The sequence below is a fragment of the Heteronotia binoei genome, chromosome 13, assembly GCF_032191835.1.
Source record: "Heteronotia binoei isolate CCM8104 ecotype False Entrance Well chromosome 13, APGP_CSIRO_Hbin_v1, whole genome shotgun sequence".
NCBI lineage: Eukaryota > Metazoa > Chordata > Lepidosauria > Squamata > Gekkonidae > Heteronotia > Heteronotia binoei.
The window spans coordinates 12,296,957-12,357,904 of NC_083235.1; the positions used below are offsets into that span (position 1 = coordinate 12,296,957).

General features: G+C 48.7%; 2 protein-coding genes across 3 annotated transcripts; both read right to left on the bottom strand.

Moving 5' to 3' along the window:
• Positions 1 to 2,046: 2,046 nt before the first annotated feature.
• Positions 2,047 to 9,116, bottom strand: SLC10A3 (solute carrier family 10 member 3). 2 transcript variants are annotated; one of them, XM_060252478.1, is made up of 2 exons: positions 8,950 to 9,116; positions 2,047 to 3,911 (listed from the first exon to the last, which is right to left on the bottom strand). In XM_060252478.1, the coding sequence occupies exon 2, from the start codon at positions 3,761 to 3,763 to the stop codon at positions 2,462 to 2,464; it is 1,302 nt and encodes a 433-aa protein (XP_060108461.1). In that variant the 5' UTR covers positions 3,764 to 3,911; positions 8,950 to 9,116; the 3' UTR covers positions 2,047 to 2,461. The 2 variants fall into 2 exon arrangements, with proteins under 2 accessions (XP_060108461.1, XP_060108462.1); XM_060252479.1 differs by having other exon boundaries at positions 8,746 to 8,963.
• An 8,173-nt stretch (positions 9,117 to 17,289) lies between these two features.
• FAM3A (FAM3 metabolism regulating signaling molecule A) lies at positions 17,290 to 51,034 on the bottom strand. The gene is made up of 10 exons (XM_060253023.1): positions 50,870 to 51,034; positions 41,456 to 41,575; positions 39,269 to 39,379; positions 35,192 to 35,215; positions 27,222 to 27,345; positions 25,374 to 25,432; positions 25,239 to 25,289; positions 20,635 to 20,719; positions 19,830 to 19,956; positions 17,290 to 18,061 (listed from the first exon to the last, which is right to left on the bottom strand). The coding sequence occupies exons 2-10, from the start codon at positions 41,466 to 41,468 to the stop codon at positions 17,963 to 17,965; spliced, it is 693 nt and encodes a 230-aa protein (XP_060109006.1). The 5' UTR covers positions 41,469 to 41,575; positions 50,870 to 51,034; the 3' UTR covers positions 17,290 to 17,962.
• Positions 51,035 to 60,948: the final 9,914 nt, after the last annotated feature.

Below are 60,948 nucleotides of genomic sequence, written 5' to 3' on the forward strand. Positions count from 1 at the left end.
ATGATACATGCTTGCTCGAGGGGCAGTAGATCTGGGCTGACATGGGATACCCCAAGTAGGAAAGCAAAACATGACACCTGTCCACTACTAAATTACTTTGAGAACGGAAAGTAACCTTTGTCCAACAGACGCACACCTGAGTAATGGAAACAGTCAAGCCAATCAAATGGGTGATGTCCAGTAACAGATTAAAAGATATGGGAGCTCTGTGGTGAACACAATGGTGTCTCCTTGTACCGACTAATAGTCATTAACTGCTTCTGTCCCTTTTATAGTCCTCCTAATCCTACAAATTCCCCTCCTGCCCTCTCTAGCTGGAGCTCACTCTCAAAACGCTGGCATGGTGGTACATCTCTAATCTCTGCCTTCAAATGTCTCCTAAATATTCCATTTCCTAACCTCCAAGTTCTCAGTTCCCTAAAGCAGGGGTTCCTAGGATGTTTGAGCCTGTGGACACTTTGGGAAGGGTAGTAGGTGTCATCACAAAATGGCCACCACAGCAGGCGGGGCCAGCACAAATGGCTGCCACAGCAGGCAGGGCCAGCCACAAAATGGCTGCCACATGGGCAGAGTACAATATTTGGAGGTTCTGGATGAAGTCTCACTGAGCACCTCTTAAAAGGAGATGGTTGAAGACTCCCATCATTTCTGCTTTTGTTCACGAGGGAAACCGAACTATAACTGCACTTGATTGCATTAATATATTGCCATTATAGTCCCCCCCGCCATAGTTCTCTCTCCCATGGCCAAAATTTAGCTTACAAGGACTTCAGGATTTGGATTGGTAATTTTTTACTCATAATACCCTATTTACCTGGAAAGATCCCCCCCCCCCAAAGTGCGCTATCGAGAAAAAAAGAACCATCTGTGTACAAATGACAATTATGTGCAGTAATCTTTTAAAAACCCCAAAACCTTGTGTGCATAACCTCTTAGATTCTTCCTTTTTGGGTAAATACAGGTGACTGACACACCATTCTACATTAAATGTGCTATATCTCTGATCCAAACTGGAATTAGACAATGGGATGGGGGGGGGGGTTGCAGGGAGGAATTCCAAAGGCTCCAAAAACAGACCAGAGGGATTTACAAGGAGTTGTGGGTGTTGCTCAGGAGACAGCTGAAGCATCCAGGCAATGTGAGAACTGGGCCAGCATCAAATTCACTGCTTCTCTCAGGCACTAAGCCAGAACACACACCCCATGGCAGCCAGCAAGCCCTACCCCACATAAGAGCAGCCAAAGGGTTACTATGCAGAGGCCACCGTGGAGCCCATGGATACCTTTCCTGAGGCCTACCAATTGTTTTTAGAAAGTGGCTGAGGCCGGGTGAGGCTTTCACTGAGCTAGGCTTCTCAGAGATTTGATTGGCTGTGCAGATTTTTTAAATCACTGCTTTGGCTGTGTGACTGAAAATAAGTGGAAGCCACCATTTTGTGGCTGGCTCCACTTCCTGCGGTAGCCATTTTGTGCAGTGCCCACCACACTTTCTCAGAATTCCAAATGTGCCCACAGACCCAAAAAGGTTGGGATCCACTGCCTTCAGCTATAGGGAGCTGGGAAGGAGGGCATGAAAGATAACTTTTCTAGGCCAAGCGTCACTTTAGGCTGGAGTGATTTTTGCTCACCCCCACATGCTCCTTCTGGGAACTCCCTGCCCATCCCCAGGCTGCAGGGGGAAAGGTAAGCTCTCCAGACAGGAAATCTGCTGTCAAAAGAACGTCTGTGGGATTCAAGCCAAAGAGTTTGTCTTGTGTGAGTGCTCTGTCATGGCTTTCCTCCTTGGTGCCTGTGCCAAAGAATTATTACAATCTAAAACACGGTGAACACACCCATGGCTCTCTCATACAACCTTCAACGCCCTGAGAGGGAAGAAGAAATATTTCCCTCCTCCACACTCCCATGGACTGGATTTTTTTTTTAAATAATTCATTATTATTTTCCACTGTATCGGAATATCTTTATTACCTGCAGATCCCCTACTTTTCCAACACCTGTCAAGGTGTTTTTTTTTTTTAATTCAGAGACCCAGACACACAGAATGAAAAACCTTTTATCTCCTTTTATTCAAACCCTGTATTCCTGGTGAAGGGGGGTGAAACGACAATTCCACCCCCCATTTTACACCTCCCAGTCTGTGCACCTTCTATCTCCAAGCCCCAGAGTCACCTTTTGTTGGTGAGAAAGACAAATGGATTAAAACAAGGGGAAGAATATTTCTTAAAAGGCCTGATAATGTAAACTGCCAAAATACAGCCCCCTGGCTGGGATTCCTGTAATTTTAAAAGGCCTTTTTTGGTATCTGAGCCATCCTTCGAGGGGCCCTGAGTCTGAGGCCTTGGTACCCACACCCTCCTGAAGGGGGTGCCTCACGCCCAGCTTCCCAGGCTTTTGGTATCAGTATCTCCTCACAGGCTGTGTCAGACATCTTTGGTATCCGCGTTTCCCTTCCCAAGACGCACTCAGGAGCCAGCAGAACAGAGCTTCTTGTACACCAAATGTCCCAGAACCAACAAAAGCATCTCTGACGTGCTGCTGAGGGCCACGATGAACGGTGCTTGTGAGGCGAAATCCGCCTGGGCCCGCTGGAAGGAGAGCTGCAGCACGGCCAAGGCCAGCAAGCTATTCTGGACCCCGATTTCGATGCTCACCGTCCGTCTCTGAGGCCCGGGTAGTCCGAGGCACCAGGCCAAAACGTAGCCCAGAAGTAGGCCAAAGACGGGCACAGTAACGCCGGCCAGCACGGTGGAGAGCTGGACGTTGGCCAGGATGAAGGCTCCCATGTGGTAGGCCATGAAGAGGCCCCCCACGATGAGGGTGAAGCTGAACGGCCGGATGAGGAGGAGCAAGAGGCGAGAAAGGCGGGGCAGCTTCCACTTGACCAGCATGCCCGTCGAAATGGGCACCGCGATGAAGAGAAGGGTGATGAGGATCTTGAGGAAGGGGACGTGGAGCGTCTCGTGAGCACCCAGCAAGCGGCCGTAGAAGGCCGAGGAGAGCGGCATCAGCGCCGTGGCCGCGACAGTAGACAGGAGGGTCATGGAGATGGCAACTGTCACGTCACCCCCCAACAGCAAGCTGTACAGGTAGCCGCCACCGCCTCCGGGTGAAGAGCAGGCTATAACCAACCCCAAGGCCAGGGGCTTCGGCAAAGAGAAGGCCACGGACATGAGGTAACCATAAAGGGGCATGACCACAAACTGGCCCAGAATGCCCAGCACCACAGGATGGGGCTGGCGCACCAGGCCTCTCAGTGCCTCGACTTCGACCTTGCACCCAAACGCACATTTGTTGAGGAAAATGAGAGGCAAAAGGGCATAAAGGACTGGGTTTTCCGAGAAATGGCCCAATCCGGACCGCAGGGATGGCTCCGGGTCCCTAGCAGAGACGCGGATCCGGAAATCCACTCGTTCTTCTATGAGGCGGCTCTGCTCCAACAACTGTAGCTGCAGGGGGGCCAAACCAGCCAGGCCAGACTGGAAGGTGACCACAAATCCCCCTCCCCAGGCGGCGCTGACGTTCTCAACAACTAAGACCGTCGGCTCCAGAGACGTTGCGGTCAGCCACGCATCTGGCCCTTGGTAGTGGCAGGCCACTACGAAGACGCCACGGCTGTTTTCAGGGAAGTCGAACTCCACAGCAGTGCCATCCCCCATGCTAAGGTAGGGGCCATCTGTCGCTGTCCCCCCAGCCCAGCCCACCACCAGGAAGAGAAGGAAGGGGGAGGTTGCCCTGGGCATGGTACAGACAGCTGGCCAGACCATGCCGGGGACTCATTCCACGCAGGGTTCGCCTTTCCCCTCCGGCCCCCACAGAACATGGATTCGTTGTTCAAAGATCATCCTCCTTTAGGGCCTGGTGTTCCTGGGCTCTCTCTGCTGATCCAACTACGGTCGCGTAGAGGCGTTCGACCTAATGGGAGATGAGAGAGAGCCTTCAGGCAGCAGACAAAACAATCCCATAAAACATTAGGTTGAAGCAACTAGAGTGCTGGACTGGGGTCTGGGGGTTCAAATCTCTGCTCTGCATTAGAACGTTAGAGAAGCCATGTTGGATCAGGCCAGGGGCCCATCCAGTCACACAGTGGCCAAAAAAAAAAGGTGCCATCAGGAGGTCCACCAATGGGGCCAGGACACTAGAAGCCCTCCCACTGCTGCCCCCCAAGCACCAAGAATACAGAGCATACCTGCCCCAGACATAAGAACATAAGAGAAGCCATGTTGGATCAGGCTAACGGCCCATCCAGTTCAACATTCTGTGTCACAGTGGCCAAAACCCAGGGGCCATCAGGAGGTCCACCAGTGGGGCCAGAACTCCAGAAGCCCTCCCACTGCTGCCCCCCAAGCACCAAGAATACAGAGCATCCCTGCCCCAGACATAAGAACATAAGAGAAGCCATGCTGGATCAGGCTAACGGCCCATCCAGTTCAACATTCTGTGTCATAGTGCACACAGGTGCCATCAGGAGGTCCACCAGTCGGCTAGGACACTAGAAGCCCTCCCACTGCTGCCCCCCAAGCACTAAGAATGCAGAACATCACTGCCCCAGACAGAGTGGTCCATCTATCCCTTGTATCAGACCATGTTTCTCCAGGCTAAAGAGCCCCACGTGCTTTAACCCATCTATATAGGGAAAGTGTTCCAACCCTTGAATCATTCTAGTTGCCCTTTTCTGCATGTTTTCCAATGCTGCTGGGGGACTTCCAGCCAGTCAGACAATGTCAGGGACAGGACTGTGAGGATAAAATGGAGGAAGGGGAGAACAAAATTGTACATTACTTTGAGTCCCTTTGGGGAGAGAGGCCCTCAACTGGGCATTCCCCATAGGTCTGCCACTGAAGACAGCTCTGAGGGTTCAGTTAGTTCAGAATGTTTGGTTATTACCAAGAGCAAGACGTGGCATGCATTCTACTCCCATTCTGCAGGGCATAAATACCCAAATATTTCCCCCCTAAAGACAAGTAGCCTAGAGACAACTCCCATGGGAAAATGTACACTAGGACCAAACAGATCCAATCTCCTGACCCAGGGTGGCCAAACTGCAGCTAGGGAGCCACATGTGGCTCTTTCACATGTAGCAGGGGTGGCCAACCGTAGCTCTCCTGATGTTTTTTGCCTACAACTCCCATCAGCCCCAGCCATTGGCCATGCTGGCTGGGGCTGATGGAAGCTGAAGGCAAAAAAAATCTGGAGAGCTACTGTTGGCCACCCCTGACATATACTGTGAGGCTCTTGAATCCCTCACCGCCCCATCAGCCAGCTTGGAGAAGGCATTTGTCTCTTTAAATCATTTACCCAGAGCCAGTTTGGTGTAGTGGTGAAGTGTGCGGACTCTTATCTGGGAGAACCGGGTTTGATTCCCCACTCCTCCACTTGCAGCTGCTAGCATGGCCTTGGGTCAGCCATAGCTCTGGCAGAAGTTGTGCTTGAAAGCACAGCTGCTGTGTGGGAGACCTCTACAGCCCCACCAACCTCACACGGTGTCTGTTGTGGGGGAGGAAGGTAGAGGAGATTGTGAGCCGCTCTGAGACTCTTCGGAGTGGAGGGCGGGATATAAATCCAATATCATCTTAATCTCCTTACTCAACCCAAGACAGCTAGTGGCTTGGAAAATATAAAGTTGCTTTCTTTCCACCCCTCCCTCCCCATCTATTTGCCTTCCTTCCCTGTCTTGTGACTCTCAAACATCTGATGTTTATTCTATGTGGCTTTTAAGTTAGGCAAGTCTGCCCCCCCACACCCAAGACAGGCCATTCCATGTCTCCAAAACCCCAAACAAGGGTGCCCAAAACTCACATGAACAGGGCTGTTTTTTGGTAGCAGGAACTCCTTTGCATATTAGGCCACACACCCCTGATGCAGCCAATCCTCCGAGAGCTTACAGTAGGCCCTGTAAGAAGAGCCCTGTAAGCTCTCAGAGGATTGGCTACATCAGGGGTGTGTGGCTTAATATGCAAAGGAGTTCCTGCTAGGGGAAAAAAAACCCTGCATCTGAAGCTGCCTTATACTGAATCAGATCCTTGGTCCTTCAAAGGTCAGTATGGTCTACTCAAGACTGGCAGTGGCTTTCCAAGGTCTCAGGCTGAGGCCTTTCACGATACCTCCTTTAAGTGGAGATGCCGGGGATTGAACCTGGGACCTTCTGCATGCCAAGCAGAGGCTCTACCACTGAGCCACAGCTGCTCCCCATGCTCTTCTGTCTGTTGTTAAAGGCCCTCCTCTTCTACTGAATCGCACTGCCCGTCCTGCCTTCCAGGAACAGAAGGGCTTCAAATTTTCCTGAATGCATCGAAGCAGAGAGCTGCACATTAAGGAAGAGGAAGTTGTTGAATTTTGTTGAGCAACTTCAGGGTGGGGACGAGAACGTCTCCAAGTTGTACTCAGACAGTCTTTTAAGGAGGAGGTAAAAAGACCCAGAATGTTGTCACCTTGGATTTGGGGATCAGGTCGAGTTAACAGGATTCTTAGAGAGACCAGTCCGTTTTCAGGTCACCGAAGACAGTGTCACTTTGTGACAGATAACGTTGAGCTCGGGCTGGCCTAAACAGCAAAGAGCCAGTTTGGTGTAGTGGTTAAGTGTGCGGACTCTTATCTGGGAGAACCGGGTTTGATTCCCCACTCCTCCACTTGCAGCTGCTGGAATGGCCTTGGGTCAGCCATAACTCTGGCAGAGGTTGTCCTTGAAAGGGCAGCTGCTGGGAGAGCTCTCTCAGCCCCACCCACCTCACAGGGTGTCTGTTGTGGGCGTGGTGGGGGGAAGGTAAAGGAGATTGTGAGCCGCTCTGAGACTCAGAGTGAAGGGTGGGATATAAATTCAATATCATCATCATCGCAAGCCAACCCCTAAGCTAAGGGAGCTATGCACAGGAGAGAACAGGGTTTGGGGATCTTTTAAGAGGCCTTCAACTGAGCAATACCCCAGGACAGGGGTGGCCAAACTTGCTCAATGTAAGAGCCACATAGAATAAATGTCAGATGCTTGATAGCAGGAAGGGAGGATGGAGGATAGAAGATGAAGATGATAAGAAGATATTGGATTTATATCCCGCCCTCCACTCCGAAGAGTCTCAGAGCGGCTCACAATCTCCTTTACCTTCCTCCCCCACAACAGACACCCTGTGAGGTGGGTGGGGCTCGAGAGGGCTCTCCCAGCAGCTGCCCTTTCAAGGACAACCTCTGCCAGAGCTATGGCTGACCCAAGGCCATGCCAGCAGGTGCAAGTGGAGGAGTGGGGAATCAAACCCGGTTCTCCCAGATAAGAGTCAGCACACTTAACCACTACACCAAACTGGATGGAGGGATAGATAGATGGATGATAGATAGATAGAAGATAGACAGATAGATAGATAGAAGGTAGATAGGTAATGATAGATAGACAGACAGACAGATGGGGGAAGGAGATAAAGGTGGAAAGAAAGCAACTTTAACTTTAAATGCATTCTCTAAGCTGCCAGATGGCTTGCCTTGGAGAAGTGATTTAAAGAGACAAATGCCTTCTCCAAGCCAGCCAACAGGGTCGTGGGGCTTTGAGAGCCTCACAGTATATGTGAAAGAGCCATATGTGGCTCCCGAGCCACAGTTTGGCCACCCCTGCTTCATGCACTGCCAGAGATTTCGCAACTGTGGTACTGGGGCAGAAATTAAGGAAGCAACAGACTCCGAAAAGGGGGAGGGAAAGTGAGAAATACGTAAACGGTTTCCCAGCCAGCTCTTGGGAGGTTTCATAAACGCACAGCCTGCAACATTTGGCAAAACTTTAGTTCTATTGCAGCAAAAAAAAAAAATGTAAGCCGGCCCTGCTTCTCTCTCACGCAGAGCTACGCAGGAGTAAAAAGCAGTTGCCAGAAGAGGAACAATTACCCCTGCTTGAGTCAAGACTGATTTATGGAGACTGGAGAAGCCTATCCCACTTCCTCCCTGCGATTTTACTTTCCTAAGGCCTCCAGTTCTCTTGGCCCGTCCTCCAAGAATCTGGAAAGTTTTCCAGCGCCTCTCCCCGGGTCGAAATACTTTTCGACAACGCTGGGGCGCTGTTGTTTCCCCCCCCCCCCCCCATCCTTCGGAAAATGCACGATCATCGTCACGAACGGACAACCCAGGCGAGCCAGCTGATGTTTCCCTCCACCACCAGGATCCGAGACCACAGCTGTCCCGAGAAAGCGGGGCGCCGGCGCCAGATTCCAAAGGATCCGGTGCCCAAGCCGAGCCGGATCAGAGAGAGCCAGCCTAGCAGAGCTGAACCAGATCTGCGGGGAGGAGAGAAAAGAAGCAGCAGAAAGATTCAATATAGGATGTCTCTTCTCTCTCTCTCTCCCCCTCCCCTTCCCCGTCCCTTTCAGCTGAGTCACTTCGGTCTTAAAGCCACAAACACCTGTTGGCCAAACAACCCGCAGCCACCCAACCCTCCTGCGCCCTCACTTATAAGAGATCTATAGGTTCAGCCCTCCTGGGCCAATACCCCACGCTTTCTCTTCCATTCGAACCCTAGCAGCACCTTCCATTTCCAGGCCTTCAATTCAGCAAGAGCTCATAGCAGCGCAGCTCCTGAACCTTTCTGACCCCCCTCCCTCCCTTGTCCATTGAACAGTAGGCGCAGCTCCATAACAATCCCTGGATAAGCTCCACCACCTATTTTATTTTCTGCAAAATGACCCCTGCTCGTTTCTATTCCCTGCACGCGCCGCACGCATCCCCCCCACCCCCACCTCGAAGATAAAACACCCCGTTTCTTTCTCACTGAGCAAACCTTTTGCAAAAGCCGGCGTCGGAGCAACCCAAGCGAAGCCAACCTCCGGAGTTCCCCGGGCAGCCAGCCGCCTCCCCTCCTGAACCCCTCTGCCCAGAAACTGGCGCTGCAAAAGCCGGATTTGCAAGAGCCCGGCTCGGCTGCATGGAGCGCCAGTCGCCCTCGCTTGACCCCTTCCCCTCGGCTGCCCTCCCCAGCGCTCACCTGCCGCCGCCCCAAAGCGCACGAGCCAAACAAACGTTCGATTCGGTTGCCTTCGGGCTGCGTCCTTCCTGCCTTCGGCGTTCGACTCCGCCCCCTCGGGGGTGGCGCATCACAATCCGGGCCCCGCCCACACGACCGAAGGCGAACCCCGCCGGTCGCCCCGCCCCTGCGGGCAGAGCATGCTGGTAATTGTAGGCGCACCTAGCTCTAGATGTCTAGACCGGGGTGGATAACGGTTGCTCGCCAGATTTTTTTTTTGCCTACAACTCCCATCAGTCCCAGCCAGCATGGCCAATGGCTAGGTCTGATGGGAGTTGCAGGCAAAAAACACCTGAAGAGCTACCGTTGGCCACCCCTGGTCTAGATATCAGGGGTAGCCAAACTGCGGCTATGCGACACATTTTGTGTGGCTCTCGAAAACATCATAAGAACAAAGCAGGAGTCAAGTCGCAACCAATTTTTATTTAGAACATAAGCTTTCGTGTGCTCTTAAGCACACTTCATCAGACGAGGAATCCAGCACAGTGAGCAAAGCCATACATAGCTGAGCAGAGCCATACATAGCTTGGTCGGCAGTGGCCCAGAATGCAACATGGTACAGATTTAAGAACCAATTCCTCGTCTGATGAAGACTGCTTACGCGAAAGCTTACGTTCTAAATAAAAATTGGCTGGTCATAAAGGTGCAATTGGCTGGTCATAAAGGTGCTTTGTTCAGCTGCTTCAGACCAACATGGCGGCCCGCTTGGATCTACCATCATAACATAAGAGAAGCCATGTTGGATAAGGCCAATGGCCCATCCAGTCTAAGACAGCCAAAAAACCCAGGTGCCATTAGGAGGTCCACCAGTGGGACCAGGACATTAGAAGTCCTCTCACTGCCCCCCCCCCACCTCCCCGCAAGCACCAAGAATACAGAGCATCACTGCTCCCAACAGAGAATTCCAACAATGCGCTGTGGCCAATAGCCACTGATGGACCTCTGCTCCATATGCTTATCCAATCTCCTCTTGAAGCTGTCTGTCTTAAGACTCCTGCTTTGTTCTACCTAGATAGATAGATCAAGATAGATACACGCTATAGCATTTAGCAGATGCAGTTGAAAAAGACAGGGGGAGACGTTCGATCTGGACTTGGCCTTGAAAAGATGCCTTCTCCCTGTGCGATGGATTACTAAACATAATGCAATGGCAAAAACACTCAAACGGGGCCTGGTTAGCGGGATTGATGAGCGTCGGGGGTGGACCTTATCCCATGATCCGCCTCGAATGAGAGATCAGCGGTATAGTCTGCTCCGTTCGACGACCCTGGGCAAAAAGAACCAGCAACGTGATTGGCTGGATCAGGGACACGCCGCAATCTGATTGGAGGACGCTGGCACATCCCTGCTATTATCTCAATGGGATGAAGCCGTGACTGGTGCGCGTGGGGTGGGGGTGGGGGGGGAGCTGTGCTCATCCTTGCATCCGATTGGTCAATTTGAGGGCAGTTGCTCTACCGGGGAGTGTGGATTTTCCTGCTAATTAATGCAGCGCTGATTAGTGTGAAGAGGACCGAAAGAACCTCTTGCTGACGGTGAAAGAGGAGAGTGCAAAAATAGGCTTGAAACTCGACAAAAAAAAAAATCTACCGGCCCATCACTCCTTGGCAAATAGAAGGGGAAGACATGGAAGTAGTGACAGACTTCACATTTCTGGGATCCAAGATCACTGCAGATGGTGACTGTAGCCATGAAATTAAAAGACGTTTGCTCCTTGGGAGGACAGCTATGGCAAACCTAGGCCATATAAGAAAAAGTAGAGACATCACCCCACCAACAAAAGTCCGTATAGTCAAAGCGATGGTGTTCCCAGTAGAACAAAGTAGGAGTCAACTTGCACCTTTAAGACCAACAAAGTTTTATTCAGAACGTAAGTTGTCGTGTCCTCTAAGCACACTCCATCAGACAAGCAAATTCCCAGTATTCCCAGTAGTAATGTATGGCTGTGAGAGCTGGACCATAAGGAAGGCCGAGCGTAGAAGAATAGATGCTTTTGAGCTGTGGTGCTGGAGAAGACTCTTGAGAGTCCCTTGGACTGCAAGAAGATCCAATCAGTCAGTCCTAAGGGAAATCAACCCAGACTGTTCCCTGGAAGGTCAGATGCTGAAGCTGTATCTCAAATACTTTGGCCATCAAATAAGAAGGGAGCGCTCCCTGGAGAAGAAGAAGAGATTGGATTTATATCCCGCCCTCCACTCCGAAGAGTCTCAGAGCGACTCACAATCTCCTTTACCATCCTCCCCCACAACAGACACCCTGTGAGGTGGGTGGGGCTGAGAGAGCTCTCACAGAAGCTGCCCTTTCAAGCACACTTAACCACTACACCAAACTGGCTCTCCAAAAGACCTTGATGCTGGGAAAGACAGAAGGCAAAAGAAGAAGGGAACGGCAAAAGATGAAATGGCTGGGCAGCATTACTGAACACAAATTTGAGCAGACTTTGGAGGATGGTGGAAGACAGGATGGCCTGGTGTGACTTGGTCCATGGGGTCACAAAGAGCTGAACATGACTGATACTAAACAAAATTAGTTAGAGCTGGTTTTGCAGGAGAGAGTGAATTAGAGGCCGGTGGGGGGTGGGTGTTAATTGGATCACAAGGTGTTGGTAGGTAGGGATATATTTATCTGTCTCTCATGTGCAGGATAGAGAAGAAATTAATCTTAGGACACGGAGGGAAACAATCCTCAACACCTCTGCTCAGAAGTAAACATCATTTGCAGACCTCCTTTTGGGCAGGAGATCACAGGAGCGGAGCTCCAGAACCTCTAAATTTTATTGTGGTCTTTCTTTCTCTCCCCCCACCCCCCGCCAAATACTCGCTTCTGGGCTCCATTGTTCAACCCCCTGCGAGAATGTTGCTGAACTCTAAGACTTGACAAATTTTCTAATATTTTTCCCCACAAAAAAATGGGGAAAGAACCAAAACGTGTATAGCAGACAGACTGAAATCTTCATCATGCCACTGTGGCCACATTGGGGACAGTAATTTAAGAAGTATGGTGGTGCGAGTAAGGTTTTCCTCCCCCACAGCAGACACTCTGTGAGGTAGGTGGGGCTGAGAGAGCTCTGACAAAAACTGTCCTTTCAAGGACAGCTCTGCAAGAGCTATGGCTGACCCAAGGCCATTCCAGCAGCTGCAAGTGGAAGAGTGGGGAATCAAACCCAGTCCTCCCATCTATTTTCCTTCCCTTCCTCCCTCAAACATCTGACATTTATTCTGTGGGGCTCTTACGTTAAATACATTTGGCCCCAGGTTTTATGACAATGATAACTCAGTAAGCGTTGTTAGGTAGATGCTGAGTGGATAGAATTTAGCACACCTGCCAGTGATGTCAGGGGGTGTGTGGCATATGCAAATGAGTTATATTGATGAGCTCTGGCACCTCTTTTTCAGTGACGTGACCCATCCCAGGTAACTATTTAGGACTGCAGCCTTAACCGCAGAATAATTTGATGGTTCATATTGCCATTTCCGATTTGATGACCAAATTCGTTGTCGCAGAGAATAGGCTTAAATTTTAAAATCAGAGGGGGAAATAACATCTGCTGCCCTTGAATGTTACAGGCATTACTTAATTCATTCAAACCTCACCTTTCCCTCTGATGGGGACTCAAAGTGACTTCCATTACTCTCCTGTCTTCTGTTTTATCCTCACACAACAACCTTGTGAAGTAGATCAGCCGAGAGTGCGGAAATGACCCAGGGTCACACACCCCTCCCTGGAAGTTGCCATGGCACAAGTATGAGGATTCAAACTCTGGTCTCCCAGAATTTAGTCCAACACCACGACACCATGCTGGCTTCCACCAGAGGCTGCTTATTTGCAGGAGATGGAGGCTGTTTCTCAGCTTCCCTCCCCATTGCTTATTAGATTTAAACTCTGCTTCTGAAACAGGCAACAACGTAAAATACAATAAGGACAAGTGTTTTATCGGTAAACCTGATAATGGTAACAACAATTAACAAACCCAATTGCTAATCCCAGCAGAAGTAACGATTCTATCAGTTCATGTATTCAATACATCTCTCTCCCTCTCCCTCCCTCGGTCTTTCTCTCTCTTACCCTTACAGTACAAAGTGTAGCACACTGATCTATTTTACTGAAAGGCTTTCCCCCCTTCCTTTTCTGGTAAGTTAGTTCACCCTGTGCGTTCCATGCATTCTATAAGCTGAGCTCTTTTGAACTCGTCAGTATGTATTCTCTCCGTAGGGAGTTTATTTTGCAGCTTTTTATTATGATCATATTGGCATAGAATCATAGAGTTGGAAGGGACCTCTAGGGTCATCTAGTCCAACCCCCTGCACAATGCAGGAAACTCACAAACACCTCCCCCTAAATTCACAGGATCTTCATTGCTGTCAGATGGCCATCTAGCCTCTGTTTAAAAACCTCCAAGGAAGGAGAGCCCACCACCTCCCGAGGAAGCCTGTTCCATTGAGGAATCACTCTAATGGTCAGGAAGTTCTTCCTAATGTTGAGCTGGAAACTCTTTTGATTTAATTTCAACCCATTGGTTCTGGTCCTACTTTCCGGGGCCACAAGAAACAATTCCACACCATCCTCTCTATGACAACCCTTCAAGTACTTGAAGATGGTGATCATATCACCTCTCAGCCGCCACCTCTCCAGGCTAAACATGCCCAGCTCCTTCAACCTTTCCTCATAGGATTTGGTCTCCAGACCCCTAACCACCTTCGTCGCCCTCCTCTGGACCTGTTCCAGCTTGTCTATATCCTTCTTAAATTGTGGTGCCCAAAACTGAACACAATACTCCAGGTGAGGTCTTACCAGAGCAGAGTAAAGCGATACCATCACATCACGTGATCTGGACGCTAGACTTCTGTTGATGCAGCTCAAAATTGCATTTGCCTTTTTGAATGAAAGCAAAACTTCACTCGGGCAAAAAAAAGAAAAAAAAATCTTGTTAAAAGGCACCTGTGAGGGAAGTATTCAGAATGAGAATAGAGTGTATTTTAAAAAGGGGACTTGGTCCTTTATGAAACCTGACCAAGTGCCCTAACTGAATGAAATATTCCGTTTCGTTGGTTCCGAAAGAACAAACAACATCGTGCTCAGGAGAGGTATTTTTAAACTTGTGGCTTTTGCCAAAAAACACCTGGGGCAAAAAAAATATCCTGTCAGCCACCACTCAAGGCCCCAGGTCTTAGTACTAGAGCAGCGCTGTGGCTCAGTGCTGCAGGGCATGCCCCACAAGCAGGCCTCAGCTTCAAAGCCTCACTTTGCCCCCAAATCTTGTTGGTCTCCAAGTTGTAACGAACCTACAGGGCTACCCACTGAAACACGTGGGGCCTAACCTACTGTAGGCAAAAAACATCTGGAGAGCTACCCTTGGCGTAGGGAGTTTTATGGAATCTTCCAAGAAGTATCACAGCTGGTAGCACATGGAACCTAGCTAGTGAACAGGCTTTGCCTTGCCAAGGGACTGTTAGGCAGGTGAGCTATTCAGCCCTATGCCCAGGCATCTCCTTACCAAAGGGCACTGGAGTTTCAGTGTGGTCTTTCCCTCGCAGTGCTGGACTCTTCTCTCCGTTAGGTAACACAAAAGGCAATATGGTCTCCTGACCCTGTTGAGTCACTCAGCACACTTGCAGGGCTGCTGAGTTCTGGTTTTGAGACATCATTACCTGGTCTTAGGGCCCCGTGGCGCAGAGTGGCAAAGCAGCAGTACTGCAGTTGGAGCCCTCTGTCCGCGACCTGAGTTCGATCCCAGCGGAATGGTTCAGGTAGCTGGCTCCAGGTCAACTCAGCCTTCCATCCTTCCGAGGTGGGTCAAATGAGGACCCAGCTTGCTGGGGGGGAAGTGTAGATGACTGGGGAAGGCAAGGGCAAACCACCCCGTCAAAAGTCTGCCGTGAAAATATTGCGAAAGCAACGTCACCCCAGAGTCGAAAACGACTGGTGCTTGCACAGGGGATCTTTCCTTTCCTACCTGGTCTTATTAGGACTCATATTGTTGATTGGTCATGCGTGCAAGTGTGAAGATGTGGAGCAAGGGGGAGACCCAGATTCCTTCCAATCCTGTGCGGAGCTCTTGTCCCCTCTTCGATCCTATTCGTTTTGGAAAAGAGTTGAAGCTGACAGTGCTGTCTCCAGGCTTCATTTTGGGCAGGAGCTCACAGGAGCAGAGCTCCGGAACCGCTAAACTTTTATTGTGCTTTTCTTTCTTACCTCCAAAAAAGAAACCCACAAAAAACTTTGCTTCTGGGCTTCATCGTTCAAATCCCCTGAGAATTTGGCTGAACTTTTAAGATTTGACAAACTTTCTGATATTTCCCCACCACCACCACAAACAATGGGAAAATAACCCAAACATATAAAGCAGACAGATGGAAATCATCATGCCACTGTGGCCACATAGGAGAAAGTAATTTAAAAAATATGATGGGAGTCAGGGTTTTTTTATGACAATTATACTTCAAGAAGCATTTCAAGGTAGCTGAGCTGTTAGAAGAGCCCTATGGCGCAGAGTGGTAAAGCTGCAGTACTGCAGTCTGAGCTCTCTGCTCTTGACCTGAGTTCGATCCCAGCAGAAGCTGGGTTCAGGTAGTCAGCTCGAGGTTGACTCAGCCTTCCATCTTTCTGAGGTCAGTCAAATGAGTCCCCAGCTTGCTGGGGGGGAAAGCATAGATGACTGGGGAAGGCCATGGCAAACCGCCCTGTAAAAAGCCTGCCGTGAAAACATTGTGAAAGCGACGTCACCCCAGTGTCGGAAACGACTGGTGCTTGCACAGGGGACTGCCTTGACCTTTTACCTGAGCTGTTATAATTCAGTCCACCTTCTGGTGATGGCAGGGGAGTGTGGCTTATGCAAATGAGCTCCGGCCACCTCTTGTTCAATGAAATTACCCCTGGCTGTAGCCCTGATTACTGAGCCGTTGACAAAGAAGCTTTACCCTGTGGCCGCTGCTGACATTTGCCCTCTGCCTTCTCCTTCCTATTCATGGATGTGCATTCCTCCATATTCGCATCCACTGACATTCCTCTTCCAGGGGTGGGAGAGAAACCGCACAGGGATCTCATTTGTATGCTAACAGGTAGTGTTGTGGGTAACCAATTCACACGCTGGGCTCCACTACGGAAGGCCATGAGGTGAGGGAGGGGGAGAATATGCATCGGAGAGGAAAAGGGGATTCTCCCCAGGCTGTATGTGGGGGGGAGGGGGGCTGCTTTCCACTGGAATACACCATTCAAAATATTCGCTGCTGCCATCTAACGTACACAACTGAGTCACGGTGGCCACAGGAGCACGGGGTTTTCGAGTCGAGAGATGAGCAGGGCGTGGCTTGCCGTTGCCTGCCCCTGTACAGCGACCCTGGATTTCCTTGGTGGTCTCCCTAAAGAGCTCTGGCTGTCCTCAATGAGGGCCAGGACCTTTTCAGTCCCTGCCCCGACCTGGTGAAACGCTTTGCCGGGAGGTAACAGGGCTTTGTGGGATCTTCTACAATTCCGCAGGCCCTGTAAAGCAGAGATGTTCCACCAGGACATCAGTTTCACCAGTTCTCCCACCTTATCGTGCAATTCTGAATACTGAGCTAATGCGTATGAGAGCGGCTGCCCCAACACAGGTTCCCAGTAAATCATTGCTGCCAGTGGAAGTGGCAAATGAAACACGAGATGCCGGAATCGTGTCGCCCCGTCGGTCGGATAGAGGACAGCTGCCTCAAGAAATTTACCAAGCGTCTTTACGGTACTACCGGCGCCTGAGAACATATAAGAACAGCACGAGTCGGTACCTAGTCTTGATTTCAGCATCCTGGATTGGACTTTTACTTTAAATTTGGATTTATGGACTATGGACTTGATTTAAATGTTACTATATTATATAAAAGCAGATGAAATATAAAAGTAGGTGAATAGGTATAGCGTGGGGTTTTTTTTAAATGCTTCATACGCAGTGTTTCGTGAGTGTGTAATTATCTGTATGTTGTGGTTTCCTGTGGTGTTTGCATTCAGTGTAACAGCAATCAAAGTGCTTGGGAGAAGAGTGTGGGCACTGTGTGACACCCAACTGATGAAATCATTAGCCCTGAAGGTAAGTGCTGTGAGCAATGTTCCCTCTAAGCTGCAGAGCATTGTTAGCAAAAAATCTACTTTGTGAGCTACTGGCTTTGAAGCTGTGAGCTCCTGCATAAACTAGTGTGCTCTGGGGTCATCCTTCCGGAGCTAAGACAAAAATGTGTGAGCTGAAGGCTAAAAACCTGTGAGCTGACTCACGCTAACTCGGCTTAGAGGGAACACTGGCTGTGAGTGCCCATAAAAATAATCACCTCCAAAGGCCCCTGTCCAATTTTTATTAGGAGAATCGGTTTAGCAACAAGCTTCAAGTTTTTTTTTCCAAAAACGGGAATGCCCGGTTTTGATCCCCTCTGCTATGAATAGCCATGAACCGAGAGAGTTCTCTCTTTTGCTTCTCATCGCAAACAAACCAAGGACACCAACAGCTTCCAAGGAACTGCCTCGAGGCATCTTTCAAAAGTACCAAACCAAAAAAGGGGCCGTCCTTGAAAAGAGCAACTTTCTGGCAAGGGAGGTATTGCCTGAAGCCCAGCGGGCTACATCAGTTGGTCCCTTTAGAAGACTGCAGAGGGAAGGACAGAGAGCCAGACGTGTCCCGAGGACAGTTCCTGAGCCAGCAGTCAACGGAGGGCACAGATTTCCTCCTGGAATTCACAACAGAAGGGAAGCTCCACCCAGGAGAGAAATAAGGCACTAGGGTTGGGCTCGGGGGTCGGTCCCAGAGGTTACAGGTTGACAAAACCCCACTTCCCAAGGCCTGGTCTAGGCACGCCCTGTAGAAAGGAAAACTAGATTGCCTGAAGAGGCTGCGCCAGAGGACGATGGCTGAAACGGTTTGGGAAGACAGCAGGGCAGAGAGGCAGAACACCTTCCCCACCCCCTGGCTGCTGCACCATGCGGGCAGAGATCCCGCGGGCTCCAAAGAGGGAAGCCCTCACTGAACTTCAGCGGTTCGCTGTGGGATGCAGCCTTCCATCTCGAGCGCTTCCGGCCAGCCCTCGTACTTGTTGGAGCTCTTGCTGTTCTTGACGTGCTGTGGAAGGAGAGAGAAGAGCGTCTGTGAGAGGATCGGGCGCCTCCTCGGACGCCTCTTTTCCCAGTGGCCCTCAAGTGGCTTTGAGGCTTGTTATTCCTTCCCTTTGTCCCTCCCTCTGCAGGCAACCTTTCAGAGTGACATCGCAGACCCCAAGGAAAAAAGGGCCCCATACAGAATATCATATACAAAGCCCGTCATGGCCTTGGTCTCTCACATCTATAGGACCAAAGAGCAATTGCCATGGGGAATTCACTGCTGCAGGAAGTGGTGGAAGCTACAAGCATAGGCAGCTGCAAGAGGGGACTGGATAAACATATGGAGCAGAGGTCCACAGTGGCTGTTAGCCACAAGATACAGATGGAACACTGTCTGGGGCAGTGATGCTCTGTATTCTTGGTGCGTGGGAGAGGCCACAATGGGAGGGCTCCTGGATTCTGGTCCCACTGGCGGACCTCTGATGGCCCCTGGGTTTTGGCCACTGCATGACACAGAATGTTGGACTGGGTGGGCCATTGGCCTGATCCAACATGGCTCCTCTTATGTTCTTATGCCTGGGGCAGCGATGCTCTGTCTTCTTGGTGCTTGAGGGGGCAAGAGTAAGCGGGCTTTTGGCCCTGCTGGTGGACCTCCTGATGGCCCCTAGGTTTTGGCAACTGTGTAACCCTGGGCATTGGACTGGATGGCCTGATCCAACATGGCTTCCATTGCATTCTTATGTTCTTACAACCACCTATGCTCTGCTGTGACAGCTTTGTTCACCCCAGCAGGTCCTTCTGCGGGTACTATCCTGCAAATGGGCAACGATTGCTAACTGGCTGTACTCATGCATCCTCTGTTGCGGCCTTATGGAATGATATCCTGATGAGGCCAGGAGGCCTCCCGCTTTCTTGGCTTTTGGCAAACAATGCAAAATGGAATTATTCAAGAAGGCTTTTTTGCACAGGCCAATAGAACTGCACTGTAATCAGGGCTTCTTTTCTTTTTTTTGCTGTAGCAGGAGCTCCTTTGCATATTAGGCCACACACCCCTGACGTAGCCAATCCTCCGAGAGCTTACAGCAGGCCCTGTATGAAGAGCCCTGTAAGCTCTCGGAGGATTGACTACATCAGAGAGGGGTGTGGCTTAATATGCAAAGGAGTTCCTGCTACAAAAAGAAAGCCCTGACTGTAATGAAATGGTCAGAAAGTTGCATTGGTAAAGGATGGGGGCTGTGGCCTAGGTTGCTGTCTTGCTCCTGATCACTGTAAGTATGCTCCAGCCCAGGAAGTTTCTATACCACTTAATGAACATAAGAGAAGCCATGTTGGATCAGGCCAATGGCCCAACCAGTCCAACACTCTGGGTCACACAGTGCTCCCCAAAAAATCCAGATGCCATCAAGAGATCCACGAGTGGGGCCAGGACACTAGAAGTCATTTCACTGTGCCCCCCCCAAGCACCAAGAATTCAGAGCATCACTGCCCCAGCCAGAGAGTTCCATCTGTACGTTGTGGCTAACAGCCACTGATGGACCTCTGCTCCATATGTTTATCCAATCCCCTCTTGAAACTGTCTATGCTTTAAAAATGCACCACGTTTACAAAGGTCACGCCTGGTTTCAGCTCCGTTTTGAGATTTCTGTTTGTTTTCAGATTTCCGTAATCCAAACCCTATTGTGCTGTTCGTGACCCATCCTGTTTGACTGTACTCAACTTAAGTCTGCCTTGAGTCTCAGCCAGAAAAGCAAGCTCTAAATAAGCAAGTGTTTGTGTGTGTGTGCAAATACCTGTTCAAAGGGGCTTTTGTCCTGCACCCCCTTGGCACCAACGAAGACCCAGCTGTCCCTAAAGGATAGTTCCTTAGCGACGGTGCTGCCCAGCTCGCTGAAGATTTTGCGGGCCTCATCGTTCATCCTGGAGAGAGAGCAAACCTGAGCAATGCTGACTCTACGACTCATTATGAATTTAGGCAGATCGTAAGAGGGGTGTAAAAGAAGAAGATGATGATGATATTGCAGGGATGGCCAGTGGTAGCTCTCCAGATGTTTTTTGCCTACAACTCCCATCAGTCCCAGCCAGCATGGCCAATGGCTGGGGCTGATGGGAGTTGTAGGCAAAAAGCATCTGGAGAGCTACCGTTGGCCACCCCTGTGATATTGGATTTATATCCCGCCCTCCACTCTGAATCTCAGAGTGGCTCACAATCTCCTTTATCTTCCTCCCCCACAACAGACACCCTGTGAGGTAGTTGGGACTGAGAGAGCCCTGACAGAAGCTGCCCTTTCAAGGACAGCTCTGCCAGAGCTGTGGCTGACAGGCCATTCCAGCAGGTGCAAGTGGAGAAGTGGGGAATCAAACCCAGGTGTCCTACATAAGAGTCCGCACACTTAACCACTACACCAAACTGGCTCTCAATAAAATAAAATAAAATAAAATAAGAAAAGGGTGGGTGGGCGGGCAGGCCAACAGCTTTAAAATGTGCCCAGCAAGCTGCTTTCAACACCCTCCAAGGGGGTTGGGTGAAGCTGCAACATTACTGTTGAATGCAAGTGGCTTCTAGCCCATGCTGGCTGTTCCCGGTCAGTCACTCACTTTGTTGCAGGGTCATCGTACGAGGCCACGAATACCAATGTCCCCTCATGCAGCGGCCGGATGAATTTTAACAGCTCGCTCACATCTGAAGAAGAGAGAGAGAAAGAGAGAGAAGCAACAATTTAAGGCAAAGACGGTCTCCACGGTCATAAGAACATAAGAACATAAGAACATAAGAGAAGCCATGTTAGATCAGGCCAATGGCCCATCCAGTCCAACATTCTGTGTCACACAGCGGCCAAATATATATATATATATATATACACACACACACACTGTGGCTAATAGCCACTGATGGACCTCTGCTCCATATTTTTATCTAACCCCTTCTTGAAGGTGGCTATGCTTGTGGACGCCACCACCTCCTGTGGCAGTGAATTCCACATGTTAATCACCCTTTGGGTGAAGAAGTACTTCCTTTTATCCGTTTTAACCTGTCTGCTCAGCAATTTCATTGAATGCCCACGAGTTCTTGTATTGTGAGAAAGGGAGAAAAGTACTTCTTTCTCTACTTTCTCCATCCCATGCATTATCTTGTAAACTTCTATCATGTCACCCCTCAGTCGACGTTTCTCCAAGCTAAAGAGCCCTAAGCGTTTCAACCTTTCTTCATAGGGAAGGTGTTCCAGCCCTTTAATCATTTTAGTTGCCCTTTTCTGAACTTTCTCCAATGCTATAATATCCTTTTTGAGGTGCGGCGACCAGAACTGCACACAGTACTCCAAATGAGACCGCACCATCGATTTATACAGAGGCATTATGATACTGGCTGATTTGTTTTCAATTCCCTTCCTAATAATTCCCAGCATGGCGTTGGCCTTTTTTATTGCAAACGCACACTGTCTTGACATTTTCAGTGAATTATCTACAATGACCCCAAGATCTCTCTCTTGGTCTGTCTCTGCCAGTTCACACCCCATCAACTTGTATTTGTAGCTGGGATTCTTGGCCCCAATGTGCATTACTTTGCACTTGGCCACATTGAACCGCATCTGCCACGTTGACGCCCACTCACCCAGCCTCAACAGATCGCTTTGGAGTTCCTCACAATCCTCTCTGGTTCTCACCACCCTGAACAATTTAGTGTCATCCGCAAATTTGGCCACTTCACTGCTCACTCCCAACTCTAAATCATTTATGAACAAGTTAAAGAGGATGGGACCCAGTACCGAGCCCTGCGGCACCCCACTGCTTACCGTCCTCCACTGCGAAGACTGCCCATTTATACTCACTCTCTGCTTCCTATTACTCAGCCAGTTTTTGATCCACAAGAGGACCTGTCCTTTTACTCCATGACTCTCAAGCTTTCTAAGGAGCCTTTGATGAGGAACTTTATCAAAAGCTTTCTGGAAGTCAAGGTAAACAACATCTATCGGGTCTCCTTTGTCCACATGTTTGTTCACCCCCTCAAAGAAATGTAACAGGTTAGTGAGGCAAGATCTTCCCTTGCAGAACCCATGCTGAGTCTTCCTCAATAACCCGTGTTCATCAATGTGCCTACTCATTCTGTCCTTGATAATGGTTTCTACCAACTTTCCCGGTATTGAAGTCAGACTGACTGGCCTGTAATTTCCCGGATCTCCTCTGGAACCCTTTTTAAAGTTGGGGGTGACATTTGCTACCTTCCAGTCCTCAGGAACGGAGGCAGATTTCAATGAAAGATTACAGATTTTTGTTAGAAGATCCACAAGTTCAACTTTGAGTTCTTTCAGAACTCTCGGATGTATGCCATCCGGACCCGGTGACTTATTAGTTTTTAATTTGTCTATCAGTTGTAGGACCTCCTCTTTTGTCACCTCAATCTGACTCAGGTCTTTCAACACCCCTTCCAATATTAGTGGTTCTGGGGCGGGCAAACACTTCTCATCTTCCACGGTGAAGACCGAGGCAAAAAATGCGTTCAGCTTCTCAGCCATTTCCCCATCCTCCTTCAGTAATCCTTTTACCCCATGGTCATCCAAGGGCCCCACTGCTTCCCTGGCTGGTTTCCTACTTCTAATATATTTGAAGAAATTTTTATTGTTGGTCTTTATGTTTTTTGCAATATGCTCCTCATAGTCCCTTTTTGCCTGCCTGATCACAGTCTTGCATTTGATTTGCCACTGCCTGTGTTCCCTTTTATTAATCTCACTTGGACTGGTTTTCCACCGCTTAAAGGAGTCCTTCTTACCTTTTACAGCTTCCATTACTTTGTTTGTTAACCATGCTGGCCTCTTCTTATACCTGTTTGTGCCTTTCCTAACTTGTGGTATGTATTTTATCTGAGCTTCTAGGATTATAGTTTTAAATAGTCTCCAAGCTTCCCCAAGGGTTTTGACCGTATTTACCTTTCCTTTCAGTTTCCTCCTCACATGCCTCCTCATCTCAGAGAATTTACCCCTTTTAAAGTTAAATGTGGTTGTGGCGGTCTTTTTGGGCAACTCCCTATTTATACAAATGGTGAAATCAATAACATTATGGTCACTGTTCCCAAGCGGCGCAATCACTTTTACGTCTCTCACCAAGTCTTGGGCATTACTTAGGACCAGATCCAGGATCGCCCCACCCCTGGTAGGTTCTGAGACCATCTGCTCCATAGCACAGTCATTGAGAGCATCAAGAAACTCAATCTCTTTCTCTCGACCAGAACACATATTGACCCAATCAATCTGCGGGTAGTTAAAATCACCTATTACGACACAGTTTTTACGTTTAGCCGCTATCTTTAATCCCTCCATCATATTGTAATCGTCCTCTCTCTTTTGATTTGGTGGGCGATAACAAACTCCCATAGTTAAATTTCCTTTTGGGCCCTCTATTTCAACCCAAAGCATTTCTAAAAGGGAATCTAATTCTCTGACCTCAGTCTTACTGGACCGTATATCCTCTCTGACATACAGAGCCACCCCACCTCCAACCCTTCCCTCCCTATCCTTCCGATATAACTTATATCCAGGAATCACCGTGTCCCACTGATTCTCCTCATTCCACCAAGTTTCTGAAATTCCCACAATGTCTATGTTTTCTCCCAACACTAAACATTCCAATTCACCAATTTTACTTCGGACACTTCTAGCATTTGCATACAAACATTTATAATTTCCCAAGCAAGCTAGGCCCGCCACCTCTCTCCTGCCGCCTCGAGACTCTAGCAGACAGTCCATACTGTTTGTCACCATCACAGTGGACAACTCTGATCCGTTACTCGGTAGAAAAATAGAAGCCAACCCTTCATCTCTTTGAGACGAGTCCTCCCGAACCAGAGACATTCCATCTCCTGTCGGCTTTCCCCCAAGATTTAGTTTAAAAACTGCTCTGCCACCTTTTTGATTTTAAGCGCCAGCAGCCTGGTTCCATCCGGAGACAAGTGGAGACCGTCTCTTTTGTACAGCTCCGGCTTGTTCCAGAAAGCATCCCAGTGCCTAACAAACTTAAACCCTTCCTCCTTACACCATCGTCTCATCCACACATTGAGACTTCTAATTTGCGTCTGTCTCTCCTGCCCTGCACGTGGAACAGGTAGCACTTCCGAGAAGGCCACCTTGGAGGTCCTGGCCTTAAGTCTCCCACCTAGCAGCCTAAATTTCTCCTCCAGGACCTCACGACTGCATTTCCCCACATCGTTGGTGCCAACATGCACCACGACCACAGGCTCCTCCCCAGCACTGTCTATCAGCCTATCTACTACACGCGTAATGTCCGCTACCTTCGCACCAGGCAGGCAAGTCACCATACGGTCCTTTCAAATTCCACACAGACTGTTGGCCAACGTGAAAAATCAGCAGCGGCTGAACATAGCCTAACTCAAACAGGGCACGGTATTCCAAGACACTGTAAGGCTGGACAACACATCCAACTGCCGTGTTGGATTACACAGGAAAGCCACTGAAGTCCATGACATAAACACAATTTCAACAGGAAAGAAGAGAGCTTAAAAATGAATAGGGCATGGCTCCCAGTCCTGAAAAACACAAAATGCGCTACATCTTACAACGGCACTACAGGTAAGATTAGAACTTCAGCAGCCAACCCATATGCAAAAGAACCTCCTCAGGAAAGCTCCTCCATTAGCATGTCACAGCCTGGGAAACTCCTACAAGATAATGGCTCAGCCCCATCCCACCTTCCTGAGTAGACATAAATTACCTGCCTACCATCTTCTTCTCACTTTGACACAAAGAGAACTCTAGCTTTCTGCATTATACCTCTGAGGATGCCAGTCATAGCTGCTAGCGAAATGTCAGGTTCTACAATGCCAAGACCACGGCCATACAGCCCAAAACGTTTACAGCTAATGAACTCTGGCCATGAAAACGTTCAACAACACTCTGGCTCTTTCCTTCCATCCACAGGAAATAAGAAGGTGTGGGGGGGAGCCTCAGCCAATGGAGAATATAGGGGTTTTGCTCTGTAAGCTCCTATGTGATAGAGCAAGCATTGCAAAGCAAGCAGAAGGAAGCAAGAGAGAGGGAGAAAGAAGCAGACGACAGCCTGTCGCTCGGGGGACTGATAGGAGCTCTCTGGGGGCCCGATTTGGCTCCTGGGCCATGTGTTTGACACCCCTGGTCTATACCTTCTGGCTAACAGCCACTGATGGACCTCTGCTCCAATGCCTTCTCACTCACCTCCTGCCCACATATCAAAGGACTTCGCGTCGATCAGCTCTCCATTCACTCCTGCAAGCAAACAAGACGAGGATTAGAGGCTGGCTGTATGTCGCCCTGTGGCCCCTTCATCCACGGCTCACAGTCCCCTCTCACCGTTCACAAGCGCGATGTTCAGGCCCCGGCCCACGTTGTTCTTCACGCTGCTCATTAGCCTGAAAGAAAAAGGAGAAGGCTGGAGATCCCCTGGAATCACAACTGCTCTCCAGACAATAGAGTAGGGAGGGACAGTGGCTCAGTGGTGGAGTATCTGCTTGGGTCAATCCCCGGCATCTCCAACTAAAAAGGGTCCAGGCAAATAGGTGTGAAAAACCTCAGTCTGAAACCCTGGAGAGCCGCTGCCAGTCTGAGTAGACAAGACAGACTTGGATGGACCGAGGGCCTGGTTCAGTATAAGGCAACTTCGTATACGTGCTGAGTTCAGTTCCCCTGGAGGAAATGGCGGCTTCGGAGGGTGGTCTCTGTGGAATCGCCTCCCCACTGGGCTCTCCTTGCTCCCCAAATTCTACCTCCCTGAGGCCTCCAGCCCAGAGTCTCCAGGAATTTCCCAAGCTACAGCTGGCAACCACAGGAACAGTCCCCACCTACCAGTCTTCTAGCAAGGCCACAAGTGCTGAGGCTTTCCCTCTAGAATAAGCAGCTCGCAGGCCAGTGGGTGCAATGCACAGGCTTGGCATCACTTTCTCTTCCTGTGCCACACACCTCTCTCTTTTTTTGTATTTTATACACGTGGGAAGAGGGAGGGGTCTGCACCTGGAAGTCACAGCAGTCTCTGTTGACCGACCCACTACTGGGGGCCTGGAGGATATTCAGGGAGGTGGCTAAATAAAGCCTGCCCCTGTCTCCATTTCTGGTATTCCAAAGAGGTCTCCCACCCGAGTCCTTGCCTGAGTCGGCCCTGCTTAGCTTCTGAGATCTCACGAGATCAGGCTTGCCTGGGCGATCCAGGTCAGGGCGCACTCGCATCTCCCCCTCCCCCATTTTTATTTCCATTTACGACACCAAAACAAAATGTAAACCAGAAACTACAATGATCTTCTAAGCAATACATAAAACGCAAATACAAAGATGCATATAGCCATCTACAATGATCAACTACTATCATCTTCTATAAAATAAACATACGGATACATATAACCATCTACAACCATCAGCTACCTTCACCTAAAATATCCAAATCACAGGTAAAGGTAGTCCCCTGGGCAAGCACCGAGGTGTTACCGACCCGCAGGGTGACGTCACATGACGTTTTCTTGGCAGACGTTTTACGGGGTAGTTTGCCTTTGCCTTCCTTAGCCATCTGCACTCCCCCACCCCCCACCCAGCAAGCTGGGCCCTTGTTTTACCGACCTAGGAAGAAGATGAAGATGATGAAGAAGAAGAAGATGAAGATGATGATGATATTGGATTTATATCCCGCCCTCCACTCCGAAGAGTCTCAGAGCAGCTCACAATCTCCTTTACCTTCCTCCCCCACAACAGACACCCTGTGAGGTGGGTGGGGCTGGAGAGGGCTCTCACAGCAGCTGCCCTTTCAAGGACAACCTCTGCCAGAGCTATGGCTGACCCAAGGCCATCCCAGCAGGTGCACATGGAGGAGTGGGGAATCAAACCCGGTTCTCCCAGATAAGAGTCCGCACACTTAACCACTACACCAAACTGGCTCTGGAAGGATGGAAGGCTGAGTCAAGCTTGAGCCGGCCACCTGAACCCAGCTTCTGCCAGGATCGAACTCAGGCCTTGAGCAGAGCCTGGGCTGCAGTACTGCAGCTTTACCACTCTGCGCCACGGGGCCCCTATCCAAATCATAGCTTCAACTTAACTCAATTGTATCTTAAAACAAACTACGATCGTGCAGTATATATATATACTTATTAGAGCTTATTTATATATACTCTTTGATTTTTTTCGCCTCCGTTTCGACCGCTTTATTCCTGTACTCACATCTTATCCTCCAGACAGATCTTGGGCCCGATGACATTCGCCGCGCCGCTGGTGATCTTGAAGGCAAAAGTCTGGTCCGGGCAGGCCTGGGGCAGCCCGCACTTGTACTTCTTGGGCCTGGGCTCTGGACAGGCAGTAGCGAGACAGGAGACACACAATGAGAAGGTGGCCAGGAAAGGCCAAACGCCCCGGGGCTCGGAAGGACTTCGAAGCAGGCCCCCCCGCCCCCACTTCCAGGGGACCCCTGGCATGAGGTACTTTTTTTAATGTTCTTTTTGCCATGGCTGAGCCAGCGAAGCATCAACAGTGGCAGCCAGAACCAGGAGAGCTGATCGGGGCACAGGGCACCGCAGCAGTAAAAGCAACAGGTAGAGAGGCAGAGGAAGCCGTGTAGAATGGGGCTGGGGAGGGGCGGGAGATGGATGGAGCTCCTGGCTGCAAAGTGCCAGAGTGGGAGGTGGAAGAAAACCCGCCCCCCCCCCCCGCTAGCACACAAGGTGCAGTCCCCGCTTCACTCCAAAGTTTAAGGTTGGCTGCCTCAATCTGGCCACGTTCAGAGCCTCCAGCTTTTGCCCCTACCCCAGAAAGCTTCTGAGAAGCGGCAAGCCCAGCAGTGGACCTGGCTACGGCCCTGGCGCCAAATGTGGCAGCCTCTTGCGACTCGGTCTTATAAAGGGCGACTCCTAAGCCCATCGGAGCAACTCTGTACAGGACTGCGCTGTGAAGACAGTCACCTTCTTTCTTTCTAGCAGGAGAGAGGGCACTCCGCAGCTTGGGCTGGCGAGCTTAAAGTTACAGCTCTGACCCACCCGAGACGCGGCGCCTGCCACCACCAAAAAGACTCTGCCCTCTAACAGTAAATAAGGTGGACAAGAACATCCCCGTCCAATGTATTTCTCTTTTAGCTGTACTGGCATACCCAAATAGGGATATTGGCTGTTTATCTCATTACGTAAACTGAACCCATCTTCCACTATATATTAATGTATTTTTCTTCTAATGGCAAACTATATGTATGTTACCCGTTAAAAAAGTAAATTAGTTGGATGGGAAAAACTTCTAAGAAATGCCCTCTTTTTGGCCCAGGCTTATAACAATAGAGTGACTGAACAAAGCAGGAGTCAAGCGGCACTTTTAAGACCAACCAATTTTTATTTAGAACGTAAGCTTTCGTGCTCTTAAGCACACTTCATCAGACGAGGAATCCAGCACAGTGAGCAAAGCCATACAGAGCTGAGCAGAGCCATACAGAGCTGGCAGGCAGAGGCCCAGAATGCAACATGGTACAGATCTAAGAACCAATGACAGTGAAGTAAAATTATCAGGTAGGCGGTGGTTTAGAATGTAAAATGGTACAATGACAGGATAGTAAAATTAACGCATTGAGCAAACCTTTGATCTGAGTAGCATAAACTCATGCTACTCAGATCAAAGGTTTGCTCAATGCGTTAATTTTACTATTCTGTCACTGGATCTTAAATGTGTACCGTTTTGCATTCTAGACCACCGCCTACCAGCTATATGTCGTTCTGCTCATTGTACCTGATTCCTCATCTGATGACGTGTGCTTGGAGCACACGAAAGCTGACGTTCTGAACAAAACTTTGTTGGTCTTAAAGGTGCCACTTGACTTCTACTTTGTTCTACTGCTTCAGACCAACACGGCTGCCCGCTTGGATCTATCTGCCCTCTAATGTTAGCAACGGGGCCCTCCAGCCTTTTCTACAAGAAGGACCAAAAAGTGACCATCAGCAAAGACCTGATGCCAAGGAGTCCTGATGGACAGACAGCAGGTTGGTTCCCAGAACACAAGAGGCTGCCTTGTGCGGAGGCGGACCAAGGGCTTCCTTAGCGCAGAACGGTCTACTTGGGCTTTGCCGCCAGAGAATTCACCGCCAGAGGATGTAGTAATGGTCACAGGAATAAGTAGCTTTCAAAGGGGATTGGATAGACTCATGGAGAAGTCTACCAGTGGCTACTAGCCAGGGTGACTGTGGGGAACCTCCACATTCAGAGGCAGTAAATCTCTGAATCCCAGAGACAGGAGGCAACATCAGGGGAAGGCCTCGGCCTCTGTGCCCTGTTGCTGGCCCTCCAGAGGAACTGGATGGCCACTGTGTGAGGCAGGATGCTGGAGTAGATGGACCACTGCTCTAAACCAGCAGGGCTCTACTGATGTTCTTATGAAGGCCTCATTCTCTCTGCCCTGCTGTTGGCCCTCCAGAGGAGCTGGTTGGCCACTGTGTGAGGCAGGATGCTGGAGTAGATCGGCCACTGGTCTGATCCAGCAGGGCTCTTTTGATGTTCTTATGAAGGCCTCAGCCTCTCTGCCCTGTTGTTGGCCCTCCAGAGGAACTGGCTGGCCACTGTGTGAGACAGGATGATGGACTAGATGGACCCCTGATCTGATCCAGCAGGGCTCTTTCTGATGTTCTTATGAAGGCCTCAGCCTCTCTGCCCTGTTGCTGGCCCTCCAGAGGAACTGGCTGGCCACTGTGTGAGACAAGAGGATGCTGGACTAGATGGACCCCTGATCTGATCCAGCAGGACTCTTTCTGATGTTCTTATGAAGGCCTCAGCCTCTCTGCCCTGTTGCTGGCCCTCCAGAGGAACTGGCTGGCCACTGTGTGAGACAGGATGCTGGACTAGATGGACCGCTGGTCTGACCCAGCAGGGTTCTTATTTTGCAAAGATAGCTGGGCAGCTTCTTAATAATTCTGGTCCCTTCAACCAGGTCTTGCGCTACTTGACCAGGGAGAGTGGGGATGCAATTAAAGGAGGAGGAGGTTTTGAAACAAGGGATTTGCTTGGTGTGTGCCCAAAGGGTAGGTGGGGAAGGGTACGGAGGATGCCCAGTAACATGCCTTGTTGCAGCTCCCCAAACTCCCAGCTTCTGAACCTGAAATGCCATCTTGATGTAGATAAAAAGCAGCTGGGTCCTAGATGCCACCCCTGTGGCTTCTTTTCTTCAACTAGCCTTAATGCCCAGAAGCGCTCAGAATGGAGCTTTTCTGGGAAGAAGCCCTCGATGTGTTCTCCACTCACGGGGCCACCATAGGCCTGGGCCTAAGTAAAGTCAGCACCCCTTCTCAGATGTAAAGCCTTCTCCGATTACTGCACCTGTATCCACTGGAACCAATCGGCACACAACCGTCACTACCGCCCCAGATTTCACTGTCAGCCAGGGCTTTGTTCTCTGTTTAGAGTTACTTCAATTACACTGCGATAACTTTGTGGAAAATCTTTGTGGAAGGTGTGCCAGAGCTCCCAGAAATGCCGAGCTTCTTTCTGCACTTCTGTTGTTCCTCTGGCCAGGATGCCGGGTTCTGTCTGGAGAGCTGACAAACTAACTCCTTGACTAAGCTGTAGTTGTCCCTTGCCCCGAGTACCTGTAGATTCCTGGGGAGCGTTTTCTGACATTGGAAACGCAGTGAGAGGATCCACAATCTATACATCCCAGGCCTGATGCTCAAGATCACTTCAAAGCGTGCTGGGAAATTAACTTGGGACCTTGAGCTTGGGCTGTAAGCTTCTCGAGTCACATAAAACCACATACGGAATATGCTCTGCTGATGATTTATGGTGCTCTCCTAGTAAGGGCCCCCCCCCCCCCCCCCCCAAAATGGGAATGAGCTGGCTTTTGGCACAGGCAGAGCAGAATGCTCTCTAGGACCAGACAGGAAGGAGCCTCACCTTTCCAGACGCTTCCCGCAGTTTGCGGTACAACCCTTCATGCATACCTCCCCGTCCCTTCCAACTCAACTGAACTCACTGCGACACCTACTGTAGCTGTCTCTTATTTGTACCAGGACCTCTCTGAGCTGAGCATAGAGTCTGTTCCAACCTGACAAGGGAGGGGAAAAGAGTCAGGAGGGGGGGCGAGGGGGGTGAGCCCGTTGGTTGTAAGGAAGGCAACGCAGACGCAGTCAGGAGAGACACACAGATGACAGGAGAGATTACCCAGCACCCTCACTAAGAACACTTACAGAATGCAAACTTTTTAAAGGGGGTATACGTGTGTGGGAATTAGAACAACAGGAAGGAATAAAAGCCACAGAAAAACACACGGCAGCATAAAGCCAGAATTTAGGTACCGGGAGGATTTTTGTTTTATATACCATACCTGAGGTATGAATGAATTAAAATAAAACAGATAAGGGAAATGTGGGGAATCTAGATCTTGATCAACCGAAGGCACCTCTGAGATTACAGCCTTAGACACTGTCACATGCAATCCTGCGTGGAGTTATGCTTTTCGAAGTCTGAGGTCGCCCACGGGCCTGAGCCATCCCTAGGCAGCGTCAGCCCACCCACTAGGAAAATTAGGCATTTGCCTAGGGCGCCAGCAGGGTGGGTGCGCCAAATCCAGCCCTCCCCCACTCCCCCTGGGCCTAAGCAAATCCCTTGTTTGCTGGAGGGCTGTCACTCCCCAGCCTCCTCCACCCTTCCTTCCTCACCATTTCAGTGCCTAGGAAGGGGCGGTGGAGCACCGCGCTTCCTGAGCTATTTAAAGGGCCCTCCCTGGCCGATCAGCTGATCGGCGGGTAAAACAGCACCCGGAGGCTCGCGGCTCCTATGCCGGCCCTCCGACATGACCACTATCAGTGCCTATGAAGAAAGGTCAAAACGCTTGGGGCTCTTTAGCTTGGAGAAACATCAACTGCGGGGTGACATGATAGAGGTTGACAAGATTATGCATGGGATAGAGAAGGTAGAAAAAGAAGTCTTTTTCTCCCTTTCTCACAATACGAGAACTCCTGGGCACTCAATGAAATTGCTGAGCAGTCGGGTTAGAATGGATAAAAGGAAGTCCTTCTTCACCCAAAAGGTGATTAACATGTGGAATTCACTGCCACAGGAGGTGGCGGCAGCCACAAGTAAGAACCTAAGAGAAGCCATGTTGGATCAGGCCAATGGCCCATCTGTATCACACAGTGGCCAAAATATATATATATATACTCACACACACACACACACACACACACACACACACACACACACACTGTGGCTAATAGCCACTGGTGGACTTCTGCTCCATATTTAAGTATAGCCAGCTTCAAGAGGAGATTGGATAAGCATATGGGGCAGAGGTCCATCAGTGGCTATTAGCCACAGCTTATTGTTAGAGCTCTCTGCCTGAGGCGGTGATGTTCTGTATTCTTGTGTTTGTGGGGGGGGGGGGGGCGGAAACAGTGGAAGAGCTTCTAACCCCACTGGTGGACCTGATGGCACCGGGGTTCTTTTGCCCCTGTGTGACACAGAGCATTGGACTGAATGGGCCATTGGCCTGATCCAACATGGCTTCCCTTATGTTCTTAGTGCAGGGTTGAGGGTGCAGCAGCAGTGGGAAGGACGAGCGAGCCGCCAAAAGGACGGCACCGCCACTGCCTCCTCCCTCCTTCCTTCTTGGATCACGTGGGAAGGAAGGGGAGGAGGTGGCGGAGGTGGTGGCCACTCTTTCACTGGCTCGCTCGTCCTTCCCACTGTTACTGCCCCCTCAACCCCGCTCCACCGCCCCTTCCCAGGCATTGAAATGGTGAGGAAGGGAGGAAGGAAGAGGCACCGTGGAGAGGGGTGGGATGGGGCGGTGCAGTGCAGCGCCACAGAGGGGTGTGGCAGGCAATGAGTCTACCTGGGGCGTCCTGTCCCTAGGAACGTGCTCTGGGCTACCACAGGCGCGAGCCCCACTAGGAGCAGCACGGGAAATCAGCCACGCTGCCCGTCTTGCGTGTGGGTTCTGTAACCTCAAGGGAGCTCTGCAACTGATGCTATGTGACAATCCACCTGTCCGTCAGCTCATGGGGCCGCAGGAGCAGGTGGATGTCCCCCATTTGTCAACGACAGGGGTGGAATTCTAGCATAAGAACATAAGAGAAGCCATGTTAGATCAGGCCAATGGCCCATCCAGTCCAACATTCTGTGTCACACAGCGGCCAAATATATATATATATATATATATATATATATATATATATATATATATATACATACACACACACACACACACACATACACACTGTGGCTAATAGCCACTGATGGACCTCTGCTCCATATTTTTATCTAACCCCCTCTTGAAGGTGGCCATGCTTGTGGCCGCCACCACCTCCTGTGGCAGTGAATTCCTCATGTTAATCACCCTTTGGGTGAAGAAGTACTTCCTTTTATCCATTTTAACCTGTCTGCTCAGCAATTTCATCGAATGCCCACGAGTTCTCGTATTGTGAGAAAGGGAGAAAAGTACTTCTTTCTCTACTTTCTCCATCCCATGCATTATCTTGTAAACCTCTATCATGTCACCCCTCAGTCGACGTTTCTCCAAGCTAAAGAGCCCTAAGCGTTTCAACCTTTCTTCATAAGGAAGGTGTTCCAGCCCTTTAATCATTCTAGTTGCCCTTTTCTGAACTTTCTCCAATGCTATAATATCCTTTTTGAGGTGCGGCGACCAGAACTGCACACAGTACTCCAAATGAGACCGCACCATCGATTTATACAGGGGCATTATGATACTGGCTGATTTGTTTTCAATTCCCTTCCTAATAATTCCCAGCATGGCGTTGGCCTTTTTTATTGCAAACGCACACTGCCTTGACATTTTCAGTGAATTATCTACCACGACACCAAGATCTCTCTCTTGGTCAGTCTCTGCCAGTTCACACCCCATCAACTTGTATTTGTAGCTGGGATTCTTGGCCCCAATGTGCATTACTTTGCACTTGGCCACATTGAACCGCATCTGCCACGTTGACGCCCACTCACCCAGCCTCAACAGATCCCTTTGGAGTTCCTCACAATCCTCTCTGGTTCTCACCACCCTGAACAATTTAGTGTCATCCGCAAACTTGGCCACTTCACTGCTCACTCCCAACTCTAAATCATTTATGAACAAGTTAAAGAGCATGGGACCCAGTACCGAGCCCTGCGGCACCCCACTGCTTACCGTCCTCCACTGTGAAGACTGCCCATTTATACTCACTCTCTGCTTCCTATTACTCAGCCAGTTTTTGATCCACAAGAGGACCTGTCCTTTTACTCCATGCTGTAAGATCTTCCCTTACAGAACCCATGCTGAGTCTTCCTCAATAACCTGTGTTCATCAATGTGCCTACTCATTCTGTCCTTGATAATGGTTTCTACCAACTTTCCCGGTATTGAAGTCAGACTGACTGGCCTGTAATTTCCTGGATCTCCTCTGGAACCCTTTTTAAAGATGGGGGTGACATTTGCTACCTTCCAGTCCTCAGGAACAGAGGCAGATTTCAATGAAAGATTACAGATTTTTGTTAGAAGATCCACAAGTTCAACTTTGAGTTCTTTCAGAACTCTCGGATGTATGCCATCCGGACCCGGTGACTTATTAGTTTTTAATTTGTCTATTAGTTGTAGGACCTCCTCTTTTGTCACCTCAATCTGACTCAGGTCTTTCAACACCCCTTCCAATATTAGTGGTTCTGGGGCGGGCAAACACTTCTCATCTTCCACGGTGAAGACGGAGGCAAAAAATGCATTCAGCTTCTCAGCCATTTCCCCATCCTCCTTCAGTAATCCTTCAGTAATCCAGGAGCTCCTTTGCGTATTAGGCTATGCACCGCTGATGCAGCCAGTCCTCCAAGAGGCCCTGTAAGCTCTTGGGAGACCCTGTAAGCTCTTGGGAGATTGGCTATATCAGGGGGTGTGTGGCCTAATATGCAAGGGAGCTCTTGGTAGAATTCTACCCCTGGTCAACGACTTTCCCTCTCTGTACAATTCCTTGCAGGCCTTACGTCACGCTGTGACCCAGCTCCCTCCCCTCCCTCCCCCAAGATCCAAGGTGACAGCAGACACCAGGAAAGCAGCTGAAAGCGTTCCCAGTTCAGGAGGGAGCGTTGTGTGGCTTGAAACTCCACTCCTTGGGGGGGCTTTTAACAAGGGCAGAAAAGGATTAACGGTTTGCAAAAGGGGGATCCAAGGAGAATGAAGGTAACCTCACTCACCTGCGCTGGGAGGATTCTCGGGATCTGCAGGGAAGCAGAGAAGAGGCAACATCAGCAAGAGGGCACTGCCTCACCACCCCACTCCACAGGAACCCAAGCTCAAAGTTAATTCAATTATTGGCGGGTTTTGTTTTCATCAGATTTGGAAGAGATATTCAAGGAGGCAAGAGGGGCTCCTCTCAGGCTTCTGGATTGCAATGTATGCTTTCATAACATCGGGCCGATCGTCTGAGCCCCGGGTTTTTCAGAACTGCCCCTAGCTTGCAACTCATAGCCAAACTATATGCTACGTTATCCCCGTATCCTCCTCGGGTCCATCACAAGGACTTAGTCAAAGTCTATATTAAGGCATAGACCAGCACAGGGGTGGCCAAACTGAGGCTCGGGGACCACATGTGGCTCTTACACATATTGTGTCGCTCTTGAGAGCCCTCACCTCCACCCCGCTGGTCGAACTGGAGAAGGCATTTATCTCCTTAAATCCTTTCTCCAAGCCAGCCAGCAGCTTGGAGAATGCATTTAAAGTCAAAATTGCTTTCTTTCCACCTCTCCCTCCCCCCTCAAAAAATCTATTTTCCTTCCTTCCTTGTGGCTCTCAAACATCTGACATTCATGTCTTGTGGTTCTCAAACATCTGACATTTATTCTATGTGGCTCTTACATGAAGCAAGTTTGGCCACCCCAATCTACTCCGATTTATGGCTCGTTCAGATGACATAACCCCAGTTAATAGCCAGTTTGGCGTAGTGGTTAAGTGTGCAGACTCTTATCTGGGAGAACCGGGTTTGATTCCCCACTCTTCCACTTGCACCTGTTGGAATGGCCTTGGGTCAGCCATCGCTCTGGCAGAGATGTCCTTGGAAGGGCAGCTACTGTGAGAGCCCTCTCAGCCCCACCCATTTCACAGGGTGTCTGTTGTGGGTGGAAAAGATATAGGAGATTGTAAGCTGTTCTGAGTCTCTGATTCAGAGAGAAGGGCGGGATATAAATCTGCAGTCTCCTTCTTAAGGCTAAGCCCTCACATCCAAAGCAACTCAGAGCTTCCTTCTTCACCCACAGCACAGCACTTGAAGAGAACTTAAGGAATGCTTTGCTGGCTCATACTAACATCTGTACCTATTGAGCTTTCTGCTGCCACAGCTGCTAACCAGATGCAAGTTCACAAGCTGGCTGGGAGGGATCCAGCCTTTCTCCCTCGTGTGACCTCGCCCCGACATCTGGTTTTTGCTAAGTCGGCTGCCTCTGAAGTTAGAGGCTCCCGTCAACTATCACAGCTTGTAGTCGATAGCCAGAGTCATGGAGGATAGGTGCACCGTCTTTAAGGAATCTGAACCCTCCTGCCATTTCAACACGCAGCTGCCATCTCTGCATTTGTTCCTGCACCGAGAAAAGCAGATGGGAGCAGAGCACAGAGACCCATGAAACCAGGGTCTCCGAGGTGCCCACCCAACACTCATTCCAGTGCCTGCCAAGTTTTTCTAGACAGTGGGCAGAGCCAGCTGGCACTCTCGACTGGCACTGCTTCTGAGAGCCAGTTTGGTATAGTGGTTAAGTGCGCGGGCTCTTATCTGGGAGAACTGAGTTTGATTCCCCACTCCTCCACTTGCAGCTGCTGGAATAGCCTTGGGTCAGCCATAGCTCTCGCAGGAGTTGTCCTTGAAAGGACAGCTTCTGTCAGAGCTCTCTCAGCCCCGCCTACCTCACAGGGTGTCTGTTGTGGGGGAGGAAGGCAAGGGAGATTGTAGGCCGCTCTGAGACTCTGAGATTCAGAGTGAAGGGCGGGGTATAAATCTAATATCGTCTTCTTCTTCTTCCTCTGCCCTGGCTCCAACCTGGTGGAACTCTCTGCCTAACCGCCTCTCCCCATATTTGCCCCGAAGGACCTTACGTTCAATCAACCACCATCTGCTGGTTGTCCCCGGCCCAAAGGACATCTGCCTTGCTTGGTGGAACACGCTCCCAATAGAGATCAGGGCCCTACCTGACCTACTGCCTTTCCGTAGGGCTTGTAAAACAGAGCTGTTCCACCAGGCCTTCAAGTGAGACAGTGGGCATCCACAGAACATTGAGTTTGGCCTCCCTTGTCACAATATTCCATCTTTTCTCAGGCCTACTGATGTATCATCAGTTCCAACTCTGTCTATATTATGACCTGATTGGTTTGTCTGCTGCCTGAAATTGAGTGCTTTTATGGAGTACTGTTTTCCTGGTTTTTTTTGTTTTAATTGCTTAAATTTGTCAATAACTGCCTATGCAAGGGTGTCAAACGTGGCAATTGGCTGTCATCTGCTGCCTTCTCCCTCTCTCTTGTTTCCTTCTGCGTAACAGCTGGCTTTGCCAGGCTTGCTCAATCGCACAGCAGAGCTACAGAGCAAAACCTCTATTTTCTCGATTGGCTGAGGCTCCTCCCTTGGGGAGGAAGGGGAGGGGGAGGGAGAGCTCACTTTGTCAGGCTCTCTCAATCGCACAGCAGAGCTACTGAGCCAAGACTCTCTTCCTGCCAATGTTTGAGGTTCTTCCCCCTCCTGGTCCCCTGGGGATGGAAGGAAAGAGCCAGATCTTCCTTTGCCCAGTTCCCTGGATCCCATGGGAGAGATACAAAGAAAGCACCTTTAAGACCAACGAGTGCTAATATTTTAAGCATATTTCAAGGTGGTTTTTTTTCAAAATCTTTGTGTTTGCCTTTATAAAGTTTATATCTCTGCTACTGGCATTACATTTTACAACACACATGGCCCGGAAATGTCTCATATATGTCCCATCTGTCTCTCGTAACAAATGAGTTCGACACCCCTGGCCTATGGTTTTATTGTTACTTGTTCCAACTTGTTCTATTTTGCCCTGAGCCAGCCCTGCAGGAGAGGGCAGAATAGAAATTAAAAAGGAAGAAAGAAAATAAAGAAACAACACTTGTGCCCTGTGGGACTTGTGACTGTTCTGCAGGGCCTGCAAGGCAGAGATGTTCTGTGCGGCATTCAGTTGAGGACAGCGATGGTTGCATCCTGGCATCCTACCCTGTCCCTCCCCTCCCGTGACACAGCAGCATTACCGGCTTTTCTCACACCGTCTCCACCTGCATTCTGTTTACTACTGGTTTTGGTCTGTTCATAATTGACTTTTATGACGACGTTGTACACCACTCTGAGCCTGAGGGTGGCTGTAAAGCCAATTAAATAACAAATGAATAGATTGGCTGCGTGGATTAAAATAACACTGTTTCAGAGGCAGCAGCTGCTGCCACGGGGTTGGTTTCGTTCTCCCCTTGTTCCTCTTTCCCGGCGTGTTTTTTTCCAACTGCCCCTCTTCTCCCTGGCGCTTGGGCTTCTCTTCCGAGTGTTCGGCATCACCTCCCAGGGCAGCCATTTTGTGGCTGCACCTGCCACCTTCGGTCACAATTCCAAAGGTTTGGGGACCCCCAGCATGAATCAGAAAGGCCAAGAAAACTGAGGAAATTGGATTTATACCCACCCTTCATTTGGGAGTCTCAGAGCGGCTTACCATCTCCTTTCCCTTCCTTTCCCCACAACAAACACCCTGTGAGGCAGGTGGGGCTGAGAGAACTGCTCTTGAGAGATCAGCTCTTTCAAGAACTATGACAGGCCCAAGGTCACTCCAGCAGCTGCACGTGGAAGAGTGAGGAATCAAAACCGGTTCTTCCAGATTAGAGTCCGCGGAACACACCAAACAGCAAAGCCTGTATCAGGGCTTTTTTTGTAGACAAAGCCCATCAGGAACTCATTTGCATATTAGGCCACACCCCCTGACCTCATCGTTGTTCATGCAGGACTTTTTTTTTTTCAGAAAAAGCCCAGTAGGACCTCATTTGCCTATTAGGCCACACCTTTTGACATCACCATTGTTTCACGCAGAAGCCCAGCGGGAACTCATCTGCCTATTACGCCACACCCCATGACGTCACCATTGTTTCATGCAGAAGCCCAGCGGGAGCTCATCTGCATATCAGGCCACACCCCCTGGTGCCCAGCCAGCCAGAACTGCGTTCCTGCTCAAAAAAGAGCCCTGGCCAGCCCCTTCCTACAATCCTCCTCTCCTCTTCTGTTTTGCTGCCCCACTTACTGTTGAGGAGCTGCTGCAAGCGAGAGAAGCCGCTCTGGGTGCCCAGCAAGACACTGACGAGGATCCACGTGAGGCCAGCCGTCAAGATGATAACGACGCCACGAAGCGGTCCTGAGGCGGTCGAGAGGGAGAGAAATCAGAGGAGCAGAAGAGGGGGGGAGAAAAAGCAGAGGAGACAAAGTCCTCGAGGATGGAACCTGAGCGCCTCTGTACTCTAGTTCTGCCCATTACAGCGTCCACCTGATGGCCCTGGAGATAAGAGGGTTTTCTGAAGGCCAAAGGAAAAAAGCGAAGGGGGGGGGGGCAATCCCAACTATGGAAACAAGGGGTGTGCTCAGAAGGCTGAGTATAACGAACTTAAAAATACAACAAAGCATTCATTACACAGTGTAACAACTGACAATCAAAAACAAGAGAGATACGTAGAACCCGCCTGACGATGCACCTTACCTGTTTTATTGTTCAAGTGTTTTGATTGCTAATCGTATCGTGCTGTTTTTAAATTTAAATGGTAGGCTTTTATTGTTGTTCAGTCCATGTTGTGATCTGCCCTGAGCCCGTTATGGGAAAGGGTGGGATGTAAGCCTACTAAATAAATAAACCCTAAAATCCAGCCTACAGAAATTTCACACCAACTGTACACAAATCACATCGCAGAATATCTCATAAAAAGCTACTAGGCCAGATGCGTCCCAGCTCTGAGCACCATCTTCAGTGGCCTAAAACCAAACAACACGAACTTAAAACAAGCTGTAAAACTTAAGTTCCAGGCAGGTTTGTCATCTTTCAATAGGAGGGTGAGCTCCACATAAAAGTCAGGCCTGCAAATAATTCAGAGCCAACCCACAAAGAGGACAGTGTCTTCCCCCCAATTATTTCTCTGTCTCCTTAATTTTTACAACTTTTTAAAAGTGTGTACTATTTATGTTTTCCAGTTTGTTATACTCAGCCCTCTGAGTACCCACTTTCTGAAGGTCAAACAAGTTATTGCGTTTATTAAACTGGCTGCATTGACAGTTTGGTGTAGTGGTTAAGTGTGGTTAAGTGGGCGGACTCTCATCTGGGAGAACCTGGGGGTTTGATTCCCCACTCCTCCACTTGCAGCTGCTGGAATGGCCTTGGGTCAGCCATAGCTCTGGCAGAGCTTGTCCTTGAAAGGGCAGCTTCTGGGAGAGCCCGCTCAGCCCCACCCAGCTCACAGGGTGTCTGTTGTGGGGGAAGAAGATACAGGAGATAAAAGCCACTCTCTCATTCAGAGAGAAAGGCGGGGTATAAATCTGCAATCTTCTTCTTCCCTCATTGTCTTCCGTCAGACGGCAGCTGTCAGGAACCTCGTGGGCCCGAGAATGGATTGGGATTGCAGAGTGGGGAGAGGAGGGGCTTCAGCCTCCCCCCACTCACCTTTTTCCCAACCTGAAGGTCCTGGGAGGCTCTGTTTGCCCCACTGGGACAGCATGTTCCCTGATAAGCTACACATTACCTTTCCACAGCAGGGCAAAGAACAGGAGTCATTTCATAGAACGAAGAGGTGAATCAAGTGCTCATTAGCGCAACTCCTCTGCAGATGCCGAACGCCCCAGACATCACCAGGAGGTGTGCTAAATTCTATCAGCTCAGCTTCTGCCTAGAAAGGCTTCTCGAATTATGACTGTCATCATAAAACCCGACTCCAGTCCCGGCATACTTTTGAAATTGCTTTCTCCCATGTGGCCACAGTGGCATGAGGCAGATTTCCATCTGTCTGCTTGATATGTTTGGGTTATTTCTCCATTTTTTGCGGGGGGAAATATTAGAAAGTTTGTCAAATCTTAAGAGTTCAGGAATATTCTCACAGGCGGTTTGATCAATGGAGTTCAGAAGCAAGTATGGAGGGTGCAGGCGGGGGGGGGGGGTGGAGAGAAAGAAAGATCACAATAAAATTTATAGGTTCCGGAGCTCTGCTCCTGTGAGCTCCTGCCCAAAACGAGGCCTGAGCAAAGAGCCTTGAGTGGCTTCAGGTCAGAAATGTATTGTGTGTGTGTCTCTTGTGTTTGTGTGGAAGGTTTAAGCGCCCTCCCTTTGTGTATCAGGTCCATGCACACCTGGGAAATGCAAAACTTTGGAACGTACCTTTCCACCTGACCTGGGGATACCCCCAGGGAAGACATCACATGCAATCAGCCCAGAGTTCTCGCAGCTAGAACTCACCTGCTAGTCTCATGTTCCCTTGCCGGTGTCTGGAACCAGTGAGAACTCGATGCTCCTACACTTGAGATGCCAGGGCTGGAGAGGGATTCTGCCGTGGGTGAGTCACATGTCCCTCTCAAGCTGCAGCAATAAAGACAGTCTGAATCAGCCCAAAGAGCTTTTAAAAACAGTGTATTGTTTGTTGTTGTGATCCATGTTCCCTTCTAAGCCGTAGAGTCTTGTGAGCAAAAATTGCACTTTGTGAGCTACTGGCATGAAAGTTGTGAGCTCCTGCACAATTTGTTTTGCTCTGGGGCCAATCTTCCTGAGCTAAGACAAAAATGTGTGAGCTGGAGGCTAAAGATCTGCGAGCCAGCTCACAGTAACTCAGCTGAGAGGGAACACTGGTTGTGATGTAGCCTGTGCCATTCAGAAGGCTCAGAACATAAGAACATAAAAGAAGCCATGTTGGATCAGGCCGATGGCCCATCCAGTCACACAGTACCCAGTATATGTGTGTGTGTGTATGTGTATATATATATATATACACACACACGCATATACACACACACACACACACACACTGTGGCTAATAGCCACTGATGGACCTCTGCTCCATATTCTTATCCAATCCCCTCTTAAAGCTGGCTATGCTTGTAGCCGCCACCACCTCCTGTGGCAGTGAATTCCACATGTTCATCACCCTTTGGGTGAATAAGGACTTCCTTTTATCCGTTCTAACCCGACTGCTAAGGAATTTCATTGAATGCCCATGAGTTCTAGTATTGTGAGAAAGGGAGAAAAGTACTTCTTTGGAAACAAACCACCACGGGCTCAGTTAAAATCTAAACCACAAATCCTAATAACCCACCTTCGAAACATCCAGCGAGCCTCATAGCCCTGAAATAAAACAATCTGATTTGTATGTTTCTGTTTCGCACATTATGCAGCAGGAAGCTGGGCCTGGTTTTCTGATTGTATTTCAAATTGAGCTGTCAAAACAGCCGATTCAGGTTTTGGTGGCAACTAACGACAATAATAAAAACGGTAAAACACAACAAAATTGTTGCAGTTCACCTAGAATCACAGGGTTGGAAGGGACCTCCAGGGTCATTTAGTCCAGAGGTGGCCAACCTGTGGCTCGGGAGCCAGATATGGCTCTTTCAGACATGTTGTGTGGCTTCTGAAGCCCCCACCACCCCAATGGCCAGCATGGAGAAGGCATTTGTTTCTTTAAATAACTTCACCAAGTCAAGCCAGCCAGCAGCTTGGAGAATCCATTTAAAGTTGTTTTCTTTCCACCTTTCTTTTCCTCCCTATTTTCCTTCCTTCCTTCTCTCCCTCCCCTCATCTTTTGGCTCTCAAACATCTGACATTCGTTCTGTGTGGCTCTTAGGTCAAGCAAGTCTGGCCAACCCTGATCTAGTCCAACTCACAATGTGTGAAATTCCCATCACCTTCCACCCCCCACACACACACACCTCCAGTGACCCCTGCTCCATGCCCAGAAGATGGCAAAAAAAAAAAAAACCCTCCAGGATCCCTGGTCAAACTGGCCTGGAGAAAATTGCTTCCTCACCCCAAAGTGGCGTGTAAGAAAAGGCCATGGGAACTAAGCACTGATGCAGTCCTCATGACCTGCCCAAGCTCACAGAATCAGCATTGTTGTCAGGTGGCCACTGAGATGTTTAAAACGCAACAACCCCTTGATCGTCATTGATTAATCTTATTATTTATACCCCACTTTTCCCACCAATGAGGATCCAAAGTGGCTTTCAACACTCTCCCTTTCTCCCTCTTACCCTGGAAACAACCCTGTGAGGTAGATGAGGCTGAAAGAGTGTGGCGGGCCCGAGGACATCAAGCAAGCATGTGTGGAAAAGTGGGAATTCGAACTCGGGTCTCCCAGTTCCTAGACTAGCATTACTAAATTGGGCTCTTGTGTGTCCCATGTGAGTTAGTTCACTGTTTTTTTCTAGCCTGCCTTTCTTCTAGCACACAGCTCAAGGTTAGGGATGCCAACTCCAAGGTGCATAAATACAGAAAAAGAATGAGCTGCAATGGCGTCCAAATAAATATCATAAACCACTATGGTGTGTGGGTATTTTATCATTTGCATTACATCACAAAGTATTTTAAGAGCAGCAGGTGTATGCAAGTAACAGAATAATTCAAAATATCTGGCCTCAAGAAAATGTAACAACCATCTTACAAGCAATAAATGCAATATCAGTCCATCAGTTCAATGCAGTATTCAAAATGCCACTTCTTTAGTTCATAAAGGCAGTCCCCTGTGCAAGCACCAGTTGTTTTCGACTCTGGGGTGACGTTGCTTTCACAACGTTTTCACGGCAGACTTTTTACGGGGTGGTTTGCCATTGCCTTCCCCAGTCGTCTACGCTTCCCCCCCCCCCCAGCAAGCTGGGTCCTCATTTGACCGACCTCGGAAGGATGGAAGGCTGAGTCAACCTGGAGCTGGCTACCTGAACCCAGCTTCTGCTAGGATCGAACTCAGGTCATGAGCAGAGGGCTCCGACTGCAGTACTGCAGCTTTACCACTCTGCGCCACGGGGCTCTCGTCTTTACTTCATACAGTATTCCAAATTTCGCTTGTCGTTCACAAAAATCAAATATCACTTCACTGTTCACATTATTCACAAGGCTGATTGTGTATAATAAAAACCAGAAAACACAATAATAATTGTTCACAAGGCTTCCAGAAAAGTGTCCACAGTCCTTCCAAATGAGACACTCCTATTCCACAAATATGTAATGATGTGAGGGAGGCAATAGAAATCTCCACAGTCCCAGCCAATGCCGTTGAAACTGATAAGGTATTTAACCAGTTCGAGTGTGTACAGCCAATGCTTTCTGTGAACGGACAGCTTCAGTATATCAAGGTCCCATCCTGGATGACGGGTTTGTTGGCTGGGAGCGTAGAGATTTCTGTCGCCTCCGTTGCATCATTATATACGCGTGGAATATAATTATCTCATTTGGAAGGCTGTGACATTTTTCTCTGGGAGGTTATTTGAGTCCGAAGCGTGGATTTTTATTTTCTTTGAAAGTGATGTTTACTCATAAACGTCAGCTTGCAAGCAAGGACTGCCCTTGAAGAGAGCCGAAGACCGTTTCATATATGGGCATGCTTTCCTTCAGTAAACGCTTTCTGTCAACTTTATAGGTGATCGACAGCCGACTTGTTTATATTAGATCTGTTGCATTTTGATAGCAGCATAATGACGGATTGGATTCTCGCAATACAAATTAGATTACAAAAGCGTTTGCAAATATAATTTCTTAGTAATTGGTGTTCGCAACAGCCAGTGGCTATCTCCCCGTGTTTTATCTCTTATCGCATTCCCTCCCTGCATTGCTGATTGAACTTCCAGGCGCGGTGTGGAGATAACCTAGAATTACAATTGTTCTCTGCGCAACGGAGATCGGTTCTCCTGGAAGGTCCAAGCGGGCAGCCGCGTTGGTCTGAAGCCGCAGAACAAAGCAGAAGTGCACCTTGAAGACCGACAAAGTTTTATTCAGAACGGAAGCTTTTCGGGTGCTCCGAGCACACTTCATCACATCTGATGAAGTGTGCTCGGAGCACACGAAAGCTTCCGTTCTGAATAAAACTTTGTCGGTCTTCAAGGTGCACTTGACTGCTACTTTGTTCTACTGCTTTGGTGGGTAAATTTGCAAGCGCTGCATGCTTGCTAATGTCCCTCAACTCCCCAAAGCCCATCCTTTCAAGGTTCTTTCCCCCCCACCACCACTCCGCAAAACCTCCAGGTATTCCCAAATCAGGAACCGACAACCCTAGCTCAAGATGGCATACGTGGGGTTCCCAGCAGGTCTATCCGCACACCTTCAAAACACACCCTGGTACCCAGCTGGTTGCCTAGAATCCCAAAATTCCCAGGAACCCAACCAAAAAGCGACACAGCGGTCCGAGGAAGGAGGCTTCCGCCCGAGAGAAGACTGCAAGGATTAATGGGTTCAAACGGAAGCCAAATGAAGAAAAGAAGTCGGGGTAGTCGGTTGATGTGCTCAGCGCCAGGAATGTAACAGAAAACCAACAAGATCTCCAAAAAAAGTTCTCATAGTAAACCCAGATTATTCCATTGGGAACTTTCTGGCCAACATTTGGTGTCTGTGGATGAATGCTGCTCCCACATGGCCCTGGGAAGTATCTGTAAAAATCACAGCATAGTTTGTTATGCAACCCTGTTCTATAACAAATGCTTTTGCCCGATAACTGTGCTTTTGCTCAATAAGGCTTCTGAATGGCTACTGGAGATCCAATTGCCTGTCCAGATTTTCAAAAACATTGCTTTGGCAACAGCTGCCACCATGACACACTGTGTGACTGAAAAGCTATGGCAATCACCGTGGATGGCTCCACCTCCTTTGGCAGCCATCTTGTGGCTGTGCCCACCAGTTTGGTGTAGTGGTTAAGTGCATGGACTACTATCTGGGAGAACCGGGTTTGATTCCCCACTCCTCCGCTTACAGCTGCTGGAATGGCCTTGGGTCAGCCATAGCTCTTGCAGAGTTGTCCTTGAAAGGGCAACTTCTGGGAGAGTTCTCTCAGCCCCGCCCACCTCACAGGGTGTCTGTTGTGGGGGGAAGGAGATAAAGGAGATTGTAAGCCGCTCTGAGACTCTGATTTAGAGAGAAGAGCGGGGTATAAATCTGCGTTCTTTTTCTACCATGTCAGGATTCCAAAGGGGCCCACAGGCTCAAGAAGTTCGGGGAGCCTTGCAGTTACTAGTATCGTCCCAGAAGCAACCCAGACTTGGCAAATTCAAAGAGATCTCCTGAAGCAATATTATTTATCAAGCACTGCAGTTGCTGTCAGGAGAGATTTTGGTTTGGGAGAATGCAGGACCTGGATTGGTGCAATCTGAAGCAGCCACTGAGTTTTGTCCAATTGCTTGGTAAACACCATCTGTCCCTAAGAAGAGGAGCCATGCAAGGATCATGATTTACTACAGACAGAGGCTCTGGACGTAATAGGCTCCACAGGGGGGGGGGGGTCAAAATAGTTCTTCCCAGGGACCATGTGAGAAGAGAAGTGAGATATATTCCGGCGCATTAAAGGGAGCCTCTGGCGATGGGGAGAGAGTCCTGTTTCTTGAAAGCCAACGGCGCTTGTGGAATTGTACACTGTGGAACAATAATCCAGCCTGGGGCAGATCAAAGCCCCGCAGATGCCTATCGCAGATACGCGGCTTGCTCCCACGAGGTAGAAGAAAGCATTCACAGACTATTGAATGACTCCGTTAACATTTCAAGAGGCGAATGATAGGATCTCTGCAATCCACTCCTGATAGGAATCTGGCCGCTGCATTTTGGATCGACTGTAAACTTCTAAGAACGTTTTTCAAAGGCCAGCTCCAAATGGAGCACAGGGTGGTTAGGTCATTGTGACGTGGCTAGCTTTGTTCTAATCTATGGTCACATGCACAGGTTAGAGCAGGGGTGGCCAAACTGCTGCTTTTTCACACATATTGTGTGGCTCTCAAAGCCCCCACTGCCCCATTGGCTGGCTTGGAGAAGGTATTTGTCTCTTTAAATCACGTCTCCAAGCCAAGCCAGCTGGCAGCTTAGCAAATACATTTGAGTTAAAGTTGCTTTCTTTCCACCTCTCCCTCCTCCCTTCCTCCCCTCCATGTATTTGCCTTCCTTCCTTCCTTCCTTCCTTCCTTCCTTGTGGCTCTCAAACATCTGACGTTTGTTCTATCCGGCTCTTATGTTAAGCAAGTTGGGCTGCCCCTGGGTTAGAGGGCACCTGATGCAGGACATCCATCAATAAGATCGCCTGTGGTTCCTTTTCTTTTCAAGTTCAGAGCAGCTGCAGTATGTGATTCTGCAGAGGCTTGTGACCCTTCCACCTGCACCACTAAAATCAAGGACAAAATACAGGGGGAAACAGTTTAAAAAACAAAAGCAGACCCTATCCAGTGTGGGTTCTTTTTGGATTCCTGGGATGGGTTGAAGCTCAGTGGCAGAGCCTCTGCTCGGCATGCAGAAGGTCCCAGATTCAATCCCCGCCATCTCCAGCTATGAGAACCAGGCAGGAGGTGATGGGAAAGACCTTGACCCGAGACCCTGGCTCAGTGGCAGAGCCTCTGCTTGGCATGCAGAAGGTCCCAGGTTCAATCCCCGGCATCTCCAGTTAAAAGGACCAGGCAGGAGGGGATTTCAACAAATATCAGGAAGAATGCATGCAGCATGTTCTCCCCACACACAATAAAACAGGGGCGGCCAAACTTGCTTAAGGAAAGGGGCACATAGAATAAATGTCAGATGTTTAAGAGGCACAAGACATGAATGTCTGATGTTTGAGAGCCACAAGACATGAACATCAGATATCTGAAGGAAGGAAATAGGTGGGGGAGGGAGAGAGAGGTGGAGAGAAAGCAATTTTAATTATAACTGTATTCTCCAAGCTGCCAGCTGGCTTGGCTTGGAGAAGGGATTTAAAGAGACAAATGCTTTTTCCAAGCCAGCCACGGGGTGGTGGGAGCTCCAAGAGCCACACAATGTGTGTAAAAGAGCCACATGTGGCTCCCAAGCCACAGTCTGGCCACCCCTGTAATAAAAGATAGTGAATGAAAAGAGCTTGGTCACTTCTAGTTGTTATCCTTATTTACAAGATTCACGTCCTACCTTTCTGCCCAATCAGGGCCACCAAGGCAGTTGTACTGTGCATATACAGGATTCAGATACAAATGTTCATGTTTTAGAAAGCAACGTACACGACTGCAGAATTATGCCACAATCCGTACTGTGCTACTCTAAGCCCTTGAGAGGGAGCTGAACCGGCTACAGGCCAAAACCAGAGCAGCACAGTGAGTCAGAGACAGTCTCAAACAAGGATCTAAATTCCTATTTCATCATTCTTAGGCAAACCTGTTTGAGTCAATCAGTTCCTCAGTTCCGCATTCGTAATCCCAGATCTGTTGAAAGTGTGACCTTATAAAATAATTACTGCGAAGTACCTGCGACATTAAGAAAGGGCAGGTGAAACTATCAGAGAGTCTGCTGAAATTTAAGACGCTAAGTGGCTTGTACCGTTTTCTGAAATATGTTCTGGCCCCAGGACTTTGGGGGTGGGTGGTGGGTGGGAGAGAGCTCAGACAAGGCCCTTTACCTTGGAATTAATCAGACTGCAAAATGGGAATCAGCTTATGCTGCTTTCTGAACTTTTGGGGTGCTTCAGACAAAGCAAGGCAGTGAGTTTTTCCCCATCTTGGGGCTACGAGAGATTCCCAACCTTGCTACTAAAAAACCCAGGCTTTTGGGGGCATCTTGTCCCTTCTTATCCTCTTTGATCTAAGCTCCCCTGTTCTGCCTTACTAACTGCACTGCTTGTGGGGGGATCCTGGAACCATTTATCGTTCTATCCCACTTTGAAATGGGGTACACCTGCCTCCCACACTCACCCCAGTGCAAAACAAGAGCATTAGTTACTCCACTCTGGTACCCTCAAAGGCTCTTCCGCAATTGTGGGATCTCTGTTCCCAAGTTTGATTCTTGGGATGTTGATTCCAGGGTCCCCTTCTGGGTCCTCTACAATTTCTAATATTACCTATGCTTATTTTCAGGGGTTTTGTAGGAGGAACTCCTTTGTCTTTGCCACACACCCCTGATGTAGCCAATCCGCCTGGAGCTTACAGTAATAATAATAACAACGACATTCAATTTATACCCCGGCCTCCCCGCCGAAGCCGGCTCAGGGCAGCTCACAACATAATATAAAATACAAAGATTACATAACAAAACAATAATCTACAACATTATACAATTTCTTTAGAATTCCCTTAAAACCATCTAATTAAAACCAACAATTACAGTAGGCCCTGTAAGAAGAGCCCTCTAAGCTTTGGAGGATTGGCTACATTAAGGGTGTGTGGTCTAATATGCAAAGGAGTTCCTGCTACAAACCCCCCCCCCCGTTTATTTTGTTTTAAAAGTGCCATATTTCACATGTGAAGTTGCACTGATTTCCACCAATTCCTGCCCCCCCTTTCAGGACCTGAGAAAGTCCCCCCCAAAGGTGCAGTTCCAGAGCCATAAAATACCAAACAAATCTGCATTTATTGTAGTAATGCCATCCCACCCCGGCAATCTTGGGTAACTTTAAAAGTCACATGAAATAGGACCCTATCTTGGCATCTCTATGCCCTGCAGAGGAGGAAACTGTTCCTGCTTTACTTTTACAACACGTCACACCAGTTAGCGAAAACACAAGAATCCTTCCAGAAGAAAAAGGTTAACACCCTCTTTTCCCCCACCTGGACAAAGATCGCCCTGCATCACCATGGCTCACATGCCTGATCTTAAGGACACCATTACGACACCTTTCTATATCCTACTACGATTCCCTCCGTCTTTGCTCTCACGTCACACCCGGGCCCCCCACCACATGTGTCACCCTTTCCCACCCTACATCACCCATTTACCCTACATCAGGGGTGGCCAAACAGTGGCCCGGGAGCTACATATTCACACATATTGAGTGGCTCTCAAAGCCCACACCAGTCAGCTGGCTTGGAGAAAGCATTTAAAGTTAAAGTTGCTTTCTTTCTACCTCCTTTTCCCTCCCCTATCCATCTGCCTCCCTTCCAACATCTGTTGTTCTCGTCTCGTGACTCTTAAAACATCTGACATTTATTCTATGTGGCTTTTACATTAAGCAAGCATGGCCACCCCTGCCCTATACCGTCCGTGTCCGACAGCCCTCCCCACAGCTCATATGCACCCTCCATCATGGTGTCGCTCCTTCCCACCCACAGCTCCTGTGCACCTTCCATCACGCATTTTGCCTCTTCCCCACTATTACACCTCCCATATACCCTATATGCAATGCGTACAGCTCCCCTATATGCAAACCGCACAGCTCCCCTGCGCCCTCCCTCACGTGTCGCCCCTTCTCACAACACAGCTCCTGTGCACTCCCCATCATGCATGTCGCCCCTTCTCGCAACAGCTCTTGTGCACCCCCATCACACGTGTCGCCCCTTCTCACACGACAGCTCCCCTGCACCGTGCATCATGTGTGTCACCCCTTTTCACAACACAGCTGCTGTGCACCCTCCAACACGCGTGTCGCCCCTTCTCACAACACATTTCCCATATGCAATGCGTGTCTGTCGCCCCTTCTCACAACACAGCTGCAGTGCACCCTCCATTACGCGTGTCGCCCCTTCTCACAACACATTTCCCATATTCCCTATATGCAATGCGTGTCTGTCGCCCCTTCCCACCCCACAGCTCCCCTGCACCCTCCATCAGGCGCGTCGCCTCTTCCCACCCCACAGCTCCCATATTCCCTCTATGCAATGCGTGCCTGTGGCCCCTTCCAATCCCACCCCACAGCTCCCCTGCACCCTCCCCCGGGCGCGCCGGCCCCTTCTCCCCCCTCTCCGACACCTTCTCGTCTCCCGCAGCCCCGCGATCGCCTCATGGCTCCCCGCTGGATCCCCTTCCCGGCCGGGGCCGCTCCGTGCCAAACGCCCACCGGGGCCTACGTCGCCGCTGCCAGCCCCGGCCTGAAGCAGGAGTCTCTGCCGGCGGCTCCGCCCAGGCTCCGGGGGCGGGGACTGAGAAGCGCCGCGGCGCTAGTCGCGGCCCGGCCCTCCGGCTCCTCCCTCGGGTCTTGGGGAAACGCCTCTCGCCCGGAGCCCCCTTCAGGCACCTGGGTCGGCCGCCGCCGCCGCTCCTGTCGGGCCGCCATTCTGCCCCCAACGGCCGGCCTCTGCCTCCCCCGCGCCGGGCTGCCTCGCGCTCCATCGACTGCGTGGAATTCCCGCCTCAAGTGCGGGCTCGGTTGGAAGGAGGCTGCCCCTTTCTCTGTGGAGGGATGACCATCATTCAGGAGCAGCTGGGTTTTGAAACTGTTTTCGGAGAAAGCACGTTGATTCTCTTAAGGAAAAGTATTAAAGACGGACAGACAAACACACACGTATGGTAGAAGGAAGACGAGAGATAGATAGATAGATAGATAGATAGATAGATAGATAGATAGATAGATAGATAGATAGATAGATAGATAGATAGATAGATAGATAGATAGATAGATAGATAGATAGATAGATAGATAGATAGATAGATAGATAGACAGACAGACAGACAGACAGACAGACAGACAGACAGACAGGCAGGCAGGCAGGCAGGCAGGCAGGCAGGCAGGCAGGCAGGCAGGCAGGCAGGCAGGCAGAGGAGAGAGAGAGAGAGAGAGAGAAACAGATGCTAGACAGACAGAGAGAGAGACAGACAGACAGATGATAGAGAGATGATAGAGAGAAACATGCTAGACAGAGAGACAGACAGACAGACAGATGATAGACAGACAGATGTGAGAGAGAGAGAAACAGATGCTAGACAGACAGAGAGAGAGACAGACAGACGATAGACAGAGAGATGAGAGAGAGAGAAACAGATGCTAGACAGACAGAGAGAGAGACAGACAGATGATAGAGAGAGAGAAACATGCTAGACAGAGAGACAGACAGATGATAGACAGACAGATGTGAGAGAGAGAGAAACAGATGCTAGACAGACAGATAGAGAGGCAGACAGACAGATGATAGACAGATAGATGATAGAGAGAGAAACAGATGCTAGACAGACAGACAGACAGATGAGAGAGAGAGAAACAGATGCTAGACAGAGAGACAGACAGACAGACAGATGATAGACAGATAGAGAGATGATAGAGAAACAGATGCTAGACAGAGAGAGAGATGATAGAGAGAGAGAAACATGCTAGACAGACAGACAGACAGACAGACAGACAGACAGATAGATAGATAGATAGATAGATAGATAGATAGATAGATAGATAGATAGATAGATAGTTAGATGATGATTGAGAGAGACAGACATATGATAGACAGATAATGATTGATAGACAGATGATAGCTTGATAGATGATGATTGAGAGAGACAGACAGATGATAGATAAATGATTGATGGATAGATGATAGATAATTGAGCAAGAGATAGACAGACAGATGATAGACAGACAGACAGATAGATACTCTTATAGAGCATAGCTGGTCAAACTGTGGCTCAGGAGCCACATGTTGCTCTTTCACACATATTGTGTGACTCTGGAGGCCCCCACCACTCCCATTTACTGGCAGCTTGGAGAATGCGTTTAAAGTTGCTTTCTTTTCACCTCTACCTCCCTCATCTGCTTTCCTCCCTCCCTCTAATGTTCATGTCTTGTGGCTCTCAAACATATGATCTGACATTTATTCTGTATAGCTCTTAAGTTAAGCAAGTTTGGCCACCCCTGTTATAGGGAATCAATCTGCTTTCTCTTAAGATAATCAAAAAGAAGAGGGCAGACTCCTGCGCAGGTTTACCTTGGAGTAAGCGCCATTGAATTCAGCACATTTTCAAACACACTAAATAATGCACTTTCAACCTGTTTTTAATGCACTTTGCAACTGGTTTACTGTGCGAAATGGCAAAATCCACTTTAAAAGTGAATAGAAACTGCATTATTCCAGATGTGTAGAAGCGCCTTACACACAGACACACATATACACGCATACACAGAGGGAGAAAGAGAGATGAATGCCAATAGTCTTGAAGCAGGCAATTCCAACTCCATTGCCCATGATTTATCATATGTGTATAGTGCCCTCAGGTTACTTCCAATTTAGGGTTACCATATTTTGGAAAGCAAAACAGAGGACGTATTTCCTAACTAACTTCAAACAAGTGATCACTATGACATCCCAAATACTACTATATAATTTATCTCAATTTAAATACTACAATTGAAGCTGTGATCATGGCTACAGAAAAGGGCCCAAAAAGAGGATGAACACACACACACACACACACACAAAGAGGACATGTCTTCTTTAAAAAAGGACATCTGGTAACCCTAGACTTAAGGCGACTCAATTAATATCCTCTGAAATAGCCTATTGCTAACAGCCTTTGTCAGGTCTTGCAAACTGAGGGTTGCAACTTTCTTTTAAATAATCAATCCATCTTGTGTCGTCCTCTTTCCCTGCCGCCTTCAGCTTTTCCTAGCATTATTACATTTTCCTGTGACTCTTGTATTCTTATAATGTGACCAAAATCTGATAGTCCTTTTAACTTCTAGGAAGAGTCCAGACTTCCTCGGGAGGTGGCGGGCTTTCCTTCCTTAGAGGTTTTTCAACAGAGGCTAGATGGCCATCTGACAGCAATGAGGATCCTGTGAACTTAGGGGGCAGCAGTATTTGTGAGTTTCCTGCGTTGTGCAGTGGGTTGGACTAGATCAGGGGTGGCCAACAGTAGCTCTCCTAATTTTTTTTGCCTACAACTCCCATCAGCCCCAGCCAGCATGGCCAATGGTTGGGGCTGATGGGAGTTGTAGGGAAAAAAACATCTGGAGAGCTGCCATTGGCCACCCCTGGACTAGATGACCCTTGCGGTCCCTTCCAACTCTATGATTCTATTATTTTATTTACAACCCAGTTCTCTGTCTTTTTGGCAGGCTACTGTACCTCTAAAACTTTTCTCTGATGCCACATTTCAAATAAATCAACTTTCTTTCTGTCAGCTTTCTTCACTATCCAACTTTCATACCTTTACACATTAATGGGGAATCCTATGGCATGAATGAACTTTATCTTGGTTACCAGCAACACTTCCTTACACTTCCGGATCGTTTCTACATTCTTCATGGCTGCCCTCCCCAGTTTCAGTCGCCTTCTGATTCCTTGGTTGCAGGCTCCCTTTTGATTGATAATAGAATCAAGAGACAGAACATCTTGAACAATTTGTTTCTTCATCATCTGATAACCATCATCATGGTAACATTGGGAGAGGTTCTGGCCCTGCTGGTGGACCTCCTAATGGCACCTGGGCTTTGGCTACTGTGTGACACAGGAATATTGGACTGGAAGGGCCATTGGCCTGATCCAACATGGCTTCTCTTATGTTCTCACCTCAGATGGTTGAGAGGTATAGGCTAGGCTGGCTTCATACAAGCAGAAAAAATTGTGTGGCAGAATGGATTGTATCCACTTCAGACCACAGATTAAAGATTATATGAGATCCTCTATGTGTGTGTGTGTGTTTAAACACCCCCTTGTTTCCTATCTTCATGAAATATCTTTTAGTGTGAAGGGTCATTCAAAGCTGAAATCCACCATCTGAAGTGGGTACAACTCAGTTTACCTTTCTGCATGTTTGCACCTCATCCTTCAACATGTGCGAATCAAATCTTGTCAACAGCCCTGTTCAACCACCCTTTGAACTTCTACAAAACTTCTAGTTAACACATACAGTACTATTAGTTTATTGAGTTTGCTTTGACAACACCGAGAGAATACAGTCCTCTTTCTCCACTGTTCCCCACCCATCACGTGACGTTTCAGTCTATTCCAAAGACACAGAGTGCCTGAAGGGCACAGAAGAATAACTCCTTACTGAAGTACCTAATGCAGGTTGCCTATGGCTGTTCACATGGACATGTTCACGAAAAGGCTACCATAACCTTGATGAAGCAATGTAGGAATGTCACACGACTCAGGATTGAGGTTCATCACACCAGCCTGTCTCTGCTGCTGCCTTCTTGACAGTGGTGGTGTTTTATTTTATGCATTCTGCTCTACATAATCATTTACTAGAAGTATACAGATGTTTACCTTAGCTGTCTACCCCAAATGTGTATTCCAGGAAGGAGGTGAAAAGGGCAGGACATTCCAAGGCCCTCAGCATTCTTGCATAGGGCGAAGTGCAGGAAGGCTTAAGCTTGCCTTCTAAGTCTATAGATGAAATCGGAACAAGGTCGGTTTGCCAAATCGTTGCCCTTTCCTTCAAAGCAATCTTGATGTATGTCCTAACCAATATTCCCTCTTAAACCGTGGAGTCTTGTTAGCAAAAATTCTACTTGGTGAGCTACTGGGATTCAAGTTGTGAGCTACTGCATAAGTTAGTTTGCTCTGGGGCCGTTTTTCCTGAGCTAAAACAAAAATGTGTGAGCCGGAGGCTAAAAATCTGTGAGCTAGCTCACACTAACTCAGTTTAGGGGGAAGAAGAAGAAGATATTGGATTTATATCCCGCCCTCCACTCTGAAGAGTCTCAGAGCGGCTCACAATCTCCTTTACCTTCCTCCCCCACAACAGACACCCTGTGAGGTGGGTGGGGCTGGAGAGGGCTCTCACAGCAGCTGCCCTTTCAAGGACAACTTCTGCCAGAGCTATGGCTGACCCAAGGCCATTCCAGCAGGTGCAAGTGGAGGAGTGGGGAATCAAACCCGGTTCTCCCAGATAAGAGTCCGCGCACTTAACCATTACACCAAACTGGCTCTCTGGTCCTAACCACCATTCAATCACACTTCTGTTTTTGTCTTTCCCACAGGACTTGGTAGGGCTGCCAGCTCCTGGGTTGGGAAATAACTGGAGATTTTGGGGGTTGGAGCCTGAGGTAGGTGGGGTTTTGTGAGGGACGGGACTTCAATGGGGCAGAATACCATGGAGTTCACCTTCCAAAGTGGCCATTTTCTCCAGGGGAATTTATCCCTGTCACCTGGAGATAAGTCGCTTATAATCCCAGGCAGGTTTTTTTGGTAGCAGGAACTCATTTGCATCTTAGGCCACACCCCCTTGATGTAGCCAATCCTCCTGGAGCTTACAGTAGGCCCTGTACTAAGAGCCCTGTAAGCTTTTGAAGGATTGAATACATCAGGGGTGTGTGGCCTAATAAGCAAAGCGGTTCCTGCTACAAAAAAAGCCCTGATCCCAGGAGATCTCCAGCTACCCTCTGGTGGTTGGCAACCCTAGAACTTGGGGAGGAGGCTAGGAAAACAGAATCATAGTGAGGCTTGGAATCACTCTGTGCTTTTAAAAAAGGAACCTGCACAGTGGCGTGTGATTGTAATTTGCGTGTACAGTGTGAACTACTACAACATACCTGTGTATTTTCCTGGTCTGTGTGCAGATGTCTTGCAGCATCGAGTCACTTGCCGTGGCATTCAGAAGCCTACAAAAAGTGGGAGAACATCTGCAGAACCTGGACTCTGACAACGCTAATGTCGAGGAGTTTTCTCTTTTGAGGCTTCACTCAAGCAACATCAAACAACACTATTTGGAGTGAGGAATGTACAAACAAATCTAGAACAGGAAGAGGGGGAAAGAGGTGCACACGGACCAGATAGACTCACATTTGAGCTGTATCTGAAGTAAGCAGTGACTCACGAAAGCTCCAACCCTGCCACAAATTTTGTTGGTCTTTAAGATCATAGAATAAAAGAGTTGGAAGGGACCTCCAGGGCCCCCTAGTTCAAAATTCTTAGAGGGAAGGAAAAGTGGACTTTACAAGAGGTTGTTTCTGATGGCAACCAGGAAGGCAGATAAATAGAAGCAAGTTACAAAAATCTGATTGGGTTTGTTTTGCAAATTACAAGAGGGGCGGAGGAAATACCTTAACATTACACAGTCAGAAGAATTGAAGAAGAATTGCAGATTTATACCCCGCCCTTCTCTCTGAATCAGAGTCTCAGAGCGGCTTACAGTTTCCTTTATCTCCTTCGCCCACAACAGACACCTTGTGAGGGTGGTGGGGCTAAGAGAGCTCTCCCAGAAGCTACCCTTTCAAGGACAACTCTGCGATAGCTATGGCTAACACAAAGGCCATTCCAGCAGCTGCAAGTAGAAGAATGGGGAATCAAACCTGGTTCTCCCAGATAAGAGTCCACGCACTTAACCACTATACCAAACTGGCTCTCAGTCATAGAATCATAGAGTTGGAAGGTACCTGCAGGGTCATCCAGTCCAACCCACTGCACAATGCAAAAAAACCACAAATACTTACCCCAAATTCAGAGGATCTTCATCACTGCCAGATGGCCATCTAACCTCTGTTGAAAAACCTCCAAGGAAGGAGAGCCCACCACCTCCCGAGGAAGTCTATTCCACTGAGGAATCGCTCTAACGGTCAGGAAGTTCTTCCTAATGTTGAGCCGGAAACTCTTTTGATTTCATTTCAACCCATAGGTTCTGGTCCTACCTTCCGGGGCCACAGAAAACAATTCCACACCATCCTCTTGATGACAGCCCTTCAAGTACTTGAAGATGGTGATCATATCACCTCTCAGCCACCTCCTCTCCAGGCTAAACATGCCCAGCTCCTTCAACCTTTCCTCATAGGACTTGGTCTCCAGACACCTCACCATTTTCGTCACCCTCCTCTGAACCTCTTCCAGCTTGTCTATAACCTTCTTAAAATGTGGTGCCCAAAATTGAACACAATACTCCAGATGAGGTCTTACCAGAGCAGAGTAAAGCGATATCATCACATCACATGATCTGGACACTATACTTCTATTGATACAGCCCAGAATTGCATTTGCCTTTTTAAGCCACCACATCACACTATTGACTCATGTTCAGCGTATAATCCACTAAGACCCCTAGATCCTTTTTGCACATACGACTTCTTAGACAAGTCTCCCCCATCCTATAACAATGCATGGGATTTTTCCTACCGAAATGCAGAACTTTACATTTATCCCTGTTAAAATTCATTTTATTTTAATCACCAAGTTAAATTTTTTACATACTTACTATTTAATATACAGCATTTTAGATTTTTTTTTTTTCAAACACCTCTCTGCCGTTGCACAGTTTTTATTTAGAGATTTTTGTCCAGGAATGTGGAACAGGGTACCTCTGTACATGCCATAAAACACCACAACAGGAACACAGATGTAACATACGTAAGATTTAAAAATACTGCATGATGATAGGTTACAATTGTGATTTTTTTTTTCTTCTATTAAGTATATCGTTAGAGATACTTGAAGGGCTGTCATCTAGAGGATGGTGTGGAATTGTTTTCTGTGGCCCCAGAAGGTAGGACCAGAACCAACGGGTGGAAATTCAATCAAAGAGTTTCTGGCTCAACATTAGGAAGAACTTCCTGACCATTAGAGTGATTCCTCAATGGAAAAGGCTTCCTTGGGAGGTGGTGGGCTCTCCTTCCTTGGAGCTTTTTAAACAGAGGCTAGATGGCCATCTGACAGCAATGGATTTAGGGGAAGGTGTTTGTGGGTTTCCTGAACTGTGTAGGGGGTTGGACTGGATGACCCTGGAAGTCCCTTTCCTACTCTATGATTCTATATGGAACAAGTATATATGTATTATATTCTATTAACTAGATTATATCAGTCGGACCTTAATAACAAAGCTCCTATTTGTTATCTGTAGCTTTAAGTATGTGACAGTTTCACACCCAGCTGCATGGAATTACTGGGGTGAGTTTGTTTTAAGAAGGGTACTGTTATCAACCTGCTTGGGGAGATTGTGCTGGCTAATGTTAGAACAGAAGGCTTTGTACCATACTAGGAAAAAATTAAAGCAACTGGCTTGCTTCTGATATAAATGCAGAGTTATAAACAACAGGTAAGTTTAAATAGTTTAGTTTTTGTTATTGTAGAATTTTTAATTTCCTTTTGGGGAAGATTAACCACAAAACAGTCCTACATCTGGATGCTTGACTCCTTACAGAAGCTGTTCTGCAGCTTAAAGCTGCTGGAACTGTCTTCATTTACATTACAGGGTCATGTTAATTGTGTTATCTTTGTTATCTACTTAACATGTAAGGTCTATGTGTTACGTAACTGCATTACAAAGCGTACTAACCTTTATTCACAGCGATTGTTTCGTTTCTTGCCACGGTGTGAGAGGATGCTGGAGTAGATAGACCACTGGTTTGATCCAGCAGGGCTCTTTTGATGTTCTTATGAAGGCCTTGGCCCCTGTGCCCTATCCTTGGCCCTCCAGAGGAACTGGTTGCCCACTGTGTAAGACAGGATGCTGGACTAGATGGGCCCTCACTGGTCTGATCCAGCAGGGCTCTTCCCCATCCTATAACAATGACAGGGCTCTTCTGATGTTCTTATGAAGGCCTCAGCCTCTGTACCCTGTTGTTGGCCCTCCAGAGAACTGGTTGACCATTGTGTGAAACAGGATGCTGGACTATCTGCCTATGTTTGTATCCACCACCACTTCTTGCAACGCCAAGAATAAAGAGCATCACTGTCCAGGCATAGTGTTCCATCTATATGTTGTGGCTAAGAGCCCCTAATGGACCTTCGCTTAGACCGGTAGCAGCTCTCCAGGGTGTCAGGCAGATGTTTTTCATGTCACCTACTGCCAGGTATCTTCACTGGGAAAGCCAGGGATTTTGTACCTGGGTCCCACTGTATGCCAAGCGGATGTTCTGTCATGACCCCTGCTCTGGTGTAGGTATCCTGCTAACCAATTACTTGGGAAATCAGGGCACTTTTACGTCCTACTGTCACTGGGGTGCCCAAACAGCAGCTTGGGAGCCACTTGTGGCTCTTTCAGACATATTGTGTGACTCTCAAAGCCCCCACTGCCCTGTCAGAAAAGGCATTTGTCTCTTTACATCACTTCTCTGAGTCAAGACAGCTGGTGGCTTGGAGAAAGCTTTAAAAGTTGCTTTCTTTCCACTGCTCCCTCCCCATCTGTTTGCCTTCCTGTCCTGCGGTTCTCAAACAGCTGACATTCATATCTTGTGACTCTCAAACATTTGACATTTATTCTATGTGGCGCTTGCATGGCCAGCCCCGTACTATCAGGTTATTCAGTCTGGATCAGGAAATTTATTAGGGGGAAGTTTGAATTTAATTGGGCAGTTTGGATTTCACTGCCAGGTGGGAAAATTAAGACAGGGTGAACTGTGCTTGCATTGGTGTAAGATATAAAAGGTATAGGTAGTCCCCTGTGCAAGCACCAGTCGTTTCCGACTCTGGGGTGATGTCGCATCATGACGTTTTCACAGCAGACTTTTTACAGGGTGGTTTGCCATTGCCTTCCCCAGTCATCTACACTTTCCCCCCATCAAGCTGGTTCCTCATTTTACTGACCTCGGAAGGATGGAAGGCTGAGTCAATCCTGAGCCGGCTACCTGAACCCAGGATTGAACTCAGGTGGTGAGCAGAGCTTGGACTGCAATACTGCAGCTCTACCACTCTGCGCCATGGGGCTGGTGTAAGATATACGGGGCTTTAAAAACAAAACAGGAATACAGTTCCAGCGGGCTTTGTGCCAGGGGGTGTGGCCTAATATGGAAATGAGTTCCTGCTGGGCTTTTCCCTACAACAAATACCCTGGACAAACAGGTGTGAAGGTGACCGTTGGCATGATTACTTTAGCGGACAAAGGACCAGGAAAGCCTGGTGGGTGTGTCCTGGGAGACTGATAGTTTGATGATAAGTCGGATTTCCTGCTGGATCCTCCCATGCATTAGGCTATTGTTCTAATTGATAAGTCTTTTGTTGGAACCTTAAATGGGGTGGAGGCTGAGGGGGATTGCCTTCTAAAAGACCCTTTTCTAGATACCACATCTGTAATTACATGTAAGAAGTGCCTTCGGGCATCCTGAAACTTCCTGGAATCCTATCTTCATTACGATGTGTGCTCTTTCAGTAAAAGAGGGGGAGTCCTGGCCCCACTGACGGACCTCCTGATGG

Excerpts from the sequence above, each read along its gene's own strand:
- SLC10A3 (XM_060252478.1), bottom strand. The coding sequence starts at position 3,763 with ATGGTCTGGCCAGCTGTCTGTACCATGCCCAGGGCAACCTCCCCCTTC.
- FAM3A (XM_060253023.1), bottom strand. Across the intron at positions 35,216-39,268 it reads CTTGCAGCAGCTCCTCAACA|ATCCCGAGAATCCTCCCAGC; the intron begins GTAAGTGGGGCA and ends GCTTCCCTGCAG. Across the intron at positions 25,433-27,221 it reads ATCTGTCTGGAGGATAAGAT|GCTAATGAGCAGCGTGAAGA; the intron begins GTGAGTACAGGA and ends TTTTTCTTTCAG.